This window comes from Xyrauchen texanus, chromosome 24 (assembly GCF_025860055.1).
Source record: "Xyrauchen texanus isolate HMW12.3.18 chromosome 24, RBS_HiC_50CHRs, whole genome shotgun sequence".
Taxonomy (NCBI): Eukaryota; Metazoa; Chordata; class Actinopteri; order Cypriniformes; family Catostomidae; genus Xyrauchen; species Xyrauchen texanus.
In genome coordinates, this window is record NC_068299.1 from 24,258,951 (window position 1) to 24,331,039 (window position 72,089).

At 38.2% G+C, this 72,089-nt stretch overlaps 1 protein-coding gene across 1 annotated transcript; it reads left to right on the top strand.

Moving 5' to 3' along the window:
* Positions 1 to 28,810: 28,810 nt before the first annotated feature.
* Positions 28,811 to 57,773, top strand: LOC127617447 (protein FAM204A-like). Its single transcript, XM_052089417.1, has 7 exons — positions 28,811 to 29,170; positions 30,045 to 30,132; positions 34,539 to 34,578; positions 36,762 to 36,864; positions 41,307 to 41,396; positions 55,366 to 55,475; positions 55,938 to 57,773. The coding sequence occupies exons 1-7, from the start codon at positions 28,922 to 28,924 to the stop codon at positions 55,987 to 55,989; spliced, it is 732 nt and encodes a 243-aa protein (XP_051945377.1). The 5' UTR covers positions 28,811 to 28,921; the 3' UTR covers positions 55,990 to 57,773.
* Positions 57,774 to 72,089: the final 14,316 nt, after the last annotated feature.

A 72,089-nucleotide genomic window follows, 5' to 3' on the forward strand; every position in this document is an offset into this window, starting at 1 on the left:
GAGGAGCTGGAAATGGTCCGGCCACAACGGTGGCTCGGCTAAGCAACGTGCCCGGGAGGACACAACGGGGGATGGAGGTTACATACGTAACCTAGACGTTCCCCTTCTGTCACTCACTTCGACGTTGTGTCGAAGAAGCGACACTAGGGGTCTGCCTCCTCCCGGGACAGCGCTTGCAGGTTCACTACCTGGTCTCTGAAGGGTGTGGTAGGAACCTTGGGTACGTAGCCCGGTCGCGGTCTTAGGATCACATGTGTCTGCCGGACCAAACTCCAGGCAAGTGTCGCTGACAGAGAACGCTTGCAGGTTCCCGACCCTCTTGATCAGCAGGGCTGTCTTTAGAGTGAGGGCCCTGTGTCCAACTGATTCTAGCGACTCGAATGGGGGGGGTTTCTGAAGGCCTGAGAGGACCACTGAGAGACCCAAGGAGGGGAACGCGCTTGGCCGGGAATGATTTAACCTTAGAAACATGATGATTAAGTCGTGCTTACCCAAAGACTTGCCGTATACTGCGTTGTGGTGGGCCGCGATAGCAGCAACATACACCTTCAAGGTGGAAGGCGACAGCCTCCCCTCCAGCCTCTCCTGCAGAAATAAGAGCACTGACCTAACTGCGCACCTCTGTGGGTCTTCAGCCCTGGAAGAGCACCAATTTGCGGTGAAGCGCAACTTCAGGGCGTAAAGTTGCCTGGTAGAGGGGGCTCTGGCTTGGTTGATCGTGTCTACGACGTCAGGTGGTAGACCAGCTAGATCTTCTGTGTCCCATCCAGGGGCCAGACTTGGAGGTTCCAGAGGTCTGGGTGCGGATGCCAGAGAGTGTCCCATCTTCAGGTACTGTAGTTCCGTGTCTGTGATCTGATCAGCCAGCTGTTGTAGCGCTGCACTCCCACACGCTTGTGGAGGAATATAAATACTCACCAGAATAAAAGAGGAAAACTCCCACGGCGAGTAGAAAGGTTTACAGTTGATCAAGAGCGCTTGTTTGTATGGGTGAGATGTAGTTTGCCCGTTTTGTTAGGAAGAGAGCTGAGATTTGCTAGATGAATACTCGGCAGCGCTGTTCGAAATCTGCACTGACGGAACTTGACCAGTGTGCCGGCTCACTTCCCTCACTTGCGTCTCATAGTGTGCTTGAACAACACAGCTGCGCCTCTGACTAAAATGTCCAGCAAAACATCTGAATAGTCAAAAACCGGGAAAAGATTGTCTGGTATGTGCTGCTGATTGTTCAGCAGTTCATACTTGTAAAAGTCATTGGAAAAATAATTACTAAACACAGGACAAACAAACAACAGCAACAATAGAATTGGAGAGCTTCACACTGAGGCTGTCATCTGCAGCGCTATCTTGAGATTGTAATTTTTCCCAACATAGTGTAATTTTAGTGGAACATAGACAATTTAAGCCGTATAATAAAACATCAAATATATCATAAAGCAAGATTATTGAGACTTAACAATAATTTCTTGTTCAATTTCCCTCAAAATGTTTATTAACATATAAGCATATACCTTGGTTGTTTTTAATGAACTCTAACGTACCATATGTTTATTTATTTATTGTGTCTTTTAAATTGATTTGTATATATTATATATATATATATATATATATATATTCACAAGTTTATTATTGAAAAAATTTGACTTGATTCTTGGGTGTGTTTTGTATAAGAAAAAAGAAAGATTTGACTATGTGATCAACATGCATATTTTTATCTCTCATATACTATATTCTAAAATGAAAGCTTCTGATATCTTTTAAACTTATAGCTTTACAAGTGATTTTCTTAATGTCTCAAAATATTAATTGAATTTGTCTTCTTTTGTATTCAGTGTATTTGTATATAAATTCCATTGTATAAGCCTGACTTAATGACTTAATGTATGGCCACTTAAATCTTTTGAATGTTTATAAGACATTGCTTTTTCACTTTACTAAAAGCATACCTAATATTTAATACAAAAATACACATTTAACTTCTGCTTTTTGTTAGTAATGCTATATTGCATGAAGGTATAACTATGAATAGGCATGCATTACAATCCCAATTCAGAAATGGTGGAACAGTATGAAAAAATACTAATAAGATTAAAAGGGATTTCTAAATTATATTCACCCTTTGCTATATTGAAAGCACTACAACTAAACATTACATGTTTTTTACCTTGTGAATTTCATTGTTTATTTTCAAATCAGATGATTGCAACACACTGCAAAAAAGTTGGGACTGTTGAGTGTTTACCACTGTGAAACATCACCATTTCTTCTAACACAAGATTATTAAGTTTAAAAAGTGACATTTTCCCCCATTCATCCATTATGCAGGTCTTCAGCTGCACAATTGTATAGGGTCTTTGTTACCTTATTGTGCACTTAATAATGCACCACACATTGTCAATTGGAGATGGTCAGGACTGCAGGAAGGCCAATCTAGCACTCGCACTCTGCTTATTCGGCCAGTATGTGGTTTGAAGTTGTCCTGCTGAAAATTCTGGGACGTCCCTGGAGAAGGTGGTGCTGGATGGCAGTATATGCTGCTCCAAAATCTTTACATATCTGTCTGCATTAATGGAGCCATCACAGATGTGCGATTTACCCATGCCATAGTAACTTACACATTCATGGCCAATACAGACTGGTTTTGGAGCTGACGCTGATAACAATTAGTATGGTCATTTTCCTCTTTGTGCTGGAGAACATGATGGCTGTGTTTTAAAATAAAAAAAGAAATGTGAACAATTTGAAGTGTGGACTCATCGGACCGAAAACCCGGTTTCACTGTTGTACTTTCCATCTAAAATGAAACCGAGCTCAGAGAAGTTGGCAGCGTTTCAGGACAGTGTTGATGTATGGCTTCTGCTTTGCATAGTACAGTCTTAACTTGCATCTGTGGATGCAGCGGTGAATGGTGTTGACTAACAAAGGTTTACTAAAGAGATCATGCGCATTCAAAATTGATTTTCGTCTTGCTCTTTACGCACCGAGATTTGAGCATATTCCTTTAATATTTTATCTATGTTGTGTAATGTAGTGGGCGAAATGGCCAAAATCCTTACAATTTGCCTTTGGGGAACTTTGTTCTCAAAGTACTTGATTATTTGCTGAAGCATTTGTTGGCAAATTGACAAGTCTCGAATGACGCTTGCTCTTGAAGGACTAGACTGTTTTTGGAGGCTCCTTACGCACTATGACACAATTGCCTCACCTGTTTAATCTTGTGTTTCAAATTGCCTTGTAATTTTAACTCATCAAATTTTTAATAGACTTAAATGTCCCTGTCTCAACTTTTTTGGAGCAAGTTGCAATAATCTCATTTGAAATTACTGTAAAATAAAACAAAGAAAGAATTTCAGAAATTAAAACATCATATAATGTGTAGGTTCAAGGTTCAAGGCTATCTTTATTATCCCCAAGATGCAATTTGTTATTCAGACAGCAGTAACTACACACCATCAGACAAACAATAATAAATAGACAGTAAACACAATAGGGAAAGAAATGTTTTTAATAATAATAATTCCAAGACCAATAAACATTAATTACAACATAAGAATCAAGTTGAATTATTTAAGAAACCAATGGCAGCTGGAACAAAAGAGTTTTTAAGTCTATTTTTCCTATAGTTTTGCAGATTATATCTGCACCCAGAAGGAAGCAACATAAACTCCTTAAACAGGTTGACTGGAATCAGCCAGAATTGACTGGACCTTCTTAACTGACCTGACCTTGTACAAATAAGTTAAATCATGCAAGGTCATGCCTGAAATTTTGCTGGAAAATGTTTTTTTAGTGTTTTCAATTTAACAAATGGTGAATATAATTTACAAATCACTACTTTCTGTTTTTATAAGCATTTTTCCTTCTGTCCTTCTGAATTATTGGGTTGTATAATGCGTTATAATTGTGGTTACAATTCAGAAGTTACAACATATTAGAATGCATATTATGAGACATTATTAATGCATTTTAATAAATATGGCCTTCATAGAAAGTCCATTTTTTTTTAAAAGCAGCTTGACTATAGTTTCATTATGTTAAGTTTTGAGTAGTTTGTAGCTTGGGGGTTTTCAGATTCAAAATTGCTACCCAAACACTGCTTATGGCTTTCTTTCTTCTGTGTAACACAAGAGGATACATTTTGAAGAATGTTAACAAAGTCTTCCCACACAATGAAAGTGAATTGTGACTGAAGCTGTCAGCCCCTAACATTCTTATAACTCCTTTTGTGTTCCACAGAAGAAAAATAATCATATGGGTTTGGGAAAAACATGAGAGTGAGTAAATTATGACAGTTTCCAAAAAATGGAAATGATCTGTTTAAATGGCCAGTTTTTAAAGAATAGGTGCTTAATATTTACTTTACTCACTGCTGGTACAATTAAAAATCAGTTGTAATTAGACAAAGTTTGTACCATTGTTGTTTATGTCATTATTTTCCCTCTTCAGTTTGACATCTGTTTAGGATCAATGCTGCAGGCAAATTCTCTAGACGACCCAAGCCTTTTTGAGCCATGAAAGGCTGTTTTTAGGCCCACACAATAATGTAAATATATTAGAGGAGAAATTGTGCTGGAGATTACGTTCTATCAATGGGAGCTAAGCCGCAGCTCAGAACAGGGAAATGAGGAACTGTTGAAAAGCAGGTCACTATGGGTAGAGGAATAATGCAACATTATTTGTTTTTTCTTTCTCTTTCTTTCTCTCTCTCTTTCTCTTTCTGTCACTCTCTCTTATGGATATGAAATTGACCTAAAATATGAGTAACAGCCTTTTTTGGAGTAATCCATTCATACTTGAGAACCTGAACACCAACGCAGAGTGGAGCGAGCAGAAAAGAGAGAAGGGATTGCAAATAAAGGAGTGGTGGGTTGGATGAAAGGCGCAAGTATTTTTACAATGTGATTAGGAAGTAATGGGCTTCAAATAATGCCTGCACAGCTTATGGGAGCAGTGCAGAAAAAAATGGGGGAATTTCCATTAAGGGAGAGTCTTTTCCCTCATTGTAGGTCAACTTGGTTTTCAGATATCAAAATCATTACAGAATGAGGCATGCTTGCCCAACGCTGAAATGAATGAGGGCCTGATTTAGTGCCCACCACCTCCATCAACAATGAGTCTTCTGTCCTCGACTGCGATAACTTACTACACATGCACACACACTGACTCCAGGAGTCTTCCGAAAGCCCAGGTGGAACCGCTTCACCCCGTAATGGCTCTGTGGAATGTGGAGTAGTGACCCCTATTGGTTCCCCTTCCAAGTGAGAGGCACGCGCATGTTAAAGCCCCCTCGCCATGCCACTGATGCAGGGAGTGCAATCAGTAGGACATTACTCCCAGCTTGCCTTAATGAGCGCTGGGTACAGAGGGTTTAAGTTTACACAAGGTTATTAAAGAAACTTAACAAGGGCACATTGAAACCAATGAAGGCCTATGTAGTAATACAGTCTTCATCTGTCCTCTACTGCCATTTTGTAAATTGTTATAAATGACGATCAGAAGATACACACAATGTAACTAGACTGAAACTATTTATGGTCACAATAAGAGTTACTCTTTAAAGGTTCATTTGGATTTGTTGGGCTGGCTGATATAGCAGTTGTCTTGGACATATACTGATAGTGGTGTGGATGCAAAAGCACTATGCAAAAGTGAAAGTTTTCAGTTATAAATATCGTAGTCTCACTTAGCCAGACCTTTGACTAAAAAGACAAATGTCTGGAATATATTGCAGCTTAAACTGGCTAAAAACTGCCCACTTAGACAGGAAGAGCTGTGTGACTTACATGTAAAGGGATCAGTCACAGTATCTTTTGTCATTATGTGCTGTTTAGGGGAGGGGCTATCTGAGATCTGCTATAATAAAATACATGTGGGAATATATATATATATATATAAAATAATGGCGCTGCAGTCTTTGTGAGCGATTGCACAGAAAATATGCAGAAAATGTTTAGAGAGTCTAAGTACATCAGAAAACCTCAATACAGACTATTTCACAGACATAACTAAGTAAACAAAACAGAATACACAACTATATGCATGAATATCTGTTTTACTTGCTTCTACGTGCCTCAAACCAACATTTTAAAGTTTTGTGTGCAATATGTAGCAGAGAGTATACAGACTGTGGGCTGTCAGTGGACATGTGGTCAATATTTTAAAGTTAGCATTTTATTGCCAACTACATTTAAAAGCTTGTTCATGCATGATTAAATTGTGCTGTAGCTCAACTGTTTTGCACTTTCAATAAAAATGGACGAGGTACAAGTCCTAAATAGCATGCATGTCGACCCGTGAGCTGAAAGTGTCACAGAAGCACCACAAAATGATGTGATCGCTTAAGCAATTTCATTTTTCATGTTACAGTTGACTTTTTATGACACTACTGGTTAGGTTTATGTATCAGGCAGAGAGGAAGGTTTTGTTAATATAAAACTCAATAGAGCATTAACCTTCATAACTTCATCTGTTTTTCATTTCACATGCTTTTTATGACACTATTGGTTAAATTCAGTTTAAGCTTTAGGGTAGGGAGGAAGGTTTTGTTGATATAAAGAGGTCATGATGTGAGGGATACATTTTTCCTTGATCTTTTAACATTAAAGAGGTAATTGTTCTGTAAAAACATACTGTATGTTTCTGAACTCAAAACTTCCTCCTCACTGCAAAATTAACATTTGTTGAAAACAAGCTGCTGAGATGGTGGGAAGAGAGCAGATCAGTCAAGAGCAGAGAGCAAATTATAACAGTTGGCATTTACTGTCATGTCTTAAAGGAGAAGCAGCACCAAAACAGAGCTTTTCGGCCTCACTCTGCCCAGGCGCCGCTCGGCCATGCCCTGCTCGCCACAGCATAATATAATTTTGCATGTCATTTATTGCACAACAGCTTTATATATATGACTGACATGACTGGAGTCTTCATCTCATGTGAGTGTACATGATTTTACACGTATTTTACAAAAGTATTTTAAAAATAAGGGAAAAAAAAATCTACAAACAAAGTTTCAACAATTTATTTTCTTTTGTAGTCAATATTCTCATTTGGAAGCATGTAATAGTGTCTTTATTTGTTAATAATTGTTAAGAATCTTTCATTAATTATTTATTCACATTTCTAAGCTTTCCAGTTTTCCTTTCCAGAATCCTTGAACGATGGTTCCAAAAAAAAGTCATTATTGCTGTTTTCTTACAAGCTTACAGGTGTTGCTTTCATATACTCTGGAACTGCAAGGAATGAAGTTCAATTAATTTATAAAGCTGAGCATTGTGTGTTTCATGTTCAAACCCCTTAAGTAGCTTGAGAGACCAATACAAAGAGCTGTAGGCCTCTCATTCTCCCGTCCGGGTTCTTGGCTGTAATTAAAGAAAAGAACAAATCCTGAAAGAGAAAAATGGTGCCATGAGAAAAATAAGGTGCTTGTGTCGAGTGACGAAAACAAACAACAGCTCTAAGCAGGCTATTATTTATTCAGTCACCAGAGAAATCAAACTGCTGAAACAATTGTTTGCTTTCCCTTTGTCTGCTTCTGTCAAAAGCAATGTGAATTGATGGTGCTTTGCTTGTGTTCTATGTCATCTTCACCATATGCAATGCAGGACTCATGAGGTGCAATGCAAGCTATTTGCTTTCTGATCGTGAATCAGCATCTCTTGAGTTTTAGAATCACAATGGCATGTCTTTTAATCCAAATATATTTCACTCATACTAATTAGCCAGCCTAATGAGCTTTGAAATATACAGTATATGACACAATATCATATAATGCTGTCCCTTAGCATATTGTTTTCACTAAGGTATAATATATCAAAGAAATTTTATCAGCACTCCCGTGCTGATACACTTGTGAATATGTATGTCTTTGAAACAAACATGATGTGCCACAGTATGTGGATAAAGTACTCAAATACCCCACCATTGGATTAGACAGCATACAAGCAAAGTCAGTGGGGGATGGCCATAAAGGTTTGGTATATATATATATATATATATATATATATATATATATATATATATATATATATATATATATATTCCCACATGTATTTTATTATAGCGGATTTCAGATGGCCCCTCCCCTAAATGGCACATAATGACAAAAGGAAATGTATAATTTAATTCATCAAAGTGGCATACAACAGATCACAAAGTATAGTCAGAACATTACTGAAAACAGCACCATCACTATTTGAAAAAAGTAATTTTTGATCAAATCTAGACAGGCCCCAATTCAAGCAGCCAGCACTCCAACACCTTATCCTTGAGTAATCATGCTAAATTGCTAATTTGGTACTAGAAAATCACTTGCCATTATATCAAACTCAGCTGAAAGCTATTTGGTTCATTAAATGAAGCTTAACATTGTCTTTGTGTTTGTTTTTGAGTTGCCACAGTATGCAATAGACTGGCAAGTCTTAAGGTCAATATTAGGTCAAAAATGGCAAAAAAGAAACAGCTTTCTTTAGAAACACATCAATCAATCATTGTTTTGAGGAATGAATGCTATACGATGCTTGAAATTGCCAAAAAAAAACTGACGATTTAATACAAAGGTGTACACTACAGTCTTCAAAGACAAAGGACAACTGGCTCTAACAAGGACAGAGAGATGTGGAAGGCCAGATGTGCAACTTAAACAACACGATAAGTACATCAGAGTCTCTAGTTTGAGAAATAGATGCCTCACATGTCCTCAGCTGACATCTTCATTGAATTCTACCTGCTCAGCACCAGTTTCATTTACAACAGTAAAGAGAAGACTTGGGGGTGCAGGCCTTATTGGAAGAATTGCAAAGAAAAAGAAAAAGCCACTTTTGAAACAGAAAAACAAAAAGAAAAGTTTAGAGTGGGCAAAGAAACAAAGACATTGAACAACAGATAATAGGAAAAGAGTGTTATGGATCTGAACCCCAGTGAGCTTTTGTGGGATCAGCTAGACTGTAAGGTGCATGAGAAGTGCCCAACAAGACAGTCACATCTATGGGAAGTGCTACAGGAAGTGTGGGGTGAAATGTCACATGAGTGTATCTGGACAAACTGCCAGCTAGAATGCCAAGAATCTGCAAAACTGTCATTGCTGCATGTGGAGGATTTTTTGATGAGAAATCTTTGAAGGAGTTTAAGAAGTTCTGAACATTATTTTCAAATTGTAATTTTTCACATTATTAATGTCCTGACTATACATTGTGGACAGCTGAATGTCACTTTGGTGAATAAAAGTACCAATTGCTTTCCAAAAGAGCAAAATCTCTACATTATTCCATAATTTTGGCCACCAGTGTATGTAAAAAAAAGTATTTGGAGGATATTTGGACTGTTTTTTTTTTTTTACAAGGATTTCCACTGCAATGCTTTGTCACTCTTTAAATAATAATTTTTAAAAAATGTCAGTGAGAGCAGCTAAAGGAGGGGCAACATGCAACTTTATGTCATCAAATCCTGTGTGCCAAAATTATGTTCAAGTAGGCATTGTGGTCAATGTAGCAGTAACATTTCACTATACTAACCGGTGTAAATTTAATTTGGATCACAATATTTGGAAATCTTGGAATGCATACCTGACTGCAAGATAGGATACTGTTTGCTGTCCACACCCATCCAAATTTGTTCATATGTAGTGCAACATCAGACACATCTATTACATGTGTCACTGTCGAAAATACGCTGGTGGTGGAGTTTGATTAACTTAGTTACAACTACAATGCAGCTACACAATATGACACTGGATCCACCTAAAGACCATTTAAGAAGTAAGAAACTCTTCCTGAATCAGTAATGTCTGCCATCAGAGGCACAAAGCCCTGCAGTTTTCAAAGTTTAAAAACTAATTAAAGCCGCTCCGATTCTACATGCATTGTGTTTCCCCTTGGCAGAGATCTCTGGAAGATCAAGAGTGCCTAAATCTCTCCCAAACCACTCAACAAACAAAGGCTGAGTAATAAATCCTAAATCTGATTTTGGTATCTGCAATAGGCAGCCCATGTATCCCCAACACAGACAGAGACTCATTGTGCTGGGTGTGTTTATGTCTCTCTCACTCTCTGCAGAGGGCTAGGATTTGTCTGATCATAAGAAACCAAGAATCCATTTGAACTGGCCTCATCTCCTCCGAGACAGGTTTAAACAAAAGAATGGTTTGATTATCTTTGCCACAATAATCATGTTAATGCTGACATTTTTACTTTTCATCCATATTGTACTATGTTCACACTAGACAATGCATTATTGCCATCTGCAAGAGTGCAGTACAGCACTCATTCAAACGACTCAATAATAATCAAGTAATTTAATACTGCTAAATAGGTAATGAATGTAAGGGTTCTTAATTGCAGGATTTTGTCAATTAATGTTTAACTCAATTTATTTTAAAACATTTTAAACAAAAAGTTTGGAATAATGTTATTTTTTTTCTGTTTCGGAAGAAAATTGGTACTTTAATCACCAAAGTGGAATTCAACTGATCACAAAGTATATAGTCAGGACATTACTGATGTGAAAAAACAGCACCATCACTATTTGGAAAATGCCATTTCTGATCAAATCAAGACAGGCTACATTTCCAGCAGCCATCACCAAATCACCTTATCCCTGAGTAATCATGCTAAATTGCTCATTTGGAACTAGCAAATCACTTGCCATTATATCAAACACAGGTGAAAGCTATTTGGTTTGTTAAATGAAGCTTAACATTGTCTTTGTGTTTGTTTTTGAGTTGTTACAGTATGCAATAGACTGGCATGTCTTAAGGTCAATATTAGGTCAAAAATGTCAAAAAGGAAACAGCTTTCTATAGAAACTCATCAGTCAATCCTTGCTTGAAATTGCCAAAAAAATTAAGATTTAATTCAAAGGTGTACACTACAGTCTTCAAAGACAAAGGACAACTGGCTCTAATAAGGACAGAAAGAGATGTGGAAGGCCCAGATGTACAACTAAACAAGAGGATTAGTACATCAGAGTTGCTAGTTTGAGTAATAGATGCCTCATGTACAGTTTCATGTACAACAGTAAAGAGAAGACTCCGGGGGTGCAGGCCTTATGGGAAGAATTGCAAAGAAAAAGACACTTTTGAAACAGAAAAACAAAAAGAAAAGTTTAGAGTGGACAAAGAAACAGACTGATAACAGATAATTGGAAAAGAGTGTTATGGATTTTAACCCCATTGAGCTTTTTTGGGATCAGCTAGACTGTAAGGTGCATCAGAATGTATGGGGTGAATTGTCACCATTGTCATCTAAAAAGCTTGAACAGTTTGTTCACCTAAAAATGAAAATTCTGTCATCATTTACTCTCCCTCTTGTTAATATAAATCCATATGACTTTCTTTCCTCTGTCGAACACAAAAGAAGATTTTCAAAAATGTTAGTCTCAGTCACCATTCATTTTCATAACATCTTTTTATTAATATATATATATATATATATATATATATATATATATATATTATAGATATAGTGAATGAATGATCTTTTTTTTCTATATAAAGAAAGTGAATGATGAATGTGCCTAACATTATGCCTTATGTTTCCTTTTGTTCTTCATGGCAGAAAGAAAGTCATACAGAGTTTGAATAATGTGAAGGTGGGTGAACGATGTCTTTAATTGCATCGTGCTGTTTCGTAGACTGTGAATATCATGTGAGGAATGAGTGACCAGTTAAAAAACAGAAACTTGCATTCACACATATAGCCCCTCTTAAAGACAGTTCTCAGTATATAACCAAAAAAGGGAAGGGTATTGATAAAATGGGCTTGAGGTACTATTGATGTACAGCCCAAGAGCTGAAATCCCCATTTACACACACAACTATGATTGATTATGCACACATAAAGGTACTACTTTTGGAGATTTCATTGAATGGCTCCATTTGAGCATTTAAAATACTCTTCCCTGTAATGTGAAAAAAGGAAGAGAGAAAGAGAGAGAGCTAGAAAGAGAAAGGGAAAGAACGCGGGGGAGAAAACGTGGAAGCGTTGGAGGCAGAGGGACTCAAACAAATGGTGGAGAGTGGCAAGTTTGTATTGCCCATACCAACAAGGCCCTATCTCATTAACACACCGCTGAAATAAAAGGGGTCTTTTCTGGCTCACAGCTATAAAAAAAAAAAAAAATTATCATAGTGATGATGTTCCTCAGCCGTCAACAGAGCTGCGATAACGTTGTTTGATGATGACTTTCCCATGAATGTTAAGCAGCTGCCGCAGTGGAGGAAAGCAGCTTATCAGAGCCTAATGCCCATCTCTAATTCCTGCCCTTCTTGAACTAGCCATTTTCTAACAGCGTTAACTGTCAAATTTACATCCCGTCTTAATGCCACTAAAGAGTATGAAGGATGAAGAGTAAATGACAGAAGTGTAATGAGCAAGGCATCCCTCTTTCCTTCTGTCTCTCTCTCTCCCTTTTTCTCTGTCTGTCTATCTTAGGCAGGGGATTTAAAACAAATTGAGAGTCCCTTTTTTTCTCTTCACCTGAGCTAAGGGCTCAAAATGATTCCCTTATAGAAGAAAGGCTGCAATAAAATGAAATAATTCCATTATGAGCAGAAATGAATTATCAATTATGGATTTTATTACAACATAGGTGGATTCCATAATAGGAATTACAAATTATTGTAAGTGATTTAAGTGAATTTTGTGAATTTATGTGAATTTTATGTATATCTTTTTGAGTAATTACAGTAATTTCAGATTTGTCAAACAATATGATTAATTACAATTTAGAGCCTGAAAAGAAAGGCTGTAAAGATGCTAATTCATAGCATAGAAGTGATACATACTCCCTATACCTGTATTTACATTTGGCAGACATTTACTGTATATCTGAAGTGACTTACAGTGCATTCAAGGTACACATTTGATCATAATCTTGGATCATAATTTAACCAATTCCATTGATATTGTTAGTGCCATGCTCTACCAGTTGAGCTACAGGAACATGACAATTGTACCTCACACAGCTGAATCTCTAGACAGCAGTGGTGTGATATGACTGGCGGAAAACCAGGACAAACCAACACACATTGTGTGTGAAAAAGGACAGTGATCATTGGACAACTGTCAAAAAAAGAGATTTATTTATTAAAAAGATCAACAAATCAGTGCAAAATAGTCAATTCAGCTTTCCTTTTTAGTTTAGTTTTTTTAGACTCTTGAATCAGACATAGATTGCTATTTAATTATCTTCAATACATAGAAAAAGGCACATAAAACTAATTTAGCAAATATGTAGTTAAAGTAACATTATTCTATGAGACCAGGTTGCAACTTTCAGATACATGATGAGAATTCAGGCATCAAGCCAACATAATCTATGGATGCACACGGGTTAATTGAACAAAAAATAAATAAATGAGAGAACATAATATAATCATGGAAACTGGCACTGGCATCATGGCACTGTAAAACATTTTATCTTGCAATTATTAGCATAAGGAGTTATTTCTAATTGATCAAATCCTTAAAATAATTTTTGATGTTGTTTTGATGTTAAATGGATTTTACCACATGAAGCCTGTTTTTTTTTAGGTTAACGTATATTTGTGCACTAAAAATAACATGTTAAATCTGTCACTGGTGTTGCTTTAAGGGGTAAATACGTTGCATAATTTTCTATATATTGCTGTTATTATTTCATCCATTTGTATTTTGGAGGTGTTTTCAGGCTTTTCAGTGAGGCACAATGTGAACACAGTAGGAAGCTAATGCAAATGAGACTCAAAAGTTTTTCCAGGGCTTGCATATCATTTAGGATGACATTTAAGCTTCTTACTCTCGATCTTATCTCTTCAATTAATTAAGGTAATATTTCCCGTTATTCATAAGCATTATTTTATGTAAACAAAAAAAAGCAATGGCATGATTACAGTCATGCACACAAATTAGCAACGGAATAAGAATATTGTCTCTTAGAAAATTATGGGCCTCAGCAAGCAAGCTCAGCAAGTAAAGACGCTGACTACCACACCTGGAGTTGCAAGTTTGAATAATGTGATTCTCGCTCTCGGTGGGGCATGTGGTGAGTTGTGTGTGGATGCTGTGGAGAAGATCGTGTAGCCTCCACATGCGCTAGGTCTCCGTGGCAACACGCTCAACATTGGGCATGCCAAATTGGGGAGAATAGGGGAGAAAATTCAAGTTTGCAGGCAAAATTTAGCTGGAAAAAAAGACAGAGAATGAGAGTTACCTGCTATCTCTCACTTCATAATCAGGCATGTAAGTGAAGTTATGAATATGAGGTGTGTTTAACCTGAGCAGCCTCTCTCGGGGGATGGACAATTCACTCTGATTAAATCTGTGCTCATCTGATTGGAGCGTGCAAGAGATTCTAACTGGTGTACATTTCACACTAATCTACAAGCTAGTGGAGCTATTCAAAAGGCAAGGACGTGTGATTAAAATAAAGAAACAGACAACAGATAAATGTGGAGAATGTGTTAGAAGTCCTGCACTGAAAAAGTGAATAAATGATTGAGTTAAAATGTACTTATCTGGGAATGGTCCAGTTGTGCAACTTTATGCTTCAAATAATTACAGAAGAACTATGTTACAGGTCTAGGTTTAGAGATTTTTGACATGGACTGTTTTGACAGAAATCTGTGCATATATGAAGAAATGTAACTGTTAATCATGAACTATGTAATGGAGTTCAATGGAAAGGAGGAGGCGAGAACCGGCTTGACAATGTAAATAATATTTTAATGAGAAACTTAAAAGACAAACACACACACATGATGGATATGTCCGTAAACGATCTCTCTCTCGCACCACAGTCTGCCATCGGCCTTTATCCCTCTCAGAGGCTTAATTAGCCTGATATGGGACCGGGTGTGTATAATCACAACCCAGCCCCTCCCTCCGCCCTGCCACATTCCTCCCTCGTTCTCTCAGGCTGGGGAGCCCCCAGGGGGAGGGCGTGGTCATCCCCATCTACCTGGACGATGGAGGGGACAAGGGGAGGGGAACAGAAATAATTAAATTGGTAGTACTCCCCCCAAAAAACACTGTAAAATTTAAACGAGAGGGAAAAGGCCAACGCAGAGCGGCAGTGAGAGAGAGAGAGGAGAGCGAGATGAAAAAAAAACCTACTGGCTGGTTCTCCGATACAGCATCACATGGTCCTCCATCACTTCTCCACCCTCTTAGGCGGACGACAGCCGCTTCTCCCCGGGCGGACCGGAGTCAGATTCACGACCCTGCAGTCAAAACGCCCCTCCGCGTTCTCGGTGACTCGTGGGGACACTCCTCCACCCCTGGCAGGCGAGAACCGGCTTGATGATGTAAATAATATTTTAATGACAAACTTAAAAGACAAACACACGCACATGATGGACATGTCCGAAAAAAATCTCTCTCGCACCACCATCTGCCATCGGCCTTTATACCTCTCTGAGGCTTAATTAGCCTGATATGGCATTGGGTGTGTATAATCACAACCCGGCCCCGCCCTCCGCCACAATTTTTTTCAATCAATCAATCAAATGGACAATTATTAAATACTTCATGCCACAGTAAGAAAGAATACATTCTGTATTTTAAAATAATATTCTGGGTTAAATACCACTTGAGCACGTTCGACAAGATTTGTGGCATAATGTTGATTACCACAAAAATTAAGAAAAATAAAGAAGCAAAAATCAAGGTTACAGTGATGCATTTCCAACGGAAGCTTATAATTTTATAAAAGCACTTACATTAAAGGAATATTCTGGGTTCAATACAATTTAAGTTCAGTCAACAGCATTTGAGGCAGGGGCGATTCTAGGGTCAGAGCTTTAGGGGTGCTGAGCACCCAATGAGCCCCAATGCCCATCCTCTTTTCACACAAAAACAAAAAATATGTCTATTGAAAAATAACTTTATCATTTTAACATTGGTTCAACTAACTTCAAAATCCAGATTTCTTTTCTTCTTTTTTTTTTTTTTAGACCTTTTCAGAGCACCAGCTTAATTGTGAGAGTTCACACAGACAGCCCCTGTAACAAACACAAACCCTTCTTCACTCAGCTGGTTTTCCTCACTGTTAACTCCATGTGCCTCCTTTTGTATCAACAGTCATCAGATTGGTTAGATTAGATTCAACTTTATTGTCATTGAACAAAGTAATAGGTACTTGGACAACAAAATGTAATTCATCTTCTGTAAATTATTTACAAAAAATGGTTCTTGAAAGGCTCTTTTTTGTGTGCCAAACTGAGTATGAGACAGCTTTAACTGTTTAGGACCAGTGTCCTTATCCCCTAAGTCTGAACAGCTCTCTTCTGTCTCTGCTGCTTTGGCTTGGAGGTCTCTATGTTGCACTCCCTCTGTCTCTTCATTTCTTTCACTAATCAATTCCCTCTCATCCCTTATGGACTCTCCCTGTTGTTTTCCTCCTCCTTTATTATGAAGAAATGTGGTGTAAAATAATGTTACAAAAAGTAAATGTAATATAGGCAACGTAATGCCAATAAGTTAGTATAGGAGTATGAGTAGTTACTGTTTTGCTTGCCACTATTCACTATATGTCAATTTATTGTTGTTGTTTCCTCACCTGGTTCTTCCTGCATGCTCTCCCTTTCCCTTTCTCCTTCTCCTTCTCCCTCTCTTTCCCTTGGCACTGACAATCATACACAGATATATTGTAGGCAGGAGAGTTGAGGTCAGTTTGTCATGTCACAAAAATGTTATGGAGACCATTTACAGATTCTAAGGATATGATCAAAAGGCACACAGAGGCGTGCCATTTTAAATGTATTTATTATCATTATTATTATTATTGGGCTTAGAAAAAATTTTAAAACACAAATTCCTTTCACAAGAGAAGCTGTATTCTCCATTGTGGGTTTGAAATAAATAAAATAAATAAAAGCAGGGGACCATTGCCTAGATAAGTAATTTGATACAACAACAGATAGCTGGTTTGCATTATCTGTTACTTTAGCTTAACACAAAAAACAAGACAGAGGTCATTATGGACGGTCCCTAGTCTCTCACCTGAATCTGTCTTTTTTCTTTTAAAGAACTGTCGTATGTCCATTGCTCACTGGCAGGCCACAGACACACACACACACACACACGCACACACACACAGAGAGAGAGAGAGAGAGAGAGAGAGAGAGAGAGTAATGCTAGGAGTTCAGGAGTTAAGCCTGGTTCAGGTTAAATCCTCTGTGTGTGAGGAATGAATAAATACAGCAAAAGAAAAACATTAAACTTTCTTTTATTGTCTAGTTTGATAGTCAGCCACAACTGAAAAATAACAGATATAAATCTAGGAATGAATAACAATTCATTTAAAAAGCCACAGTGAGTGTTTTCACACATACTGGTGGTATACAGTGATATGTTTGTTTTCACTCTGGTCCAAACGCCAGGGCTTCATGTTTCCATGACGACTGACCAGAAAAGACGCATGTGATGCCATGTTTACATGACTCCCGATTGTTAAAATGAGTATCAAATTAACGATAAACTTTAACAACAAAGACACATGTACGCACTACACAGGTACGCAGTTTATTTGTCGCGCTGCTGTTTTTGTTTCACGCTCTAGCAGTTAATAAACAGAACTGCATGCGTCTTGCGGAAGAACATTGTAACCGGCGCTACTTCTCTCTGTTTATGACTATGGACGAGTCACCCAGGTCCTGTGCTACTCCACAGCGGCGGCGACCCGCTGGACTAAAATAGTCCGAAAATAAACACTTATTATAGGTGTACCATGGTGATTCAGGATACTGAATCGGAACAACTCTAGGTAAAAGGAAAGAAGTGTGAGACACAGCTTTGGAGCAAATTAGTTGATTCACAACACTACATAACGGGTTCTCACTCTGCGTGTGTTTCGCGCTGGATGACGGTCGTGCTGAGCGGTGCAGGTACAGAGAAGTAGAAGAAGAGAAGAGGATGACACCAGCTAAGCGGGGATGTTTTCATTTTCATCCTTAACACATACATTTTAAACCACAAACTACGGAGTATGTTTTGGACATTATTTAATATTTACCATTATTTACCTTGTCAAAGACGAACAAAACATTTCTTACTCCAAGTTTTAGGGGTGCTGAGCTCCTTTTTAGGGGTGTTGAAGCACCCCTAAAAAGGGGCTAGCCTCACCCTTGATTTGAGGTATTATGTTGGTTACCACAAAAATCTATTTTGACTCGATCCTCCCTCCTTAAAGCAAGGTTACAGTGAAGCACTACAATGAAAGTGAATGTGGCCAATTTTTGGGTTTAAGGCAATTATTTCATATATTTTCACTTGCAATAATTCTTCTTGTAAAACTGGTGTATTTTTTGAGCTGTAAAGTTGTCATTTTTACAGTCATTTTAGGGTTTGTTGACATTACATCGTCGTGGCTATAACTTTATGCAGAACATTTTTGTAAGCGATTTTATCACACTAAAATCATGTTAATGTAATGGTGGCCAGCTGATAGATAGCCGTGCAATGTGTATAAACCTCACTCTCCTGACCTCAAGAGGTGTACTAGCGACTGATGTCAAGCCTCCTTGTTAGCGCACCTGCCTCCCACACCAGAGACTCCAGTCCGAGGCCCATTCTGAGTGGGGCGACCAGGGCCACCATTCATTTCCTTTGTAAGTGCTTCACTGTAACCTCAATATTTGCTTTTTTTTTTTAAAGAAAAGAAGAGATGAGTCAAAATATTTTTTGGTGATAATCAACATTATGCCACAAATGCTGTCAATTCATCTTAAATTGTATTGAACCTGGAACCTATTCCTTTAATTCTTCAGTTCAAAATGTGTACCCAGAATATTCCTTTAAATATGCTCAAGTAGAAACACCTTGTACTTTTATAGTAGGATAGTTGCAAAATACCAACTATATACATTCCTAGCTTAAAATAGTATTCTTTGTATTCAACAATAGCCTGAATATTTTATATGAATGGAGGAAATATTGGATCCTTTTTCTGATGGATTCATCAAACAACCAGAGCACAAATCCTTTAAGAACACATGAGTAGACATACAGAGAGATTTTGCTACCTAGAGTGTACAGATGTTCTTTTGAATGCAGAAGAAAGATATTTAACATGTTTACTTGTTTCGAGAATTTGCCTTTGGGCAGTGTGGTTTGACACCGGAGAACTGATGAATCTCATCTACTTAATGTGTTTATGCTGGCTTAGCCCGCAAAGCTTGTTTCTGTTCAATGGAGTGTTTCAAATTTACCTCTCTCCCCCTCTCCCTCTTTCTTTCTCAGTCTTTGCCTCTCTCTCTCTATCTCTCAGTCATCTTTTGAGCATTGATTGTTCTACACTCTGATGAAGTCCTCCACACTGCAGAATACTCCCAATGTTTCTTTATCTTATATACAAATACCAAAGTCTGCACACTTTATAAATTAGCTAGACATGAATATTAATCTTTTTGCTCCCTTGATCTGAGTCCTGTTCCACATACGAGGAAAAGACATTGAGATACAGCTAATACGGTTAAGGAATCTGCCTCGGAAGAAGAAAAAGTGAAGTTCTACATCAAGATAGAGAACACTATAATTCATCTTGTCATAGTGTAGGAAACCTGTGACATTTCATAGAATGAATGTTCTATCGGGAAGACACGCAGGCTTGAGTGAGGTTTAAGATGCCATTTATTTGATGAATGTAAAACAGAAAAGTAATGTCACTCTTTGGAATAGGCCCCGTCTGGCGGTCCGAGGGAGTTGTACTCGGAAATGTCATATCCTGCCGGAGACAGGAGGCAGTGGCGAGGAGCCTACCCCCATGCGGGATAGGGCTCAACTGGTGGTGGTGGGGTGGAGGGGGTTGCAGTGTTAGCACACTGAAAACAGCAATGTGATAGATTGTGAGCAGACTTATAAAGCAATGGCTTACATGCGATTGGCTAGGAATTACCCAGCTAATGGTGTGATGATGAACAGCTGCTAGTCTTCCCGCTAGAACTACACTGTGCTTACATTTATTATAATAATACAATAATCATTCGATCAGCATACAATAGAACACTTGACTTTCTACGGGGTGGTATATTTAAGAAGCAACACCAGATAAGATCATTCCTTGTCCCCACATTTTGTTTTTGTTTCTTAACTCTTTGATCAAATAAAAAAGGCAAAAAGCCTCCAAAAGTTAAAAAAAGGTAAGAATAGTGGAACATGTTATTGTTATGTATACCTTGCCTTGTCTCACCTTTGCCCTTTGTTTGTCATTTTTGTCACTTTCGTAGTTCCGTAGTTTTCATTTTGTCCCTTTTGTAGTTCCATAGTTTCTTGTTAGCCTCGTGTTCTCTGTTCATTGTTTTCACCTGCCCTTGTTAATTTCCCATTGGTTCCTGTTTATTGCCCTGTTATCTTGTTTGAGTTCTGTTTGTTCACTGGCTCCTGTGTTTCCTTGTCCATGTATTTTAACCCGGTTGTTTTCACTCCCCTTTGTGAATCGTTGAATGTAGATGAATGATTAATGTTGTCATGCCTGGTATGTGTTCCCTGCCCGAGTTCTCAGTTTTATGTCATCGTGTTTAGTTTCCTGTTTGCCCATTGTGGCTGTTTTCTTTGTGTTTGTTTGTTTTAATAAAGTGTAGCTGCATTTAGATCCACTCTCCTCGTCTGCTTCCAAGCCTCCCATTTGTTACAGAACGATTCACCCAAATGGATCTAGCAGCTTATCCGGCGAATTACCGGCTCCTTTGCCTCAAGCAGGGGGACCGCCCTTTGGAGGACCACGTCCAAGATTTTCTGGAGCTGGCACAAATCTCTGATTTCCCTGACCACGTCCTGGTGGTATTCTTCCGGGGTAGCTTGAACGGGTCTCTGAGGGAGCGGTTGCCGCCGACGAATCGTTGCTGGACACTCCTCAATTATGTGGAGGAGACCCTACGAGTCAGCGGATCGCCGCCCACTATGGACGATCTGGAGGATGACGCTACCGCTCTTCCCACGAAGGTACTTCCCCTGTCTGCCACGATTCATCTCCCCACGCCCGTCCTGACTTACAGGCTGCCAACCTCGTCCGCTTCAGAGCCGGTGTGCCCCGCTTCCGCGATCCTCGTGCCGGCGCGCTCAACTTCGTCCGCCCGGAGGAGGAAGAGAAGACGGGCTTCCGCCTCCCGGCCCACGCCTGCCCTGTTCTGCGAGCCAGAGCCCACGCCTGCCCTGTTCTGCGAGCCTGCGCCCACGCCTGCCCCGGTGAGCGAGCCTGCGCCCACGCCTGCCCCGGTGAGCGAGCCTGCGCCCACGCCTGCCCCGGTGAGCGAGCCTGCGCCCACGTCAGCCACGGTCTGCGAGCCTGAGCCCTCGTCAGCCCCGGTCAACCAGCCAGAGCCATTAGCCTCAGCCGTCAGTGAGCCAGCGCCTGTAACCTCCGATGTCAGGGAGCCAGCGCCTGTAGCCTCCGATGTCAGGGAGCCAGCGCCTGTAGCCTCCGATGTCAGGGAGCCAGCGCCTGTAGCCTCCGATGTCAGGGAGCCAGCGCCTGTAGCCTCCGATGTCAGGGAGCCAGCGCCTGTAGCCTCCGATGTCAGGGAGCCAGCGCCTGTAGCCTCCGATGTCAGGGAGCCAGCGCCTGTAGCCTCCGATGTCAGGGAGCCAGTGCCTGTAGCCTCCGATGTCAGGGAGCCAGCGCCTGTAGCCTCCGATGTCAGGGAGCCAGCGCCTGTAGCCTCGACCGTCCCTGAGCCAGCGCCTGTAGCCTCGACCGTCCCTGAGCCAGCGCCTGTAGCCTCGACCGTCCCTGAGCCAGTGCCAGCAGCCATGACCGTCCAAGAGCCAGTGCCAGCAGCCATGACCGTCCAGGAGCCAGTGCCAGTAGCCATGGCCGTCCAAAAGCCAGCGCCAGTGGTCGTGCCCGTCCAAGAGTCAGCGCCTCTTGAGACTCCCGAGCCTCCTACGGCTCTGTCCCCAGAGACTCCAGAGCCTTCTTGGGCTCCGCCACGGCCCCGCCATCCGCGGATCATCCTCGTACAGCGTCAGCCTCTCGACGCCCCTGAGCCTGCATGGGCTCCTCTTCCAGAGTTTCCCAGGGCCCCTCCTCTCAAGCCCCTCGAGCCTCCCAGGGCTCCGCCCCTCAAGCCTCTCGAGCCTCCCAGGGCTCCGCCTCTCAAACCTTCCTGGACTCCGCCCCTCAAGCCTCTTGAGCCTCCCAGGACTCCGCCCCTCAAGCCTCTTGAGCCTCCCAGGGCTCTGCCCCTCAAGTCTCTCGAGCCTCCCAGGGCTCCGCCCCTCAAGTCCCTCGAGCCTTCCTGGGCTCTGCCCCCCGAGACTCCTACGGCTCTGCCCCCCGAGACTCCTACGGCTCCGCCTCCAGAGCCTTCCAGGTCTCTGCCCCTAAAGCCTCCTACGGCGTCCCCTTCCTCGGCTCCCCCTCCCTCGGCTCCCCCTCCTGAGACTTCCTCAGCTCCCCCTCCTGAGCCTTCCTCAGTTCCGTCTCCTGAGCCTCCCTCGGCTCCGCCTCCAGAGCCTTCCAGGTCTCCGCCCCTAAAGCCTCCTACGGCGCTACCTCCATCGGCTCCACCTCCTGAGCCTTCCAGGCCTCCGCCTCTAGAGCCTCCAGCGGCACCACCTCCCTCGGCTCCGCCTCCAGAGCCTCCCAGGTCTCCACCTCTAGAGTCTCCTCCCACGGCTCCGCCTCCCACGGTTAGGCCTCCTGAGCCTGTCCTTGCCCCGTGGCCAGCTCCCAGGCCGCCTGAGCCTGTCCTTGCCCTGTGGCCAGCTCCCAGGCCGCCTGAGCCTGTCCTTGCCCTGTGGCCAGCTCCCAGGCCGCCTGAGCCTGTCCTTGCCCTGTGGCCAGCTCCCAGGCCGCCTGAGCCTGTCCTTGCCCTGTGGCCAGCTCCCAGGCCACCTGAGCCTGTCCTTGCCCTGTGGCCAGCTCCCAGGCCTCCTGAACCTGTCCTTACCCTGTGGCCAGCTCCCAGGCCTCCTGAACCTATCCTTGCCCTGTGGCCAGCTCCCAGGCCCCCTGAACCGGTCCCTGTCCTGTGGCCACCTCCCAGGCCCCCTGACCCAGCCCCCTCTGTACCCCCCTGGACTGCCTGTCTGCCCCTCGTTGCTCCCTGGACTGCCTGTCTGCCCCTCGTTGCCCCCTGGACTGCCTGTCTGCCCCTCGTTGCCCCCCTTGGTCTGTCTGCCCACCACAAGCTTCCCCCCCCAGTCAATGGACATTTGTTTTATGCGATGGTACTTTTGAGCCTCTGGAATCCGCTCCTTAAAGGGGGGGCTCTGTTATGTATACCTTGCCTTGTCTCACGTTTGCCCTTTGTTTGTCATTTTTGTCACTTTCGTAGTTCCGTAGTTTTCATTTTGTCCCTTTTGTAGTTCCATAGTTTTCTTGTTAGCCTTGTGTTCTCTGTTCATTGTTTTTCACCTGCCCTTGTTAATTTCCCATTGGTTCCTGTTTATTGCCCTGTTATCTTGTTTGAGTTCTGTTTGTTCATTGGCTCCTGTGTTTCCTTGTCCATGTATTTTAACCCGGTTGTTTTCACTCCCCTTTGTGAATCGTTGAATGTAGATGAATGATTAATGTTGTCATGCCTGGTATGTGTTCCCTGCCCGAGTTCTCAGTTTTATGTCATCGTGTTTAGTTTCCTGTTTGCCCATTGTGGCTGTTTTCTTTGTGTTTATTTGTTTGTTTGTTTTAATAAAGTGTAGCTGCATTTAGATCCACTCTCCTCGTCTGCTTCCAAGCCTCCCATTCGTTACAGTTATTTACAAATAATACTTTCTTATTTTTTTACTTTCCAACAACCATACAGATATTTCATTCTACTGGAACCTCTTTAGAATCATAAGCATTATCACACCAAACAAACTAGTTTGTTTTAGCACTAAATGTCTAATCCCCAATAACACTGCCCTCCTTTTCAAAATCCTTATGTGAATTAAAATGTTGCATAAGCGAGTCATTACACCTAATGGTTCGAATACAGCTCAATATTACTGCCATAATAAGTAGTTTGAGGTAACAGGTGAAGCTAGAAAATAATATAAAAATGAAAATGGCATGATGGAATTATCCAGTGAGAATATGCTCCATCAAAATATATGACTCACAATGAGATGTCTCCCACTGTACAACTGCACATTAAGAACACTGTCATATTTTGTGCAAACTTTAAATGATATTTAACTGTGAACAAGTTCGTTGAGCAATGGAGGAGTCAGGAGACAGCGAAGCAGGTTTGAAAACAGCACTTTAATTTCTTTCCTTAACATACGATGGTCACTGCCGTAGAAATGTAAAACATAAACCAAAAACAATATCACACTAAGTCTGTGGAGCTCTCTGGTTCCACTCTCTCTCCCTCTCTCGACACTTGGCGTCCCTTTTAACTGACTCTCTCCGTATCACTACAACAAGACACAGGTGTTAGAGATAATTACAAACCAGGTGACAAGCCTTACCGCTCTCTCTCTCTCCCGCAGACCGACACACAACCACGCCCCCATGCCACATTAACCAACTCAGCATACTCTCCAGGAAGATTATCCTGGAGAATGTGAATGATCCATTGGTTAGTAAATGGTGGGGACAGTGTCAGAATTCCGAAGTTGTTTGTACAGTATATTTACTATAAAAACACATTGCTTTTGCATGCTTTGTTCCTGAAGGGACACTTAGAGGGGGAAAGGAGCACCTGATACACAACAAGAAATGTTCTGTTTAAGGTTTAGTTGATGCTTCTAAATATATTGTGTATAATTTTTGAAATTCAATACACCCTTCTCCATACTATAAGATGCATTCAAATATGCATACTTCACTACATACTAGGGCTGAACAGGTAATCTGGCATACCGGGCATTTTCCTGGTGGGCCGTCGCACTTTGGGGCCGATCAGGGTCAGACTGGCCATCGGGAGAACCGAGCGGGCCGGTGGGTCGGCCGCGGAATGTGCCGAATGGGCCGCGATAAGCTAAAACGAGGCGACACGTTATGCATAACGGACAGTTTTGGGCCAGTTGCCATGTAAAATCCCAGGCCGATTTACCTTCCCAGTCCAGCCCTGCTATACTGTATAGTACAATATGCTAAAAACAGTAAACCAATGGAGTAGTATGTCTGAATCCTCAGTATTCATAAAACAGTATGTGAGAAATATCCAGATGACCTACTATTTCCGGCGAGATTCTGAAGTGCGATCGACTGAACATACCAAAATTTACTATACCAAAGTCCCTTGGGAGCTGAAGTGTTGTCTGGCTCAAAATTCTGGATTAAAAACAGAGAACCGTATGTCGGACTGCTCTTTTCTAGTCTGAGTGCTGTACTTACCAAGAAATTTGTTTATTGTACTTAAATGGTGCTTGTTTAACAAAACCAGATTATGATATTTTCTAAGTTGTTAGTATTACATCATACTGTATATTCACCTCTATAAGAATGTACTGTTTTACCAGATGAGAAGTGCGTCATTCATCAAATACAGTAGCCTATACTCGGGCAATACAAGATTTCAGAGGCAGCTCTGTTTTATCATGAAACAATGGCAATCCAGTATAATCCAGCATTCATTCTTCCAGGGTTGGGTAAATTACTCCAAAATATTGATCCTCTACAAATTACTACAGTCAAAGTTTTTGTTTTTCCGATTAATTAAAAATTATATTCTGAATGTTCTCGTCATGGGGTTACGGCCTGCAGCTTTCACAGAAATGCAAACAAATGTACATTTTAAAACAATTCATGTTTTAAATTTATTCTACATAAATAACATTATTTAAGAAATGTTCATGAAAGTAATTCATTTAAATTGAACATCAGTATGTGTAATCAGATTTTTCATTCCTTAATTTAAAATTAAATGCATTATACTACTTTTTGTCTAAAAAGTAATTTGATTACAGAAATTAACTTCTTTGAAATTAGATTAAGCCCAAAACTGGATCATGAAAGTGCATGAAATCTATGCATATTAAATATTAATATATTACATATGTAACTAAATAAAATTTTCCAGATAATATCTGCTTATTTCTTAACATCTTCTTTTGTGTTCCACGAAGGAAAGAAAGTCATAAGGATTTGGAACAACATGAAGGTGAATTATCACTTAAAGGTTTATATTTTTATAATTTCAAAGTGGCCAATAGTCGCTAATCCTTGGCATAAAGACAAAGGAACTTTGTGCTTCACATTCTTGGTAGAATTAAAAAAGAAACTGTGTTAAAAACATCATTAAAGGCGTCAGTCTGGACGATGGACACAATGTGACATTCTGTCAGAGTAAATATGGTTTAATAAACGAATTAACTCCATAAATAATGTCTGTAATGACATTTTAAGGGACAATACGTCTGAGCATTGTCAGAAAATAGTGGATGTATGAGTTTCATGCCTCAGCAGTTCCTCAAAATGAATCGGCACAGGAAGATCGCTGGGGCCTTGCAACTAGCCCATTTCCCAGAATTATCTACTTGTTGTCAATTTGCACAGTGGAATTACACATGCAAATTGCACTGCCTGCACAAACACCACTTGGAGATGATAAAAACAAATTAACAAAGGCTATAGAGGAAGGATTTATTTCACTGGCTCACCCAGGTCAAGCAATACATGTATTTGACAATTATGTGTACCCAATTTTGGTGTAATTATATCTACAAATTATTCGTTGTAATCGTATTATTTTTTTCCTTCAACCTTCTTCTTAAACTCATAATTAGCTTCCATCGCTTCTCTCTCTCTCGCTCTCTCTCTCTCTCTCTCTCAAAAACAATTCAGCTGGCTGCCTTGTCAGACTAACAGTGAATAATCTCATCTAGATGTCACCCCTCTCTCCCTCATGCCACAGCACTGGGCTATATTGGTAATGGCTTGCACCCACTGTACACATGGGAGGTAAATTCAAGGGTCATTAAATATGAGAATAAGCATCAGGCCAAATGAACAGAAAAACAGGTTTACAGCCAGTCCAAAAGTCGAGCTATACGTAATTGGCTCTTAACATGGGTTCTCATATTCTGAGCTAAATAAGGAATCCCTGGACCTCCACGTTGGCTATTAGATATCTCACTGACTTTGTACATGCTCAGCTAATCTGCTCTAATGAATTCTGCCTCCCCAAGCTAGATCCAGATGACTTAAAATTATTACTATTTCCTCAGACATGCATTTGCTCATTTGAGACTCAACTCGGCTGGCTCTTGAAAAAGAAAAAAAAAGCCTGTCACAGTAAGATACTAATAATTAAGAGTTTAAGATGATTCATTTATCTCACTGCACTTACCACCTCTTATCTGTTTTAGCCAAAACTTAATAAGGGCCTTCAAGTTTTAAATAGCGAACTCCAAATTAACAAGAAATGACAAAAATAATGAACCAGAGGCCAGACCAAAGTAAGAGTGTCACTGTGTGAAGTCAATAATGTATAATAATTTAACATAATAAGATAAATAGCTAGTTATTCCACAGCAAGCTCAATAATATATTAAATTACCAAATTACCTTAAAAAGTTCCAGTGGTCCTTACCATTGTCACACATATAATAAAATTGGTGGAAACTGTAGGGTGGGTGATATCAGTTTGCAGTGAAGAGGAGGCCTACAAAGCATAAGTTTTGTATATATCTTAGTGAGTTACGTCCTATCATATTTACATAGCCTACATTTAGTGTGTTGTAGATGAAATTGAGGACATAATCAACAAATATATAAAGAAGGTTAAGTCCAATGCAAACTCAACTAAATTCACATACAGAGGAGCACCGTGGATTTTAACTTGAGTCGTGACATATTACAAAATGTGTGTAGAGATAGGGGAAATGTGAGAGCAAATTTACTAGGCACATTCAAAACTAGTAGCACCCCCACTGGAGGCGTCACAAGCACAAATTATATTGATGAACATTTCTGACATTATGTCAATACAAATGAGCTTGTTGCCCCTGAATCTGTGCTCACTAAATAAATAATTTGAATAAATAAGTGGTTTTGCAATTAGGCACAAAGCCCACCCATATTTAGTAACAAAACAGAAAACTGATGTTATTTGATATAAATAAGCAATTTAAGCATCAGTGTTTTTCGTCTGCCAGTGCCACAGGCTAAACAAGATTAGCATGCTAATCATTTGAATGATAATGTGATGATGCCCTCAGCTGTCTGAATAAATTGTGAGACATTGCTTATATAAGTACATTCTTATCACTGTAGAAAACATGAACAATTGTGTTTCAGTTCACCATTTCTAACAATCTAAAAAAAGGAATTCTTAACCAGAACTGACATGCAACAATGTTTAAACAAGTTTACTTTAGATATTACTGTTACAGCATATATTGATACTGAGAATAGCATTGCAATTACCAATATTTTGGTTAATCTGAGGGATTTTGTTGTTTATGATTAATCTCTGAGATCTGACAATCTTTCATTATATAGGCCTACTGATATGGCATACAATAAACATTACAAAGGTATCACTTATAAAATTACAATTTAGTACAAATCTTTTTAATGCAAAAGAACATTTATCCAAAAGGTACAAAATAGGGTACATGAATGGTTTCAGAAGACAATGTAGATCAATTTAAAAAATTAAAAAAACGTATTTTAAATGTTGACAAGAACATGCAAATGGATAAAGATTTTAAAATACTGAGATTATCGAGCTGGATAAATGATATAAATATATAAGATATAAGCAGATATAAATAAGCAGAAATATTAGTCTTAAAATGTTAAGCATAATAATTCAGCACACAGAAAATCAGCCACCATTATTTTGTTAAGGGGAGGGATTATAAAATGAGATTATAACGGCCAATCAGCGTCCATATTACAGCTGCAGCTCTACCACACATCCAATCACAAAACCGTATGTTCAAAACGCGGAAATACCGATGGCAAACGTAAATAGCATGTTTCATAATAACGTTATATCATCTGTCGCATTGCAATGCTATATTTTCTTTTCACATAAATGCGAGAGTTACGTTTTTGACAATTCGCTAGATTTAATATGTACAGTGGACTTCTCCCGTCGGGTCTCAGTGAGGCTGATCTGAGCTCGAATGAAGATGGTGATGAAGGGGTAACAGAAGAAAGCAGACCAGGAGTGACAGAAATAAACGAGCACGTATCATGTCAGTCAGTGACAGAGTCACACTCGACTTGTGTGCAGCTTGAATGTAAGAACCCAACAACTCATTTGCAGAATGATGCATTTGGCGATGACTGTCCTCCTGGAGTTTATCTGGATAAGTGGCAAGTACGTGGTTCTGACTGCAGTTATGCAGTTATATTGTCAAGAGTGCAGGTCGTGTAGTAATCAACTACATGTTTGAGAGAACATACTCAAATTAGGAAATGATGTATTGTTGGTGGAGAAATGGCTGAGGCTGTGGTGCTATATAGGCGTGCTATGGTTAATACTGTTAAAATTAAGACTATTAAAAGCAAATCAAGTTGCTTTTAGGGCAGTGAGCATTTATTTCAGTATTAATATGCAGGGTTGGGGAGTAACAGAATACATGTAACGGTATTACGTATTTAAAATACAAAATATAAGTAACTGTATTCCACTATAGTTACAATTTAAATAATCGGTAATAAGAATACAGTTACATTCAAAAATAATTTTGATTACTGAAGAGATTACTTGGCATTTTATTGTCATTTGTTTAATTTAATATTTAGTTCTTTCAGATGGAAAACATTTATAAATATATATGATCCAAAAGTATCCAAAGTACATTTGAACAGTGGTGAAACACTTTCTTATAATGTGTTACATTCATACGATCAGACAGAGAAGTAAGTTTGGAGCAGAAGAAATAGAAATAAACCTTGTGTAAATGATCAGCTTTACACTAAGCTAAAATGCTGTAGAATGTATTTTTAACATGTGTATTTTGTCTTTTATAGTCAAAACAGAAAAAAAATCTACCAGTGCTGAAGAAGTAATCCAAAGTATTTATAATACGTTACTGACCTTGAGTAATCTAATGAAATACATTACAAATGACATTTTACAGCATGTATTCTGTAATCTGTAGTGGAATACATTTCAAAAGTAACCCTCCCAGCCCTGTTAATATGTCAATGTTAAAGTGTTTGAAATGTATTTTATTTGATTGTTGAAGAGATTCAAAGATCTCCAGAGAGCAAAAGATGATCAGAGGATGAAGCAACCTCAAACAAAACGAGAAAGGAAAAAGCGCCATAAAAAAGGTATTCTAAAACCCATGCTACATTTATTCATTATTAACATGCAAGCATAAACACTATAAATACAGCTTTTTATGTGTTGTCACAAATGTTGCCACATGATTGGTTTGTTTAGGGGCCAGCATGCTACTAAAATTAACTTCATCAGAAACGAATATTATCCACAGGCTCTTTTACTTTTGGAGATGAACAGGACATTTCCAAAAATACATCCTATTGCCAATATATACACTTTAAGGTTCTCCCATAAATGAAAATTCTCTCATCATCCCAGATTTGTATGACTTTCTGCTGAACACAAATTAAGATTTTTAGAAGAATATTTCAGCTCTGTAGGTCCTAACAATGCAAGTATTTACCAACATTTTGAATATTCAAAATGCACATTAAGGCAGAGTAAAAGTAATCCATACAACTCCAGTAGTTTAATCCATATTGTCAGAAGTGATAAGATATGTGTAGGTGAGATACAAATCAATATTTAAGTCCTTTTTACTATAAATCTCCATTTTCACTTTCATATTCTTAATTCTCTGTGCATGTTGCCACCTACTGTGCAGGGAGGAGAATTTATAAGAAAAAAGGATTGAATATTGATCTGTTTCCAGCCCTCTACATTGCGAGTAAATTTCGCACTATGCAACCAAAAAACATCTGTTATTACCCACTGGCAAGTAAATATTAACATTTCACTTGCCAGTAAAAGAGGTGTGTAGTGTCGAAGCACCGAAGCCCTTGATTAAGAAGCTGGATTCAGCCTCGTCTTTCCCTGCACGCTGTCTCATGCGCGTAGAAAAAGCACTTGTGTCTCATTCAGTTGAACTCCGAGCATCTCAGGGAACCGCACCATGGATGACACAAGAGCAACTCTGAGAGCCTGTGAAGATGAACCACTTCTCAAATTCTCTGATGTGCTTGCCATCTACTGAGGCTTGCTCCAATCTCCCGCGAAAATTTAAACAATGTATAAACGTATTAATTTTATAAACGCAAAGCACTCCAGTTTCACTTAACAGCCATGTGAAGGCAAATGTCTGTGGTCATTGTGGGTTTATTCATGCAGCGTTAAAGGAGACCTATTATGCCCCTTTTTACAAGATGTAATATAAGTCTCAGGTGTCCCCAGAATGCGATACTTTGGTATCGATCCGCCCATCCCTATTACATAGCAACTGGCCCAAAAATTATATATATATATGTATGTATGTATATGTATATATGTGTGTATATGTATATATGTATATCTGGTCTCTGTGAATACAATCAGAGACAATGGTAACTTTTGCTGCATTAGCCGTGGAATAAGCTAACAAGCACATTCGGAAAGGTGATTTATAAACGTTCACAAAATATGAAGTGCTATATTAACAACTTCAGGATATAAAGCTGAAATGTCAACACAAACAGTTGGTACTGATCCATGCTTGAGAATCAAATTTTTTTTTAAATCCTGCATTATACTGACACTCATTCAAAAAGCAGTCCGGTGTAAAATTATTTGCACAAACATACACAAATGTTTGTATGGGGCAGGTTTCCTTCAAAAACAAAACTTGTCCACTGGGTCTTCAGTGGCCCTAATGCCGGGAGTGCATGAAGACTCTTATGTTCACTTTTACAGCCAACAACAGAACACTTATGACGCTTACAAAGCTGAGACATTATTCTTCTCACTGTATCTACTCCAGCATGGAAAAGAATGTCGGACTGTGTGTAGATAACTCAGGGGAGGATCTATGATAATAGGGTGGAGCCCGTCACCAGTCGTGGGCGAGGCCTGCTCTAACGTGACGTCACTTTATAGCAGAAATGAAAACCATTCATTTTGACATACTGTTTTTGATTAATAGAAATATAAGAAAGAGGAGTGGGTGGACTTTTAACATTGTAGAGTGGTTGTGTACACACACTGCCGACTCACATTTATGTACAAACACCATGTAAAAGTGAATTTTGCATAATAGGTCCCCTTTAATAACACTCAGTGAGACACAGGAGATGCCCTGCTCTATTTCTGTGGAGATGATAAAATGCAAGAAACAAAATCAAAGTCTTCCTTCATGAGAAATAAGGGCTTTTGTGTTAATCAGAGAGCCTTAAAATTATGTGTGAAATTGAAAAATGTAAGGCAGAAATTTTTTATAAATATTTTGCTATTTCATAATTGAACAGAATAGAATATCTATGCAGAATGCATGAAGCACACAGTGAGTTTGTATGGTAATTAATTGTCATATTTGTGAAACACCTAAAACAGACAATTAATAGTCATAATCGCAATTATTTGTTTGACAATTCATTGTCAACCAAATTTCACAATCGTGACCCCTAATTTCATTATTAGGTTTTAACCTTTTGAATAATAAAAAAAAATGTGTACGAAATTTCAAACAGTGATAACAGCTTGTATCGTTATTAAAAATGTGATTTCATGACATCATATAAATTGATAGAATGTGAAATTTGTAAATTTTTACTGTGATTAAAATAAAAAAAATACAATGTTCTATATTGCGTAAATATATATGAAGAGGCCCGCTCTCTCAGTTTGCTTAATATATTTTTTAGTTACATTATGCTTGCATGTCGTCAAAAGTCTGGCGAGTAAAAACAAAAATGTACTAGCCAATGATGATTCTTTCTCCAACATGATCGTAGAGGGTTGAAATTTCTCACCCACACCTATCATATCACTTCTGAAATGGATTTAACCACTGAAGTCGTATGGATTACTTTTATGAGCTTTTTGGTGTTTTAAAGTTTTGCTACTTATTCACTTGCCTTGTGAGGTCCTACAGAGATGAGATATTCTTCTAAAGAATACACATACACACAAATACAAACACACAGTCAAAAACATCTAAGATGGAATGAGGGTAAGTAAATGATGAGAGAAGTTTCATTTCTTGGTGAACTATCCCTTTAAGGCTGCTTTGTGCCTGCCGAAAACTCTGTGTAAGATACAATGCCACATAAAAGCCAGACTAAGTTAAGCCTGCTCTGAGCCACCTCTGCCCCTGGTATCAAAGGCAGTTCTGATGCTGCTTTGGTTTTGTGTAAATTAAATGCAGCATCAGATCAGACTTGAACTTTTCTGTTGTCATGACAGAGCATATATTTCATGATTTTGTTTCATATTTAAAAGTATATTTTCATTAAATAGAAAATTATGAATTTAGAATTAAATTAAGCATTAAAAGAATAGTTTTCATTAAAGGAAATTCTCTCATTATTTACTCACCCTCATGATATCCCAGGTGTGTATGACTTTCTTTCTTCAGCAGAACACATTTGAAGAAAAATAGAAAAATATCTCAACAGGTCCTTAAAAGGCAAGTGAATGGAGATTTCTCTTTTGAAGCTCCAAAAATCACAGACAGTCAACATAAATGTCATCCATACTATACCAGCCGTTAATATAATGTCTTCTAAATCGACACAATTGCTTTTGGTGCGAAAAGTGTAAATACTCTAAATCATGCTTCCGGTCAGCAGCTGTATTAGCATGTGACGTAATCGCATTGGGATTTGAAACACGTGAGAACTGACACATGTGCATCACAGCCGGAAGAGCAGCGCTGTTTACAATTAAGGAGGAGGAACGCTGTACAGTAGCCCGGTTGGTTTTGGTTTAGATCTGTATTTATCTGTTTCTTTACTTCCAGTGGTACATTTGTGTGCTTATCCTGGATGTATCAACTGAGTGGAGAACGTGAGATTATGTCTGTATCATTGCAATGCGAATACATCACATGAGACCGCTTGGACTCCACCCTCTCGTGAAGCATTGGATTATAGTTAAAAAGTACTTACATTTTGATCTTTTTTCGCACCAGAAGTGATCGTATAGCTTTAGAAGACATTAATTTAACTGTTGGAGTCGTATCGATGACGTTATGTTGACTGGCTTTGATTTTTGGAGCTTCAAAAGAAAAATCTCCATTCATTTGCATTTTAAGGACATACTGAGCTAAGATATTTTTCTTCAAATGTGTTCTGGTGAAGGAAGAAAGTCATACACACCAGGGATATCTTGAGGGTGAGGATATATGATGAGAGCATTTTAATTTTTTGGTGAACTATCCCTTTAATCTCATAAAATTATTTATGCGATTGTAATTGCTATGTGAATGCAATTGTGCTCTGAGCACCATTCAACAGTCTGTGTGTAACACCTCTGAATTTAAATAAGCCTGTAAAAATGGTCACACAAGCCCATTATAATACGTGTAATCTCTAGGTTTGTCATTACTTGGTCTAAATACTTTTCTGTCATTACCTCAGGAAAACACTGCTCCCTCTTATAATGTTTGCTGGTGTATTTAAGCATTTTTGCACGTCAAGATGAGCGGTGGAAAGATGGCTTTTGACACTTTGAATTAACAGTATTTTGTTTTTGTTTTAAACAGGTGGGACTCCAAAACAGAACTGCGATACAGAGCAGAAAAGGTAGGACAAGTAGATCAACCAGTCACTCAAAAGATCAATGCATTATTTAGCAGGTCATGACAAAGTGTACAGGAAGTTCTTGCATAAATAACTTGAAACTTGTTTTCCTGAAATGCATCTCCTTGGACTTGACACACTTTGGCTGAATTAGTTTTTCAGTGATGAATTTAGCCTAACAGGTAGAGTCTGTGTTACAAAATACATTTTTTAAACCTTACAAAAACAAATTCCTGCACTTAAATTATTATAATTATTAAAATGTATTTTTTTTTTTACATAATTACTAAACAATTATTGCCATGGTATTCAACAATCACATTCAAATATAGTCTACCTCTCGAATGTTTGTTTTATTTGTTGTTTGAAATATTATCTTATACAGTTGTAGACAGACGTTTACATACACTTGGGTTGAAGTCATTAAAACTCATTTTATATCCACTCCACAGATTTCATATTATCAAACTATAGTTTTGGCATTTAGGACATCTACTTTGTGCATGACACAAGTAATTTTTCCACCAATTGTTTACAGTCAGATTGTTTCACTTTCAATTGACTATATCTCAATTCAGTGGGTCAGAACTTTACATACACTAAGTTAACTGTACCTTTAAGCAGCTTGGAAAATTCCAGAAAAATGGCTAATTGGAGTCAATTGGAGGTGTACCTGTGGATGTATTTTAAGGCCTACCTTCAAACTCAGTGCCTCTTTGCTTGACATCATGGGAAAATGAAAAGAAATCAGCCAAGACATCAGAAATAAAATTGTGGATCTCCACAAATCTGGTTCATCCTTGGATACAATTTTCAAATGCCTGAAGGTACCATGTTCATCTGTACAAACAATAGTACGCAAGTATAAGCACCATGGGACCACGCAGTCATCATACCGCACAGGAAGGAGACATATTCTGTCAGAAATGAATGTCGTTTGGTGCGAATCAATCCCAGAACAACAGCAAACGATTATGTGAAGATGCTGGATGAAACAGGAAGACAAGTATCTATATCCACAGAAAAACAAGTAACATATCAACATAACCTGAAAGGCTGCTCAGCAAGGAAGAAGCCACTGCTCCAAAACCACCTTAAAAAAGCCAGAATACAGTTTGCAAGTGCACACAGGGACAAAGATCTTACTTTTTGGAGAAATGTCCTCGGGTCTGATAAAACAAAAATGTGACTGTTTGGATATAATGACCATCATCATATTTGGAGTAAAAATGGTGATGCTTGCAAGCCGAAGAACACCATCCCAGCCGTGAAACATGGGGGTGGCAGCATCATTTTGTGGGGTATGCTGTGCTGCAGGAGGGACTGGTGCTTAGGAAGTTATAGCTCAGTTGCAAATAGGTCTTCCAAATGGACAATGACCCCAAGCATACCTCCAAGGTTGTGGTAAAATGGCTCAAGGACAACAATGTCAAGGTATTGGAGTGGCCATCACAAAGCCCTGACCTCAATCCAATAGAATTTTTTTTGGCAGAACTGAAAAAGCGTGTGCAATCAAGGAGGCCTACAAACCTGACTCCGTTACACTAATTATGTCTGGAGGTCAAATTTCAAGCAACTTATTGTTACAAGCTTGTGGAAGGCTACCCAAAAAGTTAAACAACTTAAAGGCAATGCTACCAAATATTAACATAGTGTATGTAAACTTCTGACCCACTGGGAGTGTGATGAAAGAAAGAAAAGCTGAGATAAACCAATCTCTCTACTATTATTCTGACATTTCACATTCTTAAATTAAAGTAGTGATCCTAACTGACCTAAGGCAGGGAATGTATTCTATGATTAAATGTCAGGAATTGTGAAAAACTGAGGTTAACTGTATTTGGCTATGGTGTCTGTAAACGTCTGAGTTCAACTGTATATCTAAAACTCACAGTCACAATGCATAACATCTTATCTTATAGCTAAACATGTTAGGATACTCACAAGGAGGGAAAAATATAAAGAACAAGTCTCACCCTAGTAAAACAGTTCTTCATGTTTGAAACCTGCTGCCCATTTCACTAAACCCACATCCAAATACTGAATGTCTGCATAATCCTCCAAATACAGCAGGTTTTTCAGAAAGGGACGCATACAGAACAAATTGAATCTCTCAAAGTATGCACGGTGGTCCTCTGGTGAACGATAACAAACATAAACACTTGTCATTCTGTGTCTTTGCACAGAGAGCCTGAAGAGAAACGGGAGGAGCACTGGAAGGAGCTCACGCAGTATTTTGGCATCAGTGATAGATTCAAGCCGCCTCCTTGTAGCAGGCCTCCTCTGATGGTAATAAATAATGATTTCCACCATCTACCTCTAGCACGCAGTGGGTGTCCTAATTCTACTCTGATGCTGTGAAAACATTTTTATCCCACTGCTTCTCTCTGTTCCATGCCTTCTGTATGTGCAACTCATAATTGTTTCCTCTATCAAATGTGAAAGACAGAGCGAGGAGGTGTCTTTTCTTCTACATGACACTGAGCATAACAGAATAGATCATATTATATTTAATGATGAGATTACCTTAATCTTGACACGAGGATGTAGCTACACTGTCTGTTCTGGTTGGTGTTTAATATTTCTTATATGAGGTGGATTTCTGCACTGAAGAATGTCTCTTGGCGGAAAGCACAGCACAGTAGAACGAAGAGCTCTCTCAAATGCTGTATTTCAGCGAAAGGGAGGGGAATGCTTGCAAATGAAACACTGGACAGCTTGTGTAACAAATGTGGCATTCATATTTTTCCCACTCATAAGCTGTAAAGGCAGCAAATTTTGTATAGTAGCACACACAATATAAAAAAACACCATATGCCTTTAATTGTCCCTGGCAAAAGGATTTGTTTTCAGTATTACTTATTTTTTCAGCACATTCAAGACAGGCCACAGTTTTAACCACCTTAAATTTCACCTTTTGTTCACAGTAGAATCCCTCAATTTGTTTCATAGAGCTTGGATATGTTACAAAAAATTACCTTATTTAACGCTACAATTTTTGCATCTAATGTTTTCATTGCAGTTAAATTTTGTATTGTATTGACATGTGTTACCGGCTTGGCTTTTTGACAGCCAGTACTGAAAACAGAGTTGATCTCCCAACAGGTCTCAGTTAGAATTGCTTTAAATTTGGCCCAAAGGAAAACAAATGTAAACCATGTGGTGGTTATTGTTACATTGGTAACTGTATTATTGCAAATTTGTCATTGCTTATACAGTATAAGTATTTGAATTTTACATTTTGTAATTGGTAGACGCATTTATCCGAAGTGACTTACAGTGCATTCAAGGTATACATTTCATCTGAATTTTTTTATGTGATTTTGTCTTTACACTTTGCTGTTTAACTTTGCATAAGGTATTATTATTCTTTCAGTTATTGATCAAATAATTATTTTTCAAATTTAGCATTGAGGGGTAGCAGTTGTTAGGGGGTTGTATTGTCTTGCCCACTTCAGCAACCAAAAACGTTGCTACCACTTTAACTAAAACATGTACCCATCACTTCTAGGTACAAGCTACTTGCAGTTTTGCACCATCATCTAAATGTCATCTATTGACAAACCACAACTAATGAATTTATGCTTAACAGTTGCAACTGATCTAACCTCAGATACAAACCAGCCTTGAAAGAACACAGTGGAAATAATTGGGGTTTCAGACAGTGAGTTAAACGGCTGATTCTTAAGGGTGCAGTCAGTAATTATTTTGTTTATGTTGAGCTAGCTGATACCACACTTGTCTTGGACATCATGCAAAAGCATTTGTTTTTGGTTTTCAGTGCCATTGAAGAAATAAAATAATATTTTATCCTCCATGGGGAGACCTACTCCTTGATAATAAGTCACATTTTATCAGGCCATTTATACAGTTGGTCAGAAGTTTACATACACTTTTGCAAAATACAGTTAACCTCAGTTTTTCCACAATTCCTGACATTTAATCATAGAACAAAAATTCCCTGTCTTAGGTTAGTTAGGATCACTACTTTATTTTAAGAATGTGAGATGTCACAATAATAGTAGAGAGATTGGTTTATTTCAGATTTTATGTCTTTCATCACATTCCCAGTGGGTCAGAAGTTTACATACACGTTTTAGTATTTTCTAGTGTCCTTTAAATTGTTTAACTTGGGTCAAAGATTTTTTGTATCCTTCCACAAGCTTCTCACAATAAGTTGCTGGAATTTTGGCCCATTCCTCCAGACAGAACTAGTGTAACTGAGTCAGGATTGTAGGCCTCCTTGCTCGCACACCTTTTTTCAGTTCTGCCCACAAATATTCTATGGAATTGAGTTCAAGGCTTTGTGAAGGCCACTCCAATACCTTGACTTTGTTTTCCTTTATCCATTTTGCCACAACTTTAGCGGTATGCTTGGGGTCATTGTCCATTTGGAAGACCTATTTGCGACCAAGCTTTAACTTCCTGGCTGATGTCTTGAGATGATGCTTCAGTATATCCACATAATTTTCCTTCCTCACGACCATCTATTTTGTGAAGTGTACCAGCCCCTCCTACAGCAAAGCACCCCGACAACATGATGCTGCCACCTCCATGCTTCACGGTTGGGATGGTGTTCTTCAGCTTGCAAGCCTCACTCGTCCAAATATAACGATGGTCATTATGGCCAAACAGTTACATTTTTGTTTCATCAGACCAGAGGATTTTTCTCCAAAAAGTAAGATCTTTGTCCCTGTGTGCTCTTGCAAACTGTTGTCTGGCTTTTTTAAGCTGGTTTTGTCGGGTATTCGACTCGTTTTACTGTGGATATAGATACTTGTCTACCTGTTTCCTCCTGCATCTTCACAAGGTCCTTTGTTTTTGTTCTGGGATTGAGTTGCACTTTTCGCTCCAAACTACGTTCATCTCTAGGTGACCGAATGTGTCTCCTTCCTGAGTGGTATGATGGCTGCGTGGTGTTTATACTTGCACACTATTGTTTGTACAGATGAACGTGGTAACTTCAGGCATTTGAAAATTGCTCCCAAGGATGAACCAGAGTTGTGGTGGCCCACAATTGTTTTTTTGAGGTCTTGGCTGATATCTTTTTATTTTACCATGATGTTAAGCAAAGAGGTGCACTGAATTTGAAGTTAGGCCTTAAAATACATCCACAGGTACACCTCCTATCAAAGATAATTTGCTAATTGTCTAAAGGCTTGACATAAATTTCTGGAATTTTCCAGACTTTTCAACCTTAGTGTATTGAAACTTCTGACCCACTGGAATTGTGATATGGTCAATTAAAAGAGTCTGTAAACAATTGTTGGAAAAATTACTTGTGTCATGCACAAAGTAGATGTCTTAAACAACTTGCAAAAACTATAGTTTGCTAATATTAAATCTGTGGAGTGGTTAAAAATAAGTTTTAATGACTTCATCCTAAGTGTATGTAAACTTGTGACTTCAACTGTATAATCAGATTCTTCATCTCATTTCAGTATAAATCATTATAATCATGCTTGTAATGTGAATCCCTTTATTTATAAAACTTTAATGAGGGGGAAATATGAGTGCATCTTCAAACTGGACTTAGGTGGTATTACTTCCTATGTCTACGTAGACATTTTTGGAAGAATGTAAAAAGTTGAATAAAACAAAGCCTGTAAGTGAACTATTTCCAGGAATACATTGTGCATGGTGTGTGTGTGTGCACAGGTTTACTTGAGCCTTACATTATTCTTATAAGACAAGAGAGGAAAATGTGAGAGAATGAGGAATGATCAGAGAAAGTTGATATTGTATGTTGGCTCATAATTTAATTTAGTCATGCAGAAAGTTTCCTGATTACATTTTCTATAAATAAGTCTCTTATGTGCAAAGCTTTGTAAACAGAACTAATTCATTTGTAACTTCAAGCCATTTTTGTGCTAATGAATATTACTATCATTTTGGTGCATTAACTCAAAAACATTTTTTTTTTTGAAGTTATTTAAATTTGTAAATTGTCATGTAAGCAAAATGTTGGCAAATGTAATTTGCTTTAAGTAGGAAAATGCAGCTAATTCAATTGTCCATATCTTTAAAGCTGAGCTTACATAATTTTGCATTAGCGAGTTAAAATATTGGGTTATTGATTAATTTTTTTATATATATATATCTGGCAGTCCTTTTAATTAAGACTGCTCTGATGCTCCCTTTTCTTTCATTTTCAAAGGGTGTCTATTGTGGATAAAACATTATTGAAAATATATTTTAAAAGAGCTCTATGGCAGGCTTACCCTGATGTGCTTAAGTAGTAAGTAAGGTTGTTCTTGAATATTCCACAGTTCTGCCAGTGATGTGACTTGACTCATTTTGTTCTGTTTTTCAAAAAATCTATATATATTTTTTGGCTTTCCATGTTTTTTTTTACAATTGGTTGAAAATGAATGTTGTATCTGATATGGTTTGAATATGGTTTCATTTTTGGTTTTGCCTTGTGAAGATCATTAGAACCAGACAGAGAGGTCTGCTCCACCAGTCCAGCTGCTTTTGATGGGGAAAATATCTAATTAAAGACCAACATTTACGTTTGGTAACCTCCTGTAGCAAGACAGCTTTTTTTTGCCTAATATTTAATCAACCAGCGATTTTCATTTATGAGAGGAAATCTACATATTTGTTGTAATGGCAATCATATTAAAAAGAATGCCGTAGGGAGTTTTTACGTTACTCTTTGATTTTTTTTTTTCTCTTCTTTTTCTATTTGAAAATCACTTCATTTTCTTCCCCTCCCTTCTCATCTTCAGTCAGGCCTGGAAAAGAGCATAGAGAGTGCCATCGCTGAAGGGGACTATGGGAAGGCGGACGAACTGAGTGACAGACTTGCTACTCGAGAGGTATGTTGCCCAGATAAGCCATCTCGGGGGGTGCTCCAACTGTGACAAATCGTGCTAATGGGTCTGTGGCCATTTTTCCCGCAAAGACAGAGGCTACAAACACGCACACACACATCATTCAACGAGCTGAACGTCTTGCAATCCTTTTATACTAAAGTTAATGGAAAGCCCTCCCCCGGTTTGAAGTACGGCAGTGTCTATAGAACTTTCGGTTCTGCCTTTTAATGAAGGCTACAATGCTTTCAAGCTGAACGCTAAAACATTTTCAAGGTGCCAGTTTTACACCTTTGAAGTGAGCTCCTACCTAAATACAGTGCCTGCAGTTTTAAAACGACACATTTTAGGAGTGTTTGTAGGATCAAGCGTTTCGAAGCTAATTTGGCAGAAAATGTAACATTCGCACAGCTGTAATTGCAGTTAAAAGACATTCAACTTTTCTGAAGTTGGGGCGATCATAGTTGGCAATATTTTTAAGCCTCGTAACTTTGACTCAATGGAATCTGAAATTCATTCCACTAAATTCTGGTTAGGCCTTTGATTCCTGCATTATTGCATGGAATTGATGTTCACTGTCAACTTTAAACAGTGTTTGACAAAAAGTGGTTTGTGCTTCTAGATTTCGTGCCTATGTATTTGGCGACATCATAGTTTATTGTAAAAAATTAAGTTTAAAAAAAAAAATAGACAACGGTTCTTCTACAAAGCATGTTTTAGATATCATTCCATCCCAAACTGAGTGTTATGAAGTTTTTCATCAGTGGTAGAAGTGATGGAATAGTATGAACATTTCAAGCATACATCTCCCAGCAGAACAATTAATATAAACATATTTTGTTTATATTTTAGAAGTTGTTTGGCAGGGTTTTAGTAGTAGGTGTTTGTCAACATACAAAACAAGAACCTGTGCCAATTTATTATGCAGCTGCATTAGGATATTGTGACAAGGAGTAGGGCAGGGCCCTGAGTGCGCACTGTCGGCCCCCAATTGGGCTTTATCCCTCTCCTCCGCTGATTAGCCCGATTGGGGGACAGACGTGCGCACTCACGGCCTGCCCCGCACTCTTCCTCGTCACAGATATAGTGCATAAAGCTGTAATTAACCATCAATTATTAACCTGATATTTAGGTTTACTGAATGATTTGTCAGTCTCAGTGTCTAAATTCTTTTTGTGAAAATAATTTTCTTTTACGGTTTATTGCTACATTATAGCTGAAGCTATTCCTGGTGTTGGTTGTTAGTTTTAAATGTATTTTTCAGCATTACAATTTCTACAATAATTAATTTTCTATTAAGATAAATGTTATACTTTAATTGTGGATAAAACAGTCTCATGTCATGCTTCAATAAAGCACTACCATCGAAAAAGTTTGAAATATTAAAAAACGAATTGAAATATTAGTTTCCTTCATAATCAATTACTGCTTATGTTTCTCCTGGTGTCAATGTGAAAATGACACCATTTACTGTACACTAATGAAATCATGTTGTGATGTTGTCGATTTAAACCAGTTCTAAGCTAGGTGATAATCATACTCTTAACAAGCATGGCGCCATGAGAACAAGCATTAAATAGCTCCGTAATGTAAACAACAGGCCCTTGGTTAAGGCAATTTTTCGCAAGTTATACGGAGGTAATCCATACAGATGCGACTTATGCTTATCTCTTTAGGATCTCTATGGTTTTATCTTTTCCTTTCCTAGGTAGAGGGAGACATAATAATGGTTTCTTTGGCAACCATTCACAGACCCATTTCATCATTACATGGACTTCATTGTGATGCCATATGGCTATATCAGCTCTTGATTTTGTTCTTTTGTTTGGTTGAGAATGACAGTTTTAAGCATTCCTTCACAGAGAGTTTATCTTGACTTTAAAAGCAGATAAAGAATTTCTGAGATGCTATCGTTATGTATCAATGTTAAATTGATTCGCTGAACATGCTAAGGGTAGTGCCTCTTATTAAACAACATGGAATTGTAATTAAAGAAAGCTAAATTATTATCTTGGCACGGCTTGCAGGTAAAAACACAAAACAACCAAAATGCATGACTTTGCTTCTTGATTGACTTACCAGGACCGAGTTGTCACAGAAAGCTTCTTAGAGCATCAGTGGATTTGAGCAGAATTAGCAGACTCTTGAATCTCTCGCTCATCCAGACAGCTGAGGTCTGCCTGTGACAGAACACTGGCAGTCACTCTGCAATCATGCCACTGTTAGCTGCTTTATTTGTGCTTCACTAAACACTGTTTATTACAGTTATTACTTGGTAATGTGCATTTGTCATCTGCTGGACATGTCCCCTTTGTTCTGTTGATTGATTCAACTACCGGAGGGAGATGTAGATGGAGGTTTTCTTCCAATATGCCAAGCTAAGATGATACTGCCATGTTCCTTTTATCCATTGTTTCATCTGCCATGTTTAAGGTTCAGTATGGGTTTCTCCTAATTTACATACAGTAGATGCACCATTTATTAGTGTAGCCTACATTATGCCTAAATCCATTTGTCAGTTCCTGTCTCGGACTCGGAAAATAACTCTGAGCTCCGACTTCCGAGACAAATGGGACACACGATTATTATCACAGCACTCCTTGCGGTCACAGAGCATTCTGCCCAGGATAAATGCTATTGCAGACACAGCTGTTTGAAATAATGCAATGAACAACTAAACAGTCAATAATCCCAACAAGAATCAATTTCAAGGTTCTAATAATATTTATGTCTACAGATATATGAAAATCCTTAATATGTTTACGTGCTAATACAGTGTTAAATTAAAGTGTTTCAAAGTCAGTGAGACAGCAAGATACTAAAGGCCGTGTGATATTTTTGAGTCCCTTGTTTTCATCCTTGAGAATGATCTCTATGAATTATTACTGTGCCAGAGGTTTTTTTTTTTCTTCGGTCATAACTCGTTTATCCTTGCCGTTGTCTTCCTTCTGCTTCTTCCAACTCAAAAGTTAGAGATGAAAATATCCATTTTGGAATATAGAGGAGTTATAATTTAATCTAGTGGTAATATTTTGCCTGTTTCCTTTTAATCTACAAATTAAAGCCATTTGCTAAAACCATCTTTGAAGTCTTCCTAAAAAGTGTGTGATATGTGTTCTTTCATCTTTATCTATGTATTGAAACACACAAATGTGGATATTAAAGGTACGTTTTGAGATTTTCCTTTCATAAAAATGTATTGTGAAATTCTGTAGAAGGTTTAACACTGTTTTTATCCACAAAATGTTTTATAAATCTGTGCACAGTAAAAGGTATTTAATTGTTTAGAATCAGCTATTATCAAATTATTCACAGCTTATTCTCTAATAAAACAATGGTACCAAAATAAAAGCATGTATCAATTTGAAATGCCTCTAGCAATTAACAAACCTTCAACTGTATTTTGCCTTGTGAAAATATTATAGTTTAGATTTTTTTCCATATGCCTTTTCCCCAAATAGCATTAATGTACATTTGTGTCTAGAATGCACAAATATTGTTTTTATACAACAAAAAAACAATAGGTTTTTTTGGGGGCGGCATCCATGCTTAACTCACCATGTGCCCCACTGAGAACGAACCACATTACAGTGACATCTACCCTCCATAGCAATCAGGCCAATTTGGTTGCTTATTCAGCTCGCCACAAACTAGCAAACTCCAGGGGTGGTAGCCAGCGTCTTTACCACTGAGCGGGTGGTAGCCAGCGTCTTTACCACTGAGCTACCCAGGCCCCCATTATTTGAGAGTTTGAGAGGCTAAATAATGTTTTCTAGTTGAGATACTACTAAATACAAATACTTTACAATAGAAGCAGTATGCAGATGTATTTTGGGTGAAAAAACATTCTTTCATATGTCTTTTATAAAACTTTTATTATATAATATATAGAACTATATAACTTATATACAGTGTATATATACACCAATCAGCCACAACATTAAAACCACCTGCCTAATATTGTTTAGGTTCCCCTCTTGCTGCCAAAACAGCACTAACATGCATCTCCGAATAGAATTCCTAGATGATATTCTATGCACCACAATTGTACAGAGTGGTTATATGAGTTACCGTAGACTTTGTCATTTCAAACCCATCTGGCCATTCTCTATTGGCCTCTCTTATCAACAAGGTGTTTCCATGCACAAAACTGCCACTCACTGGATGTTTTTGGCACCATTCTGAGTAAATTCTAGAGACTGTTGTGTGTGTGAAAATACCAAAAGATCAGCAGTTACAGAAATAATCAAACCAGCCTCTCTGGCACCAACAATGATCCCTGCGATATCTAGTCAGCCAATCGTGTGGCTGCAGTGCATAAAATCATGCAGATATGGGTCAGGAGCTTTAGATAATGCTCACATCAACCATCAGAATAAGGAAAAAATGTGATCTCAATGATTTGGACCATAGCATGATTACTGGTGCCAGATGGGCTGGTTTGAGTATTTCTGTAACTGCTGATCTCCTGGGAATTTCACACACAACAATCTCTAGAATTTATTCTGAATGGTGTCAAAAACATCCAGTCAGGGGCAGTTCTGCAGATGGAAATGCCTTGTTGATGAGAGAGGTCAATATAGAGTGACCAGACTGGTTGAACCGGCAAAGTCCACAGTAACTCAGATAACCGCTCTGTACAATTGTGGTGAGGAGAATAGCATTGGCGCTGTTTTGTCGGCAAGAGGGGGACCTACACAATATTAGGCAAGGTGTTTTAATGTTGTGGCTGATCGGTGTAGATTTAGAGTCACATTTTCAGATTACCTGATTTTTAAACAAGCTTGTGTATGTTGAGAATTAATTACTTGGTCAACTTATTTTAAGGGATTGTATGTGGTCTTATAAGAATATTTAATAACTAGAGATGCTGTCCACTTGTAAAGAGGCACTGAGCAAGGCAAAACAAAGGACTGTCACACTTTATTATTTCATACAGATTTTCTCTGCCCTGATCACAAGTATTAGCACCGCATTACCACTTCAAAACATAGACTTGCTATTCTCGAGCAGTGGGGGGTACTGCTTCCATTTCAAGTTTTCTGGGAATCAGACAATATGAAAATTATTAAAAGGGAAATGGTTTGAAAAAGGAGTTTTTAGAGAGAGAAAGCCAGGCAGAGCAAACGTAGACATGTATGCTTTTTTAGAATTAAAAAAATGTATTGTGAATTGTTTTTTTTAGTTATGCTTTACTCCAAAATATTTCATCGGCAGGATACAAATCAGTCTGAATGGTTTATTAACACATTGATCTGAAACTCCTTCTCTAGTAATCTCAAAGGACTGGAATAGCCATGGAAATTCATTTGTCAAAAAGGAACACTGTTAATTTCTTTTGCATCATAGCCAAGTTTAAGCATTAGGTTTGGTCTTATTATGACTTCTAGACCCATTAAATGTGTTACATGGCCATGTTCTTTATGTGCCTGCTTCTCTGACCAGTCAGCTGGGGTTTTGTCATAATATGTTTTTGAGATATAATGTGTCTGAGTAACTAAGAACAGAGAGATCACTAATCATGTATTGCTACCTGTTCTCTGCCTGCCTAAGTGTGTTCTTTACCAGGGTTTCGTACTGTTTGAAGTCCATTATTGCATCTCGGTCAAACTCATTGGTAGACACCAATCCAATTAAAATGCTCTAGTTTGGCAGCTTTTGTAGTTGTGAGTTGTGTAACTTGGCTTGTACAGACTGTAATGGCTAATTGCATGAAATATATTGGATGCCTATTTATTTGTTCACCCAGCTATTTATTGCCTTTACCTCTTTATTTTCAAATTTTGAAAGCAGCATGGTTAGGTATTTTATACTGCTGTCCTTTTCCTCTGTACAAAAATACAAGACTTGCACTGCCTCCTGTGTGGGGCCCCTCTGGCAACAAGAAACTGTAAAGCAAAATTCTTGTCTTTGTTCCCTTTTCCTTCAGGATTAGCCATTAATCAAAGAATGAAGTGTATGTGTATGTGTGTGTGTGTGTGTGTGTGTGTGTGTGTGTATGTGTATGTGTATGTATATATATATATATATATATATATATCTGTAGATGATTCACATTACGTTTGGGCCCATTAATTTTGAAATGGGTACCAAGCTTTTATCAAATGCTGGAGAATCTCATTTGGATTATTGTATTTCATTAATTACTTGATAGACAAAGCATACTTTTCTGTGTAGATTTTTTTTTTTTTTTTGTGCTGTTTAATTAATTAGCATGTTTTCTCTTTTAATTAAAGCCATTTTTTTTTATTAAAGCCCACAGCAAAACACATATATAATTTGTTTGTAATTAGCCCTTAATTGGTGGTAGTGGAAGCTTAGCACCCTCGTTTTCTTTTTTCTCTCTCCTGATTGCCATTTTATTGCCAGTCAGTCATTAATTAAACTGTTTTTCTAATTAGCTAATAAAACTGTTGATGGCACATTATTGTAAGTGTGAGTTCAAAGCTTGCTAATAAGCCTTGCCTGCTCAGAAGAGGGAAGATAATGAAATGCGCACAAAGCCAGCAAACTTTCCGACTTTTTTACACTCCCTTGTTCCCTGAAGATGACAGTCTTATGTGTCTGGAATCAGATTATTGGGGCTGAAACACACAGAAGCGCATTATACCGAGAGCATTTCCAACTAGATCCTCCTCAGAGAGGCTGCTTCTCTGTATAGCTTGTAATGCTGTTTGTCAAGTTAGTGGAAAGATTACAGGAACTCCTCGTCTTATTCCCCCTCACCGCACTCTTGAGACTGATAAGCTATGTTAACTGGATCTTTCACTTTATACAAAGATATCAAGTGTAGGACTCCCAATATGTCACTTTTGTCGAGGGGATTTTGTATCCTCCGCTTTAGTTTAGATGACACAGTGTATTGTCATTGGAGCGTGGTCTGTTTCATTGCATTCAGGCAGAGTAGTAGTTTTGATGAGATTTCTGTGAGTAATGTTTTTATGATTCTTCCAACCTATGGCAGGACAAAGTAGAACTGTTTTTTATTTAATTATACTCCTACTCAAGGTAATAGTTTGTAAACAATCCTAATTTAAGAACATTTACATATGGCTCAAATAACACGAGAAAACAAGACTTGGGGCTCTATTTTACACGCACTAAGCGCTGCGCTACACGATACGTCATACCACACGCAAAGTAGGTGGCATGACTGTGAGGTTTTGGTATTTTCGTGCAATCGTGTTGGTGCAAGTGGGTTTGAAATCGCGTGCAAAGTGCTAATAGGCTGGGTCAAGTGCAATTTAATTCAGTGGTTCTTCTCTGGATATTGCACCAACTATATAGTCCATTCCCTCAAGAACCAGTGATATAAAAACAAAGACAGCACATTCATAAGAATTTGGCAGTGTAAATGGACTGGCTGCCCCCTAATAGTCAACCAAATGTTAGTCAGTGAGAAGAGTCTTGGTCATCCAAGTTTAGATCGGTTGGTCACAGAGAAATGACGAAAACACCGGTATTAGCGCTGGTTAGACGCTAGGTGGTACTATGGGGTAATTTTTGTTAAGCAGGGTTAGGGTTAAGCCTACACAATAACGCAAGACATATTGATTTCAAACATTGACTTTATTTTGTATTTATTTTAACTAAAGATTAAAATGAAACTGGAAAAAAATAAGTGCAATTAAAATGTGTGTTGTTAAACTTTTTGAAAGATGGCTTTACAACAGTTGTCAACATCTCTCTGGCGAAGAACCTACTTGTGCATACTATACCGGACAGGTATTTCATTGTCCAGGAAAATACATAATGTGTGTGAATACATTTGTTTTGTTCCCTCCTTCACGATATATATATGCAATATCTAATTACATCGGAAACCCAGGGCTGAGGGATCAGAGAATATTCTTGCTTTAGTGATTTTGCATTGAAAATTTAATTAATTTATTTTAAAAACTTTAATCAAATACATTTCTAAATTCAAATTGCTCTCCAAATGAAAAAGCAAATTAAATAATGAAGTGATAAAAGAATATATATATACACACAAACACACACACACCGTTCCATTTACCATCAGGCAAGTATCCATCTAAGCATGCAGGTGGACAATTACTTACACAAATGAAGACATAAAAACAATTATAAATGTAAAAATAATAATTATAATGATGATAATAATCACTGAAATATTTTCACAGTTCGAGGTAAATGTGTTTTTGTATTATTTTATGTTTTAATCACAGATGTATAGATAGGCTGCAGAGTTGTGGACAAAATGATCTGCTGAGTGGAAATAAAGTGAACTGAACTAAAAACACCACTTGAGCTGAGATGTCTGAGATCATTGGCAGCACTCATAGATGATACTGTTCTTGCAAAAAACTAAAAAACAATTCAGAAGACAGAATCAAAGAGAGAGTGAGAACCTTTTACATGCATGTGTTCCACGAGACTGCACGCCTCCGTATCAGCGCGTCATATATGCGCATACATGACTTTTCTGTTATCTGTTCTTAAAAATATAATAATGTGTGTTTCTTCAAGCTCGTTTCTGTGTGTCTATGGGCAAATTATTTGTAATAATAATAATAATAATAGCCTAATAATAATAATTATTTAATACATGGGAAAACGAGCCAAATATCGTCTTGACAACGTCAAAGGCATCAGCTATTGGTGATCACTCTTACCATCATTGATCCCCGAGATCATTGTCTGTCGGCACAACCCTAATGTGCATTTCTCTCTATAAATTAACAAAATGTTCAGACAGTCTCCTTGCCGGTTTTTCCGACACTTTCAGAATCATTACCACCCGGTGTTGCTGCGGCTCGCACAAACTCCCACGCTAGTAGTACAAATGTGTCAAAAGGGGAAAACTTTGCTTCACCTTAAAAAGTTATTTAATGTTCTCATTTGATGTACAAGTTGTATGAAACCAAAGTAAATAAAAAAAAATTCTAATTTATATCCACATTGTTGGAAATGTTAATTTGAAATTCATATGCTTTCAAGTGGAGTAGAGTAAGTTTCCTCTGATCACCTCAGTACAGTTGTCTGATCTCCACTCAATTGCTTTAAGACTACAAAAAACAGAAAACACACACACACAACCAGCCTTAATCTGATATTCGTCCCTTTCTTATACGGACCTGCTTTCAAAGTTGACTAAGGCTAAGATGTTATTAAGGTGTGTGATAAGGGAAATAAGCTTGCCATTAATTGTTAACATGTCAAACATTGTGAAGCTGCTCCTGGATGGGATTTAGGCAGCAGAAGCCTTGCTAGTTTTGCTAATCCACCTCTTACGTTTTAATTGGAAGGCTTTTCACAGGAAGGGAAGGTTTGAATGGATTTTAGGCCATTTTCTCTCTATAAACATCATTTCACACCATGAATGTTATGTGTAACAGCTACTGTATCCATCTGTCTGCATCCATCATACTGTATCCAAAATCCATCTTTAGTTTTTTTATCAACATTTTTTTTTTAACATTTTGAATGTAAATGGTTTACTTTGCTGCAACTTTTAATGCTATTTGTCTGTGGAAGGCTCTAAATTTGAAAGAATATGAGATGAACAGCGCTTTTGACATCCAGTTACAGTGCAGCATTAGGTTCCTGCCACACATAATGTTTAATGTTATATGGCACACATAATGTTTAAGGTATGGATAATGCAAGCATTTTTTTTTTTAATCAACGGTGGCCACTATGCTAGTCGCTGGTTTACCACAGTGGTTCTCAACTGGTAGGTTGCAACCCAAAAATGGGTTACAGTTCTGGTCTGACAGTTTCATGGAAAACATGGTAAAACAAAATTCGCAAATATTAAATTGCAACTAAGTACATATGCATTGTAATGATAGCAAAATAAATAGGCTTATCGAGTAGAAAATACTTCCCATATCTATTGCCACTGATGTTAAAGGCTGTGCATCCAATCAAACTCTTCAAATTCATTTGTTTCTTGATATAAGTGGGCTATATTAGGCAGATGCCAACATGGACCAAATAAAGGATAAATAATTATTGGTTCAATAAATAAACATTTCAGTATTTGATTTTAAAGTGATAGTTCACCCAAAAAGGACATTTACTCACCCTCATGCCATCCCAGGTGTGTATGACTGTCTTCTGCAGAACACAAACAAAGATTTTTAGAATAATAGTGCAGGTCTGTAGTTTCTGACAAAGCAATTGAATTCTGACCAGAAGGCAGTATACAAGTAATCCATAAGAATCTAGAGGTTTAATCCAAATCTTCTGAACCGATATGATAATGGTGGATGAGAAACAGATAAGTCCTTTTTACTCTAAATCTACACTTTAACTACACTTTCAACATTCTGGTGGAAGTGACTTTCACATTACTGGATGGGGCTGGTCAAAGGTAGAGATTGATAGTAATAAAAAAAGACTAGACATTGATCTGATCTGTGAAACACACTTGTCATATCGCTTCAGAAGATATGGATTAAACCACTGGATTTTTATGGATTACTTTTATGCTGCTTTATGTCCTTTTTGGAACTTCAGGGGCCAGTTGCACCAGCCATATGGAAGTGAAAACTAGTTGTGGCGTAAATGTACACTAAGTCACAATTTATGCACTACAAAATATTTGAGCTTTGCACCATAAAACTTAACCCTACGTATAAACTAAATATTTACGTAAGCCTCTGACTTGGAGTAACGGATGGAATAAAAAAGCAGACTGATATTTTATGACATCAGTGAGCATGTTTTGCATGACAGGCATCAATCATTTCGACATGCAGTTTGATGTTGACATGTACACTCGTTTACATTCACGAGAGAGAAAAAAACTTTCTCCGATTTAACGGTGCAGTTTTCAGGATGTCTACCGGTGTCAAGTTACAACACATTCAAAATATATATATATTTATTTTTTTCCAGCTTGTTGTATTTAGTATTTATTTATCACCCCTCATTTATTTTAGATACAGTTCCTATAGATTGTTATTTACACAGCACAAATATACTATATATCACGTCTACTTTTATTACGTATTGTATTTTAATGGGGATATAATTTATTACAGCTGACAGTTTCACGAGCAGACAAGGTTTGAGCATCAACTGTTACAAGATCAAATTGAAGTTCAAGGCTTTTTAACACTTCTGTCTACAAATTTGAAGGATGTTTATTGGATCAATACAGGTAAATGTCATATTATGCGATGACATAATAGTTAAGTCTTGCCTTAAGTACAGGTCATTCAACCAAATTAAGCACTGACTAATTTACAAACTAACTAGTAGTTACTAAGCCCTTTATGTGAACTTTACATCTCAACTTAAGTGAGACATTACGCACAGCTGGTGCAACCCTACCCTGTTTTCCATTCACTTGTATTATGAGGACTAACAGACCTGAATGTTAATTTTTGGATGAACTTGCCTTTTAAGGACCTTTTTTGCTTGCTTTTGTTCAATAACAAATTTGGGACCGTGTTGAGATGTCCAAAGTAAAATCTGGATCCTGAAGCAAAACCAGTTGATCGCCTTGTGATGACTGTACCACTGTTGACTTAACCCACCTAGTGGCCCCACGGTGCAGCTACAGGGCTGAGCAGAATAAATTCATCCCTTACAGATCTTTTAAAGGTCATGTCATTAATCGTGCTAAATAAACCGAGCACTGAATAAGGCTTTGCTGAGGACTGGCGTAAATGGCACACAGTGCCTTTAAAGAAGAGAGAAGAAAGGTAAACGATAATGGACATTTCACTGAATGTAATTCTGACAGAAATATGGGCAGGTTTAATGTGAATACCAAGAACAAAGAGCTCATGAATGCTTTGTGTTGGGTATGTTAGCCCCCCACCCCCCAACTTTTTTTTTTTTTTTTTTTTTTGCTTTTGGATTGCGATTTTCATTCCTTTTTTCCTGCCCTGCATTTTTCCTCTGCATGCATTTGATTTGAAAGGATTTGGCACTAAGCCACAAGAGAGGGAAAAGGGGGGGGAATCATGAAAAGTGGATCAAAAAAGTAAATGAAAAATAATGTCACATTACTGAAAATATGAGAGGCTAATTTGTGCCGACTTTTTGCTAATTTTGTTCTTGCCATAGAAAGAAGTGCTGTCACCTGCTCTGCGCTATGCTGGTGACAGTGCCAGTGATCCATGAAATAAGCTGCCGCTGGCTTTGTTCTGATAAGAAAGAACAAATCTGCACAATGTACTGCTCTCCGAATCTCATTTTCATACTTGCATGCAGGCTAAAAGAAATAAGCTGTTTGCAAGGCTTGATTAATCAGACATTTGAGAGCTTTTTTTTTTTTTTGTCTCTTTGATCTGCTCTTTCTCCTAGGTAACTTGGTTGGCATTAATGTTGAGCCCCAGTAAAGACAATCGTGGATTGTAGACTGGACTGATTAAAAAAATGAAGACCTTTAATGCTTTGAATATAGTAATGTCTCAGCTCTGTGTGAAATGGTGTAGCACCAAAAAACAGAGGGGGTGTGGGTGTTGAGCAGGTGATGAGGAGCAAAATAGTAAATTTTCCCCCATAGGAGTGCAGGCTGATGTGAGTAATCCTTGTATAGTAAATGCAGATAAATCTCAAGATTTAAACATTAAAAGACACCATTTGCCATACTCATTGTTTCCGTGTCTCAAACTACTTTTTAACCAATGACATTATTTTTCCATGTGACACATAAGCCAGAGATTTTGTCATTTTAATAAAGCGACTATTTGTATACTGCCATCGAATGCTTTAGCACCAATTCCTCTTAAACGTTCCTCTCATAAAAGACCCTGGTGTGAATTATCTGCTCGCAGATCCGTGCTAAACATGAGCATGATCACCCATTATAACTTCCCCGCTCTGCGCTGTCTTGCTAGAAAACATGATTTATGGCCCTTAAAACGTTGAAAAAAATGGCAAGGATTTTAAAAAACTGTCATAGTGTGTTAGCTTCAGGTTATGCAGACGCCTTTACAAATCTTCCAAGTGCCTGTATAGATGAATGCCTTGAGGGCCCTGCCGGAACCCCGCTCTCTCAGCCTGCTAAAGGCCTTATCTTAAATCCAAGCAAAGTACCATTAATCTTTTTGAAAGACCTTTATGGCTTTTAATGTATCCCAAATTAGAACATTTTACACCCTTGGTTCCTGAAATATGGCGATAAAAATCCTTTAGAGTTTAATTTCTCCTTCCTGCTCGCTCTGACCTGCCTAATCCCAGCATGCATTAGGAGATATTTTAGTTTCAGTCTTTCTAATAAAGTTTATCCCACTTAATTATAATTGAAACATTTTTTTTCTCCACTCTCTTGCTCTCTCCAGGTTTTTTCAAGTCTACAAATTGTGGCACATTTCCTCATTACCAATTGGAGTTTTTTTTGTGTTACCGCTGATTGTGTTCTTTCACTGTTCTGAAGAATTACCCTCCTATCCCCCACAGAGAGAGAGAGAGAGAGAGAGAGAGAGACACACAGTGGTTAAAAAGGGTTGTGATTTGTTCCAAGTGTTTATCAAAGTTTCTCGCGGTCCAATAATAAAACCATCCTAGGAGAGATGGAAGAGGCCAGCACTCTCCTTTTGTTTCCTGAGCCCTCTGTGTCACTCTGGCTATAGGAATTAATCTGCACCACAGCACACACATTTCCCCTCACTGATACCGCCAACATATGCCACTCGTTCTCCTCCATTCATTTTTCCACCCTAATGGTGTGCACTGCAATTTTCAGAATTAAAGGTCCTCTTTATTAAGAGATTAAGAATATGAGATAATGACATTAATTATGCACATCCATCCTGAGTGGTGGAACAGAGGGGTTGGGTGTCCTACTTCTATCTAAGAATTATTGTTTTTAACATATTTTAAACTCGCAGGGACACACGTATGCTTTAAGTGCATTGTAGGATGCTCCACATATGGAGAGTGATGAAGATCCAGTGGCAGCATCCTGACGCACTGGCAGTGCTGGTGAGGTTTGCCAGGCAGACTGAATTTCTTCAGCTAATTGAGCTCGTCTCTGTCTCCCTCTCAATAGCTGGCCGTGAAAATCGCACAAGCCGCCGATTGCCGTGACTTCACCCGCACCAAACAGGAAGAGGAGGCTTCACGGGCAGCTCAAAAGAGGAGGAAACAAATCACTTGGGGGTTTGTTGCTTTTTGTGTTTTTTTTTTTCTTCTATCCTCCGATGCGATACCCTGCAGTTTCATTAAGTCACTCTGCATTTCACACTTTAAATTTCCCCCCTTTCCTGGATGTCCTCCTGTGTGTAAACTCCTGTGTATTTACAAGAGCTTTCTAATGGGTATGTGGATGCTTTTTATCTTAGGGTTCAGTCAGTCCCTACAGAGGACCTGGGTGTGTACATTGAATATTGTGTGCAAGGAGTAAGCTCCTAGCCACGATTATTTAATTTTTTTAGAGTCTGTGGATTAGTGTTTCCATTAACTACAATTATATGCAATTATATTTGCCTAAAATAATCTATATTTTCTTCTTCGAGTGCCTTTTCTGTGAAATGTTTATTAATAATCCTTCCTAAAATCCTTGATATTTTTGATTGAAGAATCTAACGTTCAATATTTTTGTTTTGTTTTTTGTAATTTTAGGTTTGAAGCAAAGAAAAGGTGGGAAACCAAAAGCAATATGGGATTCATGTGACATCCACTACAGATGAAATATGAATAATTGATTATAGAGGCAATCTGTAATTTCATTGTCTCTTTTTAATGCATTATTTTTGCATTTAAATATCCTGTTTTTGTCTTCAACTGACATCAGCTTTTCTGTTATGTGGTCATTCATTCAGTTTTGTGGGTAATTTTTTTTTTAAAAGAACTGAATAAATTCCATAAACACACCATTATTGTTAGATTGGTGTTTGTTATTGTGTGTATTTTTGTTCTTTTTCTTATAATTAAATCTGGTGCACACAACTGCGCGCAGTATTTATATACTGCAGTAAGTGGGTTAATCAGCAGCTTTTTTTTCTTCCACGGAGGTATGGAGTGAGAGAAGAGAAAGGAGAGATTAGGAGCCTAATGCAATGTACAGGATAATATGCAATAGGATTTGCCTGGGCAAAATGAAATTTGTCGGCTGTAAGGAGGTTTGAGCAGTCATAAACGAGGAGTTTAGTCAGGCGCAGTGCAAAATGACTGTGTGTGAAGAAGAAGGAACGAGATGAGGAAACTGGGTGTATGACACAGGCCTCAACCTATGATGTATCTTTGACAGGGTTCCTGTGGGCAGTGCTCTTGATTCTTACGAGCTGTCCGAAAAGAACCACTCAACTTGCACTTGGAAAATATGAACATTAATTTCAATATATACAGTGGCCCTAAAAAGTGTGTGGTCACTTCTAGACTCTTAATCCACACTTAAATTGTATAAATGTCATTGCATTAGATGACAAAATATAATTCCAAGTTCTCTACATTTTGATTTAAAATAAACTAACTAACTGGTCTCAATGTCCATTTTAAGATGTTTGAAGTTCCCCTCAGGTGTCCTAGAAGAGTAACCACAGGTGTTGTTCATCACATAACTATAGACATGTTCAGCTATGTTTGACAACCTGAAAGTTTTGAAATACATTTGGTCTTAATTTTGGACAATTGTTTTTAACATTTGAAACCAAACAAACTTCTGTTATTAAAAAGTGAGCATGTATCAAAAAAATGCCAATTGTTTTGATATTTTGTTAAATAATTTGAAGACATTCATAGATTTTTAAGTGTGGCTTAAGAGTCCAAGAATGAGTCTTTAAGATGAGCACCTTCCTTTTCTAAACAGCCCTCCCACATCCACGGCTCTGCTCGTATCAGTGAGGTCATTAGCGGGAATGTGGAGGCTCACTCCCTTGATTTATGCTCTATTGGCCTCCAGTGTTGACATCTGTAATTTTAGGTCTTTGACATACCCACCCTGACAACAGCCAACTGACAACTGTAGCACAAACTTGTCAGTGCTGCCTTAAGGCAAGAGGTGTGGTTTCAGACCTGCCAGTTAACACGGAGACATCTCAATGAAGCACCTTTCTGTTGTAAATGCCATCTTTAATATATCAGTCAAATGCGGTTGTTAGATCACAAGTAAATGAAGTATTGGAAGATCACAGACAAATGTATTGCTTTCAATGTTATTCAACATGTTTTATGAATAGATTGATGCCTTTTGGAATTTAACTAAGTGAATTTATTCTGGAGCATCTGGACATTTTTAAATAAATGATGGATGAAAAAAGACATACTGATATAAATTCTCTTACAATTCTCTTAAATTCAGCAAAACATTTTATGATGACCTGGATGACAGAATCTTCACAAAGTCTTGTTCGATGTCTAAACAGTCAATATTTAAATGTCAAAGTCTTGTTGTGCTTTGTTTAACACCCTGAAAAAGCTCATTAATTATAGGAAGAATTCTGCAATAAAATAATTAAAGTCATCATGAAATCAAATTGTATCCTGTTTATTTTCTTAATATTAGTTATGTCAAAAGTACTGGTACTTCGATACCAAGTTTATATTAAAATAAAAATATCCCAATAGCAGTGATTGTGCAGCACGTGCTGTCTGACAGACACGAGACTGTTCTTAAGTGCTCACACAAAAATTTGACATATTTGGGGGAAATGAATGCACAATTAATCAAATAAAAATGTTGACATGTCCTAGTGTGATTATTAAACCATTAAAGTCTGCAATTTTAATCTGCATGAGCTGCATGCTTTAAAATGAATTTGTGAAGCCGACCACTCATACACCGGAAACTCCACAGGCATTGAGAGTTATGCACACTGTGTGTGTTGTGTGAGATGACAGAGCAGAGCATTCAACCACTGAAAAGCGCAGCACATGTACACTATATATTTATATAATTAAATAGCAGCTACTTATTCATGTAAAGCATCCATCAAAATAAAATCTTGATTCAAAACATAAGCTAGGTGCCTGAAATTGAAGAAATTTAAACTGAAATATATTACAACTGTAGTAGTAGCAGCAATGGCTTAGCCAGTAAATTATTTTTGTAGAAATGGATGGGCCAATGTTTTTTATCAACATTTTTCTTAACAGAACGGCGGCTCATTCAAACAGTTCTTTCACACTTTCAGAAAACAGAATTAATTTAAACTATTTTAGAAATATATATTTTTCAATCAATAATCTGTAATATTATGGGTGGGCATGGGCATTAATACAGAGTAATAATATTAATAAATAAGCAATATATCACAAGCAAGAGTGCTGTTGTGCTGAATAAAAGTTTGGAAAAAAAAAGTTATTGAATTCATTTGATTAGACACCATTTTTATGATCACTTTAAAACATGAAATTCTAAAAAATATAATAAAATTGAAAACACAGGATTTGAGAAAAATAAAACAGATTTCAGTAGGTTTTAAACAATGCAGGAAACATGCATTTTTTAAAATTTATTATTTACATTGAAATACTTTTTAAATAGCGTATTAAATAGCACATAACCATATTAGCATATTTTTGCAGTGGTAACCTACTTAAAATGTGTTTCTTGTCTTATTGTGCACGATTCATAGTTGTGCTTTATTCCAAAGGGAAAAAAGTTTATTTTCATAATTCGTCATCAAAATAAAACAACTTGCTCCATCTCTGAAACAACTTTCCTTTTTGACTAATGTCAACAATCCCTCTTATTTCTCAACCCCTCCCCTCCAACTGCCGGCATCCATTCTGGTATTTAACGGCTCTTTTCATGATCCAATCAGCTCCCAATGAATGATACATCCCATCAGTTTACCCTTAGTCATCTTGGTCTTTCTGTCTTTATGGATTGTACATGTCACAGCTTATGAAGTGCTAATTACACATATGTATCTTGTCTGCTGAAAGACAGCAGCTCTTGGTAATTCCAGAGTTTTTCCATACGTCACTAGTCTAAAATTCACATGGTTTTACTAAAGGGATAGTTGACTGCATACGCAAAAGGAAAAATATTTTTTTATTGTTGCATTGCACAACAGCCTGGAGAATGTTTCCAGCATACACAGGAATTGTGTTAAATTGTGTTGTAAGGTTTGCCAATAGCATTCATAATTATTAGTTATATAAACACAGTGTCGGTTAGTTTTGCCTTTGAGTGGCAAGTGATATTTAAGGTTACAGCAAATACAAATTACACTTTTGAGTCACTCCTTCCTCTATAGCATTATAAAAGCACCCCTTAATATATAGATTCTAGGGCAAAGACTCATGCAACAGAATATTTTCACACACCTAACACATTCTCATTACTCCTTTTTTTCCCCCTATGTCTAGTTATCTATCAAGCATTTTCTTTGATTTGACTCATTTTACTTTTGGAAACGTCTTTTTTTAGGTCACCATAGTTGTCCTGCAATGGATTGCTGGGAATAGAATGTATTAAAACGGCAGGTACATCCATCCTATGTTGTTGCTGTGTGCTGCCTCCCAGCATTGCGGTCATATAAAGCGATGGTGCTGAATATATCGAAACATGGCAGTGGAAATTATTTGTTCCAGTGAAAACCGAGCGATGATTTGTGCAAGCAGAATCTGCTCCACACTCCTCAGCCTTTTGAAAATAAACTGTGCATCATTTACAGTAATCCCGTGACCGCCAGGAGTCCTGGAGAGGATGTCAGCTGTCCGGAAGGAACGAGCATCTGCAGAGAAGTCGTGGTCGCAGGCAACATACTACATAAAACATGTCACCATCAGGAAATGTTCAAGAGAGTGACTTTCATAGAACAAGACCATCTTTCTGCTTAGAGGCTTGACGGCTCAGTTCCCTATCAATAGCATCTCAGTCTATTAATCTCTTTGAATGCGGCACAGTGCCTTGAGCTGTTTTTGTAGCATTATAGCAGGACAATACGATTTTCAATGTCTTCGTTTAGCTTTCCCTCTTGCGCAGTATTTCTTTACTGCAGGCCAAGCTTGCACCCTGACCTGTGTTGATTTGTTGTGAAGCACAGAGCAAAAACTCTCAATGCACATGTTGAAACACTTAATGGGGAAAATGGCTATTGTTAGTAAAAGAATTACGTAAAAAATATGTGACATCCAATCCTATTAAATGCTTGAACGTCGCCAAAGTGTTTTGAAATTTAAGTTTTTCCCGTGAAGCGGACACATGGACATGGTAATCCATCTTCAGTAAGAACCAGCATCACTTGACGAAAAAATGTGTAAACCGGAAGACTACAAGTGGAACCCGGAGGACAATATCACAAGAACATAGCATAGATTCCCAAGATAAGCCATTTAGCATGTTAAACAGTGCGATTATTTCACAAAGAAACATTTCTAATCCTTTTTCATAAAACCAATCCATTTGGCAGAAGAATACAATTTTTGCTTCAAAACAGTAACAAGTTTTGTTGTGTGTGCGTGTGAGACGTTGTGCTAACATTCATTTGACTGTGAGACAGGAAAAAAAGGAGCTGTCTGTGAGGATGTTGACATTTTTCTCCGCTGATTTAACGACCTGCTTAATTCCGGGGTATCCGCGGCCCTCGCAGATGTTTTGCAGTTTTAATTAGAGTAATCATCGCTCTTGAGAGAGGCCAGCAGGTCATTCGGTGGGCCTTGTTTGTCAAGATGCTCAGAATAATAACACAAAAGACGTGTCATTTATTCTGCCACAGCGTTCATTAAATAATTATATGTGTCAAGAAAAAAGATTCTTAATCAGTCAGGAGAAGAAAAAATAGACTCATTACAGAGCCAAGTGAACCTCCCTGCTCACAAAAATGACTTTGTGTGTTGCTGTAGTGCCAGAATATCAAAGACAGAGGACTATTTGTTTGAAATTATCTACAAATTCTGGATGGCAAGGGCAGAAATATTGAAATATTCAGAAACGTGTCTAAAGGCCCCCGGTGTAAAAGGCACTTTTCTTAACGGATGCTCTAGTGGTCCAAGGCACTCAGAATAGGGTTTACATTTTTAAAAAGCCTTTATTAAGTCATGGCTATTGGATTAAAACGTACCACAAACCGATGCATTGCGGCTTACAAAGCCTTCATCGGGGGTGATTTTTCTTAATGCCTGTTTGTCACTATGCACTGCAAAATTTCCATCAATGCCTGCAATGTCTAAAGGTTGATTTTGAGGTAATTTGATCAAATATTTAAGTATTTTTTAAACGTTGCAAAGGTTTCTAGCTAATGAAAATACCTAAAATGATAATGGTAAAAAAAAGCCTCCTGGTTGCAGGAACTAAAGGCCCTATAAAACATAAAACACGGCATTTTTCTGTAGAAGTGGATTTGTTTTTATGATGTATGTTTAATGTGGGCTCACACTGACTGATCCAATCACAATGAAGATTCATTTATTAATAGAACACTGTTAGAAAATAAAAGGAAATTGTTAACCTCTAATTTGTTACTCTTAAGCATCTTGCTGTCTCTAATGATTTGTTTAAAATGTTAAAAAAATATTTCTCCTATTTCTACACTATATTACTTTCCCCCTTGCCACCTTTAAAATAATAATAATAATTTTAATCAAAACAACCTTCCGTTATTATTTCTTTTCACACAAATTATGTTACTTTATCAGTATTAAATGAAAAAGAAATGTATTTGTTTCAGTCTTGATATATTTTGTGACCAGAAAAAAAAGCTAATTTTCCTTAAGGGATGCCATTAGCTCTTTGTACCCTACAGAAAAAGGCCATTTGTTTGCCAAGAGTTTAGTGTGTGTAATACCTTTTGTTTCATGTTTGGATAAGAGTATTTATATTGCTTGCATAAATAACTGCGAATGTACTGCGAGGGCTATAAATGAGTACATTTCTTTCTCTTGAGTGATCTTTACATAAACTCAATCTTAGTTTTAAGCTTGTATCATGTACCACGTTTAACTACAGTGTAAGTGGAGGCCAACGGAATAGTGGCTTTAGATCCAATTATGAACACGTTTCATCGAATTTAGTTATTTAAATTGGTAAAGTCCTGATAAATTCCTACAGTCGGTTTGCAAGAATGAGAGGCCGAACTCCCAGAGTATCTTGCTTCAATTACCTATATTTAATACTGCCTCATAAAGTGTTTCTTATACATCTAGATTACTGTATTCTCTAGTAACGAGACCTTACATTGGTCTGATTAAAGAAAAATGAAAGCATAAATGCAATCAGAATAATAAAAACTAAGCATTACTTTCAATATGGTGACACGTGATCTCATAAATTGTATTTTACTTTGAAAGCACTTTAAATACATTTATTATCATCTAAAAATAACTCTTGAAACAAAATGGAAATGAACTTCCAATTAAAAATGTGCTATCTTTAAATGAAATATACAGTATGTTCTCTAGAACAAATATGCTGAATGAGCAGACATAATGCACTCTCATCATTAAAAAAATGACATGCTTCAAGTTATCTGAATTCATTATTAATTAGAATTCATGAAAATGACATATTCTTTTTAGTGAAATGAGTCAATGCACACAAATGTGATATGCAGTAATCTGTAAAACTAGCAAAAATTCTGCATCTCAGTCTCTTTTAAAATAGTAGTTGTCCTGAATTTGTCGACCCTTAATTTAAAGAAATAAGACAGAATGTTCCATCTAATGTTTTGAAAAGTCCTTCTTTTAGAGAAATTGAACTTTGTGGCTTTTCATAGTCATTTTGCACAGTTTAAAATGAATCAGCCCTGTGTACAAGAACATGCTCTGTTGAATTACTTTGTGAAAATGGGCATGAGCAGCGGTCGAGGCACTGCAGTTCCCTAGCTGTGTAAACACACCTGCAGTGAATGATTCACCTTCACCCTCAGGGCTCTGACACCACTGACCGAACGAGAGAAATGCCCCTGTCTTACAAATGGACACTAAGCACTTGCAAAAGCCTTCAGGGGGTCTGTCCAAATCATCTTAAGTGAAGTAATTACCATTAACTTGATTTGTCTTTGTAGCCAGTACGGTAAAGTCAACGCTGCTGTGAGAGCTGAATCAAACCTGTTCCCTTTTTTGTGGGGATTCAGTATACCTGCTAAACAAAAAGTATTCCTTTCTCCAGTTAATAATTACAAAGGTTAGCTTGATTAGAAATAACCCATTAGTGGGTTTTCATAGCAACTCAAAACATGTTTTGGCTGAACCCCTTGAGGACCTCATCCTGAAATAGCCTTTGATGATGAGAAAGATGCCATCAAACAGGTTTAAAGAAAGTGAAGGGAAAACTCACATTTAGCAGTAAAGAACATGGGAAAATGAATGCAGAAGGGCCGGTGTAACATACCAAGTTCTAACAAACCTCTGAAAAGAACACTGTGGCAGCAAGTGAAACAATTTAGCGTGCATGTATTGTAATCAGTTCGCTCATTACATTTGTTGGAGTCGCAGTAAATCTGTGTAGCCTCACTCCTCAGAGTTATGGCTGTGTCAGTGTTTTCATGTCGAGGGCTAAGCTTACTTTCAGCGCAGACCTGATGAGTGCTGAACCAATTTGTCTCCGAACCCTCAGGAACTTTGCACAACTCTCTAAAGTAATTCCCTCACTTTTGGCTGCCTAAAACCTTGTCCCAGCACAAACAATAGCAATGCTTTGTGCACTCCATTCTAAAACCTCTGCCAAGCATAATTTATCATTTGAATGACAATAGGCCACTTAACACAGCTTAAATTATTTCTTTGCACTATCAGCTACTTGACTGGCTATGTGTTGTAACTGCACACTATCATTAACTGCAGAATTTATGAGGTAGTCCCTTATCAAAGGCTCCGCACCACAAGTTTGGGTTGGAACCATGCTGAACATTGTTTTTCTTTTTTTCTCTTTAAAGTAGAAATTGAATAACACAAATCACATATGTCATGCTGTGAAAGAGGTGATCTTGGGGGAATGAGCATTAATTTAGTTGTTTTGAATATTTGCACTAATTTGTACAACTGAGTTTACAACTTAATTTAATTTAAAGCCATAGTCATCATTTTAGATTAAAAGTCTAACAAGTATTCAGTACACTGTAAAAAGTGGTAAAATGCAGGAGGAGGTATTTCTGCCTGACCATAAATATATATATATATATATATATATATATATATATATATATATATATATATATATATATATATATAGTTTGTTTAGTTTATATCAGTTTATTTAGATGCTACAACGTGAAAATGTTTTAAGTTAACTGACAAATAATGTTTTATCATTATTTTATTTTTACAATATGTACTATACAGTATGTATTCAACTTGATCATGATGAAAAATGGTATTGTTTTTTAAAGGAGCAGTTCACCCAAAATTACGATTCTCAATAAGTCAATGGGGTCCAAAACTTTCAAGCTCAAAAAAGACATTTTAGCACATGTGTCAAGTGAGAGGAAGTGTGCACCAGCTTCTCTCGTGAGTGTGCCAATAGATGGAGTAATGCTGCGTTTCATTCATCGTGCAAAGTCTGAATTTCCAACTACCTACTAGAAAAAGATGCAGTAGTTTTCCCTTAAAATTGGAGTTCCAACTTCTTCAACTCCGATTTTGCCGAGATGCAGGTCACACAAACATGTCGGCACGCAGGGAATTGTACAAAATTAATGATAAACATTCACTTTTATTTAATAATATCCATCCATGAGTCAAAGTTCCTATACATTACAAGACAATAAAACTTGTTTAGCAAACGTTTGCAGAAACATGTTTAATATACAATAAATTGTACTGTCTTATGATAATCATACACCTGTACAACAAATGCTAGTATTGCAGCAACGTTTATCTATTTGGTTGCTATAGGAGACGTCTCTAGTGACAGTCGAACACCTGCTAAGATAACGTAAAAATATCAGAATTATTTTGCTTAAATGTCATCGTCTGAGCATTGGGCCAGTGAATGCAATTATTGTCAGAGAACTGAGATACTGTATAAAGTCGGAACTTTGCAAATCCAACTTTGAATGGAACGCAGCATTACATTTGAGCCTGTTTCTCACAAAAATCCGATCATATCACTTCAGAAGACATGGATTAGACCGCTCAAATTTGGATTATGGATTACCTTTATGCTGCCTTTATGTCCTTTTTTGGAGCTTGAAAGTTTTGGACCCCAAATTTACTTGCATTGGTTTGACATTTACACATAATATGTCTGTTAAAATATCCATAGAAGAAATAAAGTCAGATGAGTTTGAGACACCATCCATTTTGGGTGAATTATGGTAAATGCTCTGCACTTATATAGTGCCTTTTTTAACCTTAGTGGTTACAAAAGCACTTTACACTGTGTCTTATTCACACATTCATTCACACACTCACACTCATACACCAATGATGGCAGAGCTGCCTTGCAAGGCGCTAGCCTGCCATTGGGATCAACTTGGGGTTCAGTGTCTTGGGAATCGAACCACCAACCCTGCGAATAGTGGACGACCCGCTCTACCACCTGAGCCACAGCAGAATCTCTTAGTTTCTCCATATAATTAAAAGGTTTTTAATTTAAATGTTATTCATAATAAATATAGTATGTATATAAGACACCATATTCTTAACTGCATTTTGTTAGCTGACCTCAAAAAATACCTCAAAAACACCATACATGACAATTTGCAAACCATATTCACTGTCTGTGTAGGTAAAAATTATCAGCAGGAATTAATAAAAAGTGTTGGCTTTGTATCCTTGAAGGGACAATTCACCCAAAAATGTCATTTCTGTCATAATCTTCAAATTGTTGTTTCAAACCCATAAGACTTTCTTTCTTGCGTGAAACATGAAAGTGAAAGATGAAATTGCCTAACATCTCTTATTGTGTTTCACAGAAGACAGAAACTCATATGGGTTTGAAACACATGAGGGGTGAATAAATAACAACGGTGAAATATCCCTTTTAAATACTGACTATGTATTTCCCGCTTATGAATTTTTGTTGTCATAAAAGATGCTTGGGCCTATTTTAAATTATATATTGCATGCCTGCATTAATCCTTTTTGTCTGAGAGGAAAAGTTCTGCTTTTCTAAACTAAGCTTGTTCACAAACAAACTAGGAGGCTGAATGCTAAATATATGACGCCATGAAGCTTAACTGCATTAGGCCTTTGTTGTGTATGCAGGAACCACTAGCACTCTGCACCGCAGTTCTTTTGGAAAGCCCAGATTTAATTAGTGCATAAATTCCCCGTAAAATTCATGAATTTGCCTTGCCTCCTCGTTGGCAGTGACTTGGGCAGTGGTGTGAGGCTTGCAGGTCATCCCAATAAAGAAGGGTCAAACGTACACATACATGCAAGCATACTAACACACACTTTCAAAGAAAAAAGAGAAAAGAAACAACTGTTTATGTAAATAGGGGCTGTGTGTTTACTTGATGGAAGAATGGCAGGGCCCTGGTCTCCCTGTTCAGCTTAGAGAGTCCCAGCCAAAGGGGACCTCTCACCAGCAACTCCAGCCTTATTAAACTGATTACGAACTCCAACTAATTAATCAGAAACGAGGAGGGAGCAGTGTGTGCCGCTCCCAGACTCCCCCTTTATTTCTCTCTCAGTCTCCCGGTCCAAACCCCCCTCTCAGCTCCCCATTTTTCTCTCTTCTCTTTCCTCCACTTTGATTGAAGAAGGGGAATGGTTATTTTTCATGCATCATCAGAACTGGTGGGATAGGAGGACGAGTAGTAATGACCTTATACAAACAAGGCAGAGATTGCCTGTGAAGCTAACTCTTTATTTTAGCTGTGCCAGAGAATGACTTCAAAACAGAAGTACAAGGGTGTGTCTTCAAGAGGATGGCTATTATTTTATTTGAAAACACATTTCCTTAAAAAATCAAGTGACCTGTGACTTTCAAGATGAGAGTGTTTACATGTATTGAATAAGATGGTGAAAATGCCGGTTAAGGTGTTTACGAAGGGCAGAAACCAATCTGTCCCTACCGGTTTCTGCTTGAGCTATTTAAGACCTTACCCCAATAAAGGAATCCCATTTAAGGCATTTCTTTGATCATAAACATTGTCTGCTTATTGAGCATAATTGATGTAAGATCATTGTTGTGTCAATCCTGGCACGTCCAACACCACTTTTCATAAACTGCAACAAACAAAAGCTCTTTCAAGACCATCAATATTCCCTTAGTTCCAACCACCAAGCCGCGCAAACAGAGTGAGATTCCATTGTCAGTGTGTTTTCCCTACATGTTTCTCTGGAGACCAGACTAACACAGTCTTTTCTTCGAACAGCCAATCTCTTAAAATGCCAAGTGTAACCGGTTGCCCTACTGTTCCTAATTAAAGCATGATTAAAGAGCAAAATGAAGGATTCCACAAAAGATGTATTCTCTCTCTCTCTCTCTCTCTCTCTCTCTCTCTCTCTCTCTCTCTCTCTCTCTCTCTCTATCTCTCTTTCTCTTCAAGGAGTTCAGATTAATCCCCATTGGATGTAGTTGAACCATTTATGCATTCTTCTTCTTCTGTTTATCAAATAAACCCAAGTAATTAGAGACTTTAGATAAGTAGGCTAAATGGATGCCCACCCTGTGTCATCCAAGGCGCTCTACACTGATAGGAACTCCAGTGTGTTTGGTTAATATCTGCTGTTATCCTTGTTGGAAAACAATGCTTTTGTGTCTGGCATCTGTTATTATGCTCACTGGGTCTTCTTTGATCTTAACAGACACTCTCAGTTTTTTCTAGGATAGTCTGATTACACAAACCACTATTCTCAATAATAATGCATGTTTTCCACAGAAACACCTTATAGAGACATGTTAATATACCTATATGTTTGCAATAGGATGTTTAAGTGACTTGATATACAGCAGTTTCCTGGTGGTATAACACAATTGGCGCTACTACAACCACGACTTTAATTCCCTTTCTCATAAATCATGTGTTCCTCACACGATACTTTTACTCAGACAATATACACTACCGGTCACAATTTTTGAAACACTTGACTGAAATGCTTCTCATGATCTTAAAAATCTTTTGATCTGAAGGCATATGCTTAAATGTTTGAAATTAGTTTTGTAGACAAAAATATAATTGTGCCAACTGTATAATTTATTTCATTATAAAACTAAAATTTAAAAATTAAAATAAAAACTAAAACGTTTTTGAAATTGACGTTATGGACCAAATAATAAAGATAACCAGCCAATAAGTGCCCATCATAGATGGGAACTCCTTCAAACCTGTTTAAAAAGCATCCCAGGATGATACCTCAAGAAGTTGCAAATTCTAGGCAAAGGGTATTTGAAGATGCTAAAATATAGCACTGTTTTTATTTATTTTGGATTTGGATATGTTTAGTCACAACATAATTCCCATAGTTCCTTTTATGTTATTCCATAACAAAAAGTTTTTGTTGTAACATCATAGTTTTGATGACTTTACTATTATTCTAATATGTGAAGAAAAAAATAAAATAAAGAATGAGTGTGTTTCAAAACTTTTGACCAGTAATATGTAAGGCGATGCATCTTAACTTGTGCATTACATAACCAACTAGAATTTAAAAGCTTGTTTGAGTGTGATTCAATTGCATGGTAGCTTAACATATAGAGCATTGCACTTGCAATGCAGAGGACAGGGATACGAGTACTGAAGAGCGTGCAAGTCGTCATGTAATGCTTGTTTCAGCAATTGCGTTTTTCATCTCACTTTTGCAAATATATGACTCTATTGATTACGTTTATTTTCAAGGGAGGTTGGTTTTCTTCATTTAAAACCTGATAAAGTATTTGTTTATCTGTTTGGGACAAAATGTCTCACTTTTAGCGCTACACAGTGGACCTCATTTGCCACATAATATAATTTACCAAAAATGTTGCCACATTCAAAGAATTTTCACAAGATCTTGGAAAATATACTTTCATTTAGCTTTATGAATGATTATGCAATGTAAGAACATAGAATGATGTAATTTAAAACAAAGAAAAGAAAGAACTTCTTCAGTGGACAAATGGATGAAAACATTGTTTTTAACAGACTGTTCTTTGAATATGTGAAGAAGAAAGAGGTCAGATGTCCAACCAGAGCCCACTGCTCTGCAGATGTCTGCCAAAGAAGTGCCATTGGTCAGGGCCCAGGAGGCCTCCATACTCTTAGAAGAGTGTGCTCAAAGCCCGAAGGGGGTGCGGCGGGTCCAGAGCGTGATATGCCAAAGCGATAGCGTCAGTGACCCAGTTGGCGATCCTCTGTTTGGAGACAGTGTTTCCTTTCCGCTCTCCACCAAAGCACACAAAGAGCTGCTCAGAGCGTCTAAAGCTCTGCGCGCGATCCAAATAGATGTGTAAAGCCTGGGCCAGTAGAGTGCTACTAGGATGACCTGCTGCTTGTCCTCCCTGAACTTCCATCCGTGCAAGTAGGCTCACTGAGGGGAACGCATACTTGGGGAGCCTCGGTCAGTGTATACCAGAGCGGGCAGTGGGAGGATTCCCGAGAAGCAAACAGGTCTACCTGTGCCTGAACGAATCGACTCCAAATCAGCTGGACCTCCACTCTCTCCTGAGCATGATCTACCACAACTGAGAGCGCACGCCGCCTTGGTGGTTGATGTACTCTACCGTCGGCGCGTTGTCCGTCCGGACCAACGAGTGCTTGCGTACAACGATGGCCATGGACACCGAATGTGTGACCCAGGAAGTGATTAAACCGCTTTTTTCTTGAAAATGTGGGTACCACAGCCCCTTGGGCATATGGCGAAATTAAAAGAAAAGGTAAACAAGGATTTTCCACCCAGCTCTCCACAGGGGGAGGGAGTTGTCTTCTTACCAGCTCCTGTGTAGCAGGTCTCTGACTGCCTGGGTCATCTGTCTCAGGGGCGCTTTGAAGCCTTCCTCGGGTTCTTAGCGGCCGGTCGTGAGATGGGTGGCGTCTGCTTCCTGCTGGTGGCTTCACACCGGGGCCGGCCTACTGGGGAGAGCTGTGGCGGAGCCGGTATAGGGGATGCCCTTGGCGACGAGCAGCCGCTGGGTTGGCTTCCCCTCTGACGAAGGAGAGCCGCGACCGCAACGTTCCCATGGTCATGTTCTCACAATGCAGACATTAACCATCCACAAACTGCGTCCCATTGGACTTTTCTCAAAGGTCAGAGGTGTTTGGGGCTCCCAAGGGCGACCCCTAGTGTCACTACATTGACACAATGTCGAGTGAGTGACAGATAGGGAACTCCTTGAAAACATCTAAAAGTTAGAGTACATGAGTTGTACCTGTTGGCAACCCTTATGCCTAACAGAAAGTATATATATATATATATATAGTTGTGGCAGCGGGGGCGTGGTCAAGCGCCCGTCCGGGAGAGGAAAGCGGTAAGGGCGCTTACACCTGAGCTAAATTATGCCTAACACCTGTCTCTAATTCCAGTGAGCATGAGGAGAGCGGCATAAAAGCAGACTCCGAGCCTCCAGTCAGGGAGAGAGAGCCCAAAATGCAACCCGGTGTGCTGTATGTTGTGTTTATTGTTAAACTGTGAAAGAGAAAACGGCAATTAAAAAGCCTACCTTCAGTCATCGAACCCCGTTTCCTGTGTCCTCCTTGATCACCCTTCCCGTAACTTTGTTACAATAGTGCATGCTAGAGTGCATCTGTAATGCACTATAGCATTCCTATATGGCCTACAGTATACCAAACGTTTAGTTGATTACAGCTGCACATAATATATAATGTGGCTACTATATAGCTTGTGTGTGGTTAGTCACAAGCCTCATTACAGTTTTCCATATTATTGTTACTTAGTGGTATTCACTGCACAATTCTCTCTCTCTCTCTCTCTCTCTGATGTTGTTTCTCAAACCAACTCTTTACTAATTAGATCAAGAATTGCTGTGTTAATTAGCTTTCAAATGTTTGCCGGTTTCCTCTGACGTTGGTAGCTATTTCAAATCGCCATTTTGATTCTCTCCCTTCCGCTCTAGCTTTCTCCATGTTTGAATTATAAAACAGCTGTGGAAAGAATGACAAACACTGTTAATCTCTTGCTCATTGGTAATACATTACAAAAGGGCTAAGGTAGGATTTAGCTTCAACAGAGTAAACACTCACAATTCAGCAATTGTCAATTAACTCTAAATGTGAACGATAACAAGCCTTATTAATTTAACTGTGAAAGTAAGTGGGGTTACATGAATTAAAATACCTAATGGGTCTCCAACATAAATGAAATTGGCATTTTTTTTATTGTTTCTCCATATTCTGGATGAAGTTCACAGAAGGGGTTTTCTTCGTAGGACATTTGAGGTTTTTCCCCAATCTTAGGGATAGGTTTAGTCTTGGATATTCTGTCTCTTTCCCAGAAAACTGATCAAGAAGGCATTTAATAGTATAATATGAAAATAAATAACTTACTTACATCCCTTGTTTTGTTGCCACGTGTGCTGTAAAGGAACATGGAATATCTCACAATTTGTTAGTTGTAAGACCGAGACCTTGAGGAGAAAATCAGGTCAAATATAATTAATGGCTTGTTAAATGCCCCCCAGATCTCTCTCCTGACGACACTTATTTTGATTAGCTCTCAGAAAAGCTCAGCTCTCGAAAGAACTCAGTCACAACCCTAATCCATTCTGGGTTAAAGCCGGAATGGCAAATTTAATGAGCAACATTTAGAGACTTCAAAACACTGATGAGCCTCTGTAATTTAAACTGTAACATTATGCTTTTAGAAGCATCATCACAATCTTGTGTCATAATAAGTCAGAACTCTTCAAAAATCTGTGCTGTGTAAGGGTCATTTTTGTTATTCTGTACATTTGCGTGCCCCATAATACTGTATATGTCTTATGTTGGATATAAAATTAAA

Coding starts and splice junctions, on each gene's coding strand:
- LOC127617447 (XM_052089417.1), top strand. CDS start 28,922: ATGTACAGTGGACTTCTCCCGTCGGGTCTCAGTGAGGCTGATCTGAGC. Junction 30,133..34,538: donor GAAAAAGCGCCATAAAAAAG/GTATTCTAAAAC, acceptor TGTTTTAAACAG/GTGGGACTCCAAAACAGAAC. Junction 36,865..41,306: donor GTAGCAGGCCTCCTCTGATG/GTAATAAATAAT, acceptor TCTCATCTTCAG/TCAGGCCTGGAAAAGAGCAT.